The sequence below is a fragment of the Macrotis lagotis genome, chromosome 5 (genome assembly GCF_037893015.1).
Source record: "Macrotis lagotis isolate mMagLag1 chromosome 5, bilby.v1.9.chrom.fasta, whole genome shotgun sequence".
Classification (NCBI taxonomy): domain Eukaryota; kingdom Metazoa; phylum Chordata; class Mammalia; order Peramelemorphia; family Peramelidae; genus Macrotis; species Macrotis lagotis.
The window spans coordinates 109,063,412-109,135,500 of record NC_133662.1 but is presented as its reverse complement, the minus strand read 5'-3'; the positions used below and the strand labels follow the sequence as shown (position 1 = coordinate 109,135,500).

General features: G+C 38.2%; 1 protein-coding gene across 2 annotated transcripts; it reads right to left on the bottom strand.

The window, feature by feature from the left end:
- Positions 1-31,761: 31,761 nt before the first annotated feature.
- NR2E1 (nuclear receptor subfamily 2 group E member 1) lies at positions 31,762-63,251 on the bottom strand. Of its 2 annotated transcripts, none has more exons than XM_074190228.1 (11): positions 62,970-63,251; positions 62,555-62,700; positions 59,168-59,295; positions 53,023-53,168; positions 49,403-49,490; positions 47,155-47,390; positions 45,320-45,466; positions 42,730-42,826; positions 42,193-42,342; positions 41,777-41,882; positions 31,762-32,697 (listed from the first exon to the last, which is right to left on the bottom strand). In XM_074190228.1, the coding sequence occupies exons 3-11, from the start codon at positions 59,190-59,192 to the stop codon at positions 32,535-32,537; spliced, it is 1,158 nt and encodes a 385-aa protein (XP_074046329.1). In that variant the 5' UTR covers positions 59,193-59,295; positions 62,555-62,700; positions 62,970-63,251; the 3' UTR covers positions 31,762-32,534. The 2 variants fall into 2 exon arrangements, with proteins under 2 accessions (XP_074046329.1, XP_074046330.1); XM_074190229.1 differs by having other exon boundaries at positions 62,555-62,608.
- Between the last annotated feature and the right edge of the window lie 8,838 nt (positions 63,252-72,089).

Genomic DNA, 72,089 nt, shown 5'->3' with positions numbered 1-72,089 from the left:
TTCTCAATAATACAGTGACAAAGATAATTCCAAAGAATTGGAAATTCTATCCATATCTAAAGAAACATCTATGGAGTCTGAATGTAGACCATATTATTTTCACTTTTTAAAATTTGTTTTTATTTTTTTCTTTCTCATGATTTTTTCTTTTGTCCTGATTCTTTTTACACAACTTGACTAAAAGGGAATTATTTAATGTAATTGAACATGTTACAAAGGATAGCTAGATGTTGCAGTGGTTAGAGCACTCACTGATCCTGAAATCAGGAGGACCTGAAGTTGAAATCCAGTCTCAGACACTTAACACTCACTAGCTTTGTGACCTTGGGCAAGTCATTAATCCTGCTTACTTTGCATCCAGGGTCATTTCCAATCATCCTGATTCATATCTGGCCACTGGACCCAGATGACTCTGGAGGAGAAAGTGAGATTGGTGACTTAGCACCCCCTCACTAAAATCCGGTTCACATACTTGCCATGGCATCAACTCCCTAATGTCATAGGCTTCTTTGAGAATGAAGGATAACCATCATCATAATCATCACATATATAACTTAGGTCAGAATATTTGTTATTTTGGGAAAGGGAGTAGTGAAGGGACGGCAGAAGAAAAATGGAACTCAAAATCTTATTTTAAAAATGAGTTACAGGGGGTGGAGCCAAGATTGAGACAAGAAAGGATCCAGTCTTAGGCGGTCTCTGATAAAACTTATAAACTAAGGACTCTTAACTAAATTTTCCACAGACAGAACCCACAAAGGGACCCAGTGAGGCAGTTCTCCTACTCAAGTTAACCTGGAAAAGAGCAGGAAGGGTCTGTTCCCCAGGGTCGGAGGGGCGTCCCCCCCAGAGCAAAAGAACTTCAGCCTCCCAGAGGCAGCCTCAGGGCACTGGGAGCTCCAGCTCACAGCAGCGGGGGAGTCTCCTGAGCTACACCCCAGGGAGCACCAGGCACAAAGTGGGGGAACAGTGGGGGGACCTCTGCCAGAGCACTTGGAGCCCAGCCCTCAGGGCACACAGCAAACAGCATGGTCTTTCTGTAGCCCAGATCTGGGAACAGAAGCAGGCGGAGCCAGTAAGCAGGAGCCTCCAGGGCATGAGCCCATTGAACTCAGGGAAGGGAGTGAAGAGAGAGACTGCAGAGCTCTGTCCTCTGCCTCTGGAACAGGACCCTGAGGTTCTGACCACATTCAGAACCTGATTTCAGTCTAGGCCTCCCCCATAGAACATCAGGGGCCCCCTCCACCTCAGCCCCGTGGTAGAGGGGGGTACTTATGGTCATTCACAGACCAGGAGGGAGGACAGAGCCTCACACACTGAGACCCTTGTGGGAGTGTCCCAAAGGCTCAGGAAGCACCCCAAAACCAGGCCCAGGCTGGGAAAATGAGCAAGCAGAGAAATAAGAGGAACACCATTGAGAAACATTTTGCAAATGAGCCCAAGAAGGATCAAAATACTCAGTCTGAAGATGAGGAAGCACAAGCTCCTGCATCTAAAGACTCCAAGAAAAACAGAAGTTGGGCTCAGGCTATGACAGAGCTCAAAAAAGACTTTGAAAATCAAATGAGGGAGTTAGAAGAAAAAACTGGGAAAAGAAAGGAGAGAGATGGAGGAAAAACATGAAAATGAAGTCAGCAGCTTAGTCAAGGAAATCCAAAAAATGCTGAAGAAAATAGCATGCTAAAAACCAGCTTAGGTCAAATGGATAAAACAGTTCAAAAAGTTATTGAGGAGAATGCTTTAAAAAGCAAAATTGGCCAGATGGAAAAAGAGATAAGAAAACTCTGAGGAGAACAAATCCTTCAGACAAAGAATAGAATTCAGGGAGATTGATGAATTTACCAGAAATCAGGAATCAATACTTCAAAACCAAAAAAATGAAAAATTAGAAGAAAATGTGAACTATCTCATTGAAAAAACAACTGATATGGACAATAGACTTAGGAAAGATAATTTTAAAATTATTGGAATACCTGAAAGTCATGATCAGGAAACGATCCCTGACATCATTTTCAAAGAATTACTATGGGAAAATTGCCTTGATATTCTAGAAGCAGAGGGCAAAATAGAAATGGAGAGAATCCACCAATCCCCCTGAGAGATCCCAAAAAACCAACCCCTAGGAATATTATAGCCAAGTTCCAGGGCTCCCAAGTCAAAGAGAAAATATTACAAGCAGCCAGAAGGACACAATTCAAATATTGTGGAGCTGCAGTCAGGATCACACAGGACTTAGCAGCAACTACATTGGAAGCTCGAAGGGCTTGGAATATAATACACCAGAAGGCAAAAGAGCTGAGAATGCAACCGAGAATCAACTACCCAGCAAGGCTGAATGTCCTCTTCCAGGGGAAAAGATGGACTTTCAATGAACCAGGGGAATTTCAAATGTTCCTGTTGGAATGGCCAGAGCTGAACAGAAGGTTTGATCTTCAGATACAGGACTCAGGTGAAGCATAGAGATTGGAGGAGAAGGGGAAAATATGAGGGACTTAATGATGATGAACTGCATATATTCCTGCATAGAAAAATGACACTGATAATACTCATATGAACCACAGTTAATAGAGCAGGTAGAGGGAGCTTTTGTGGTTGAAGCACAGGAGAAAGCTGAATTTGAAGATAAAATATGGTGTAAAAATGGAGTCAATAGAAAAAAGGGAAATGGAATGGGAGAAAGAAAAAGGAGAGGGGTAATAGGCCAAGATATTTTATATAATAAGATTTTTCTTTATTACAATGAGCTATTGCAATGATATGAAAGGGGGGAGGCAAGGGGGAATGAGGGAACCTTTGCTCTCAGAGGTGGCTAGGAGAGGAAACAACATATATACTCAATGGGGTATAGACATCTGGAGTAAGAAGGGGGGGGGAGCAGGGGGAAGGGGTAGAGATGTGAATAAAGGAGGAGAGGATGGACCATGGGGGGAGAGTGGTCAGATATAACACATTTTTTTTTTTACTTCTTGCAAGGGGCTGGTATTGAAAGGCCTGCCCAGGACCATAGGGCCAGGTGGATGTTGGGTCTAAGGGATGGTATGGGGTCTCAGGGCTTCTTGGCCCCAGGGCCAGGGATCTGTCTGCTGTGCCACTCAGCTACCCTACAGCAGAGTCAGAGTAAAAGGAGAGAGAAAATATAGTACATGGTAGTGGAGAAATATGAAAGAAGGGAGTTGCGATCAGCAATGGCAATATTGGAAAAATATGGAAGTAACTTTTGCAATGAACTTAGTATAAAGAATGTGATCCACCCATGACAGAGTTGTTGGTGTTGGAACAAAAACTGAAGAACATTTTTTATTATTATTATTTGGGGGAGAGTGCAGGGCAAATGGGCTGGGTGGCCTGCCTGGAGATGCATAGCAGGGTGATGGTTGGTTGTCTGAGGCTGGATTTGGACCTGGGTGCTCCTGGCTCAAGGGCCAATGCTCTGTCTGCCCCCCAGCCACCCCTATTATTATTACTATTTTATTTTATTTTGGGTTTTTTTTTCCTTCTTTTTGGTTTTTGCAGGGCAGTGGGGATGGATCGGGTGGCTTGCATGTCCCACGGCTGGGTGATTGTTGAGTGTACGGGGCTGGATGTGGGCTCGGATGCTCGTGGCTCCAGGGCTGGTGCTTCATCCATTTTGCCACCTGGCCATACCTACAAGTATTACTATTATTTTTTTTAATTTTAATTTTTTTCTCTCCCCTTTACTTTATCACTCAAGCAAGTCTATATTTATGGGGGGGAGGGGGTATTTCGATTACTCTTAAACAAGAATATTTTATTAATGTAAAAAAATTTGTGCAAAATGAGAATAAAAAATAAAAACAAAAAATAAATAAAAATAAAGATGAGTTACAAAAAAAGAATGTTAAAAACTATCTTTATATGTAATTGGAAAAAAGTACAAAACAAAACTAAACAAACTAGAACTATATTAAGAAGTTGCTGCCAAGTACATAGTTTGTTTGTTAGAAGTTTTTTCACAGATATAAAGTCAATTTTTTTCAAATTTATGTTGGGGGAAATTGTGTCCTTGTTCCTATAAAAGATGCCATTCTTCTGCCATCTTTCCATTACCTTTAAAACTGATTCAACCTTATGTTGCTCTTGCATCCTGTTTAAGACTTCTATAATGAGTTGCAGATAACAGGATTTATTTTAAGACTTTAAAGGAGGTGATTCACCTTTTGGTTTGTAAAAAAATGGAAGTAATTCATGGTCTTACCTGTTTCTGTCAACATAGATATTAAAAGATAAATTAATGGGGGGGAAAGGTTACTTCCAGGATGGGAAGTGAATTCTTTAAATCAAAAATTACTTCTGTGATCCTAGGATTTATTAAGTGCATGTCAACTCAAAGCATCATTAAGTATTCTAGGGTAAAAGTCAGTATTAAAATTTCAGCCCTATGGCCAACAGTACTCCTAAGAGTGGTTCAAACTAGATTAAAATATAATTTGGAAATATTTAACAAAATAAATAATACAAAGAAAATAACTTAATAAAAAAATAAATGAGAATAGTAATGTTATTGACTTAGTCAATGATCCCTATGACACCATTGTTCTCAGGCACACAAAGATGAGGGACCTTCCTTTAAGAAACTTGCTTAATCAATCAGTAAACACTGTTTATGCTCTTATTAAGCACTGAGGATACAAAGACAGATGTGAACTGGTCTCTTCCCCCAAGGAAGTCACATTTTAATAGAGAACACATTTAGATATACATACACACATATGCATCCTGTACAAAACGAATACAGGATTGTTTTGGGATGGGGTGCACTTGAATGGCTGGGAGATAAGGAAAGTCCCCATTGGGGAGTGGTCCATGAGGTGAGATTTCAAGAAATTCTAGAATTTGAAAAGTTGGAGATGAGGAGTGATTATTGCATTCCAGACACAGGGAACGGCCCATGCACAGACATGGAAATGGGAGTTGGAACAGCCTTGTAAGTTCTGAATAGCAAGTAGTTCAGAGCTTGGGGGAGTCAGGCACAAGTATATGTGCAAGCCCTGTCCTACAAGGAAAGATTAAAGACAATCCCTGCTCTCAAGGAGCTCCCAGGCTAAAGGGAGAGAAGGCATAGAGTGAGAAATTGAGAAAAGGTAGGAAACATAGTTGAGGAGAAAGGATTTATACATAAACAGAAACTTCACAATAGAGGGTAGCATCACAAGAAACTGTAAACCCTCTGAGAATTCAGATTCAGAAAGAAAGGGAATGGGCTTTTAAAAAATTTAATTAGTTTCTTTTTTCATTTGAAGTTCCACTGTCTCACTCCCCACCTCATGAGAAGACCAACATTTGACACAAATGTGTATATCCATAAATATGTATAGATACACATATATACACATATTTAAAACCACACTGCATATGTCTATCAGTTCTTTCTCTGGAGGAGGGAGTGGTTTAAAGAAAGATTTTATTTATTTTGAATTTTACAATTTTTCCCCTATTCATGCTTCCCACAGAAGGCAGTCTATTTAGTCTTTACAAATTGTTTCCATGGTATACATTGATCTCAGTTGAATGTAATGAGAGAGAAATCATATCCTTAAGGAAGAAAAACAAAGTATAAGAGATAGCAAAATTACATAATAAGATAATGGTTTTGTTTTGTTTTTTTTAGTTAAAGGTAATAGTCTTTGGTGAGGGAGTGGTTTAAATAGGAATAAGGATTTACTGGCTATTTGTCAGACACCCTTTTATGAATGATGCTCCTAGAGTTCAGAGAGAGTTTCTTTGATAGCTCCACATAAAATTCACTTCGTGTACTATCTAGCACAAACTAACACCTTGTAATCTTTAAACTGAGGTATCATTTTAATTTCTATATTAATATGATTTAATAATAATAATAGCTCATATGTATATTGGGTTTTACAGTTTATGTTTTGCCTTGCTTGCATAGCAAGGTAGTGGAAGTAGTAGTATCCCCACCTGAAGCTAGAAAGTCCTGGTGATGTAGCTGGGAAGGGTCAGAGCTGAATCTTGAAACCAGCTTATTTTATATTGAAATCCAGTGCTTGTTTTACCTCTTCCTGGAAGTTTATTTCTTGGCTATGGTGGGAATCATCTATCAGTGCCACAGCATTAGCTGGGCATCAATGCTTCAACTCTGAGTGGCCCACCTGGTACTATATAGTTAGCGCCTTTAGTAGGGAGGGTCCTTCTTTAAGGGTTGGGAGACTAATCTTAACGACCTATATTGCCTGTATGTCTGTGGTTGTCATGATAACCAATTCTCTTATCAAATGGCAACCATGAACATGATTATTATTTTGACTTAATAGAGAACTAAAACATTTAAGAGAATGTAATTTTAATTCTGGGAAGGCTATCCCTGTTTGGCAGATATAAACACTGCATCTTTGTAATTGCTTTCTTCATGCTTCTATTTCCTTTCTAGTTAGATTATACCTTAATCCAGTTGTTTTCACATTCGGTAAATCCAAACCATGTTTAACCGGTTTATTCATGAGTGACTAAAGTGAAGAAAGGTTCGTCCTTTCAACTCAAGTGGGGATTTACTCTTTGCTAGAAGGGAGGGTAGGGAGGAAGGGGGTCCTAAGTCTGTAACCTGACCAGCTTCTCCTGTTTTTTTTTTCTTTTTCCAGTTTTCCCAGTCTTGTGAGACAGGTCTTTTGTAATCTTAGTGCAGAGACAGCAATTCATTTGCTCTCTGCCTTTATGAGCAGTCTTCTCTTGTCATGCCTGCATTTGCAGGACTATAGAATGATAAATTCAGGTCTAAAAGGGACCTTAGGGACCATTTAATCTAATTCCTTTATTTTATAAATGGGAAAACTGAGATGCAGGGAAGTTAAGTGACTTCTTCTAAGGTCATATGGATAGTAAGTGATTGATAGGGTCAGGATTCGAGGCCAGACCCTCTGTCTTTAAAGCTAGTACTTTTTCCTATGACTTGGTATAATAGAAGGAGAGTTGACCTCTTTGTCAAAAAGGCATGAATTTGGGGGTAGCTAGGTGGTGCTGTGGATAGAGCACTGGCCCTGGAGTCAGGAGGACCTGAGTTCACAATTGACCTCAGACACTTAATGATCGCTCAGCTGAGTGAGTGACTTTGGACAAGTCACTTAATACCATTGCCTTAAATAAATTTTTAAAAAATTTAAAATAAAAATAATTTAAAAAGGCATGAATTCAAGTTTCACTTCTGACATACATTGGTTGTGGGATCCTAAGCATGCCACTTCATTTTTTTAATGCCCTAGGCAACATTCTAAGGCTAGAAGTCACATAGTGGGTGCCTTTTTCCATTGATAGAAGACAATTCCTCACTTGAAAATTCCCTGTACTTCTTGAAATCTCAGGTCCAATAAAAAAAACAACCAATCAATAAAATCACATCATGCTACTTTAGGCAACAAGGCTTTCCCAGGGGCAAGATTTAACAGAATGTCATTTTTGTCTTTCTGTCCCAAATGCCTACCATAGTTCCTGATACTTTGTTGACTCTTAATAGATGTTGGTTAAATTGGAGGAAATTGAATTTTCTCTTCCAGACTTGCCACTCAGTCTCAAAACCATTTGCCTTCTCATCTCTTGTTCCTGCTTGAAATTATGCATAAATAGAACAATTTCAATTCGAAGGGACCTCTAAGATCATATATTCCCACTCACCCATCATTTTGTACTGATCACCATTTTAGGTTGTTGTATTTGTCATGCATTTGAGAGTTGATGAGTAAAAGTGTGGCATAAAGATAGGAAGACCTAGGTTCCAGTCCCATCTCTGACTTTAAGCAAGTCATAACTTCTCAGTGCTCTAGGCAACTCTCTAAGACCTTAAGTTTCAGAGAAAAGTGCTAACTTGAATCATCCCTGATAGAAGTCTCATAGCTGAGAGTTGCCTGTTGCAATGTAGTCCTAGTCCCTATCCCTGTCCATCTGTGTCAAAAATGAAATTCAAGTTAGAGTCATCTTTTCAACAGAACTTACAGAAGAGAATAAAAATCATTTCCCTGACACCACAATTCTTTCCCCTTCTCTGAACTCCTATGGTAGATATAGAAGAGGCTCTACAAATAGCCCAAAGCTCACCCCTCATACTTTCCAGGGGAGATGAAGGGGATGTTGACTAAACCTCACCTCCTCAAAGCCCCAGGGAAATGGGCTCCATTGGTGTATCTCTTGTTTGGTCATTTAGGTTTTGTTGTACCTTTATTTCTCTGCTTCTGTGTTCTTTTGTGGTTGTCTCCGGGGTTTGTCTGGTTGTTTACTTCTCCTACAGAGGGTATGGGTGTGACACATCTCATGTACTCTCTGACTTGGATAATGGAGTGGGGTTGGTTTTGACATACTGCTTCCCTTCTTAAGTCTTTGTTAAAAGGGATGCCTCTCTGAGGGGGGGGGAGGATAGTTATCTAATGAAAAGATAGCTTTTTGAGCCAGGGAGCCTCCCTTTTTCCTCCCCAAATACCCACAACACCAGATGAGACTGTTGCAGATGAGGAAGTTGTAGTCTAGATCTAAGATAGTTCACGCTAACTTTGGACAAGAAGAAAATGAAATAAGCATTGATTAAGCACCAACTATGTGTTAGCCACTCCACTAGGAGCATTTATAAATGTCTGATTTGGTCCTCCCCACACCCCTGGGAAGTGGATGCTGTTATTATCCCCATTTTACAGTTGAGGAAACTGAGACAGACAAGTTAAATAACTTGCGCAGGTTTATAGTCAGTAAGTGTCTGAGGCTGGGTTTGAATTCAGGTCTTCCTGCCTCCAGGTCTAGTGTTCTCTCTCCTATACCATCTAGCTGCAGGAGGAGACTGATTGAGAACTCCTGAGCCTCCAAAGAAATTCCTTGTTGATTTCTTTTTAAACTTGAATGCCAGCTTCTATTTGATCCCATCTCTTGCCTCCTTTTAAATTGCTGTGAAACATATTCTACCTGAGGGTGTTGAAATATGATTTTAGTTAAAGAATTCTTTGTTTAAATCTCCTGTCTGGTTGTGGGAGAGTTGTTGGATTGTGATTTCAAAAGGTGATGATGTAAATATGGAAAAGCTCAATTGTAAGTCCTTCATTCTTGAGGAGAACCAATGACATTAGGAGAGTGACAAGAAAAAGAGCAAATGACTTCTCATGATCCTAGACAGGACTTGAATTCATAACTTCCTGCCTCCAAAGCAGACCATACAGTCACCATTTTAAAAAATTTACCAGTTTTCAAAAGGATAGTTGTCAGTTTAGACATAAACTCACATGTAGAAACAAAACACTTAATGGAAAATTTATTGTTCTTCTGTCATTTCAGTTATATCTAATGCTTCATGACCACATTTGGGTTTTCTTGGTAAAGTTACTTGAAATGGTTTGCCCTTTCCTTCTCCAGATTATTTTACAGATAAGGAAACAGAAGCATATAGAGTCAGATAACTTGCCCAGAGTCATATAGCTAATAAGTGTCTGAGGCTGAATTTGAACTCCAGTCTCTCTTATTTTGACCTAGTCCTTGATTCATTAAGCCACTTAACTGTCCTTTAATAGAGCTACATTTCTTTTAAAAATGTTCAGAGTTCCCTAAGACCATAGGTAGAAGGTATCCAGTTTAGCTATTTTATTTTATAGTTGAATAAATTAAAATCTAGACAGCTCTTAATGTTCTAGTCTTTTCCAACTTGAAAAATATGGACCACCTCATACTTTCTTTCCACTCCCCTATCCAGAGATATTCATCCCTTAGCTTTCTGGAGATGTCTTAGAGGATGTCCATGGTCCACAATCCATAGAGGTTCATAGTCCAGTAGAGAATCACCTGCTCCCCTCTTTCTGTTTCTCATTGCTCACACCATTGTTGCTATGATTCTCCTAAAGAAATCATTAAGTAATGAAACATTCCTCCTTCCTCATGGCAGAGAAGTGGAGAATTCTTTGGTAAGAATATTATATACATTGTCAGACAAGGTCTCTTGTTAAAGGATACAAAGCTTTTTGTGTTAATTTGTTTTGCTTAATTGTGCTTATGATTTTTAAAAACTGTTTTTGTTTTATAAGGTAGAAGAAGTGGATGAAAAGTAACAGAGATACAGGGAAGAAACGAGATTAGAAAAGGAATATATTCCATAAGTAAAAGATTGCATAAAATGAGATCAAAATGTTAAGATAAACAGGATGATTTTGTTAATATAATTTTTAAAAACAACTGAAAAAGAAGCAAGTTCATATTTTATCTATATATGTTGGAACATTTCTGTTTGTTGATGGTTACATTCATAATTAAGAAGGAAAAATCCAAATGTAAAAGATATTAATTAATCATTTCTTATATAGCACCTCATACCTATCAGATTGGCCAGCATGACAGAAAAGAAATATAACAAATGCATGAGGGAACATGGAAAAAATAGAGACTCTAATGCACTGTTAGTGGAGTTGTGAATTGGTCCAAACATTCAAGAGAATAATTTAGAATTACACTCAAAAGTCTATAAAACTGTGCATATCCCTTAATTCAGCATTACTGCTACTGTCTATATCCCAAATAAATCAAAGAAAAAAAAAGAAAAGGACCTTTATGTAAAAAAGTATTTATAGCCGCTCTTTTTGTGGTGGCAAAGAATTGGATATTGAGGAGATACCTATCAACTGAGGAAGACAGAACAAATTATTATATGTGATTGAGATGGAATACCATTGTGCTATAAGAAATTTTGCGGGGAGTTGTTTCAGAAAACCTGGGAAGACTTTAGATGAATTGATGCAAAGTGAAGTGAGCATACCAGAGGAACATAGTACACAGTGACAGAAATATTATAACAATGATCAACTATGAAAGACAACTACTATGGTAAATGCAATGATCCACAACAATTTCAAAGGACTTATGATAAAAAATGGTATCCTCCTCCAGAGAAAGAACTAATGAACTCAGAGTAAATTGAAACATATTTTTCCTTGCTTTTTTTTCCTTTTTCACGATGAATAATGTAAAATTATGTTTTACACGACTTGATATGTATAATGGGCATTATTGTTCTTGCCTTCTCAATTTGGAGGAAGAGGTAGGGGGGAGAGGTGGAGAATTTGAAACTGAAAACAAAAATTAAAAGTATAAAAAAATTTTTCAGGTAGCAAAATTCAGCAACAAATAAAGGAATGAATAAACTGAAGTATATATCAAAGGAAAATCTAGTAACTTTTACTTTTCCCTTATGAAAGGACATGAATTGTTGAAAGAAAAAAATTGAAGAACATCTTTATCTTTATGGAGATCAGACTTGCCATTTTGCTGGTGAAAAAATTAAATGGACAGTTAAAAAAAATCTCTATGTACTAGGAGCTAGACAGCAATTCAGATAGTTGGTTGTTATGTAAATACAGGCACTATATATTACTACTTTTCCCTTGTAGGAAAAAAATAATTACCAATATTCCACTCTTTGCCACTCAGTTTTCTTGAGTGGACAATCACCAGGTTGCATGCCTTTCCTTAATGATAAAAAAAAAAGTTAGATTATAGGTGGTAGAACTGAAAGGACCTTAGAGATCACAGGATCCAATCTTCTCCCTTTCCTTCACAACCACACTCACAGACACTCCATGTCTTCTTTTCCCTTCTAACTCAAAAGCAAACTGACACCCCACCCTTGGATTTGGGGGAACTGTCCTGTAAAGAAGTGAAGGCTTTCAGCTGTAACGCTAGAGGCTTTTATTCCTCTGCTGGCATCATCTTCTGGAGGAGAGATACTATTTCCATGGACTTTGCCTGCCAAATAGGGCAGCTATATAGTCTATCAACCTAAATTCCCTCTGGTATTTGTTGCTTAAATTTCCTGACGGTTGTGGGTCTAGTGTTATGCAATAAACAGCTCCCATTTTCCTTCCCCTGAGGCAGCTGTGTTTCAGATGCTAGGGAGATGGCTTTTTTATAATAAGGCCAAGCCCCGTTGGGACTCAGGAGGATGAAAGGGGATCCAAGAACAAATGTAAGCTATTGGGTTACCCTGTGGGCTTTGGAGAGAACTATAGAGAACCAGTAATTGCAGAAGTGGTCCTATTCGGCCACTGATCCACCAGCTGTACTTTGTGGAAATTAATTAACCTTCCTGTCACTCAGTCTTTCTGTCTATCAAATGGGATAGTAAGTAGTATCTGCCTCTGCCTCCTAAGAATAGTTGAACATCTAATTGCATGTATTTAAGTTGACTTCCATATGCAAGCTGTGGATAGGAACTGGAACCAGGAAGATCCATGTTCAAATCCTATTCCACTTACCTGCTGTGAGAACCTGGAAAGATATTTAAACTGTCTCAGCCTCAGTTTCCTCATGTGTAAGATAGGATAATAATAACAATAATATAACATAGGGTTATAATGATCAAAAACCTACGCAAAGCACTTTACACATCATGAAACTCTTTTTTTATGTACTGTGACCCAATATCTTCGTTTATTCAGTCATCCACACATCTCTCTTTTGCTCCAAATTCAGACTTCCATTTCTCCTGAACTCTGCTAGGTGTTAGCACACCTGACTGATTCTAGAACACTGGACTTGGAATCATAAGACCTGATATCATGTCTGCTACTAATCCTCCAGGCTTCAGAACCCCAAACTATTATGGAGGGACTGGGCTGGAGGATCTCTAATTCTCATTTTCTTAACATTCCAAATGCATTTCTAACTCCTGAAGGTAGGGAAGGAGTGCCAGTATTTTTATTCCTCTTTTACATATAAGGAAGGGGCAGCTCGGTGGCATGGTGAATAGAGTGCCAGGCCTAAAATTAGGAAGACTCCTCTTCCTGAGTTCAAATCTGATCTCAGACACTGACCAGCAGGGTGACCCTGGGCAAGTCACATAATCCCACTTGTGTCAGTGTCTTCATTTGTAAAAGAGTTAGAGAAGGAAATGGCAAACCGCTCCAGTATATCTACCAGGAAAATCCCAAAAGGAGTCATGAAGTGGTTAAAAATAGCTAAAAATAACCAAACAATAACAAAGTAAATCTCTAAAAGTAATGGACTAGATCATCCTTAAGATCCTTCCAGCTGCTCCCAAACTCCATATACTAAATCTGTATCTATGAAGGTTCATGGGAACTATGAAGACACTATGGGATAGTGGATAGCATGCTGGATCTCCAATCAGGAAAAGTTGGGTTCAGATTCTACCTTAGACACTTCTTACCTATGTGACCTTAGACAATTAACTTAAATTCTCTCTAAAATCCTTTTCACTTTTAAATCTAACAAGCTATATGAATCTGGGCTGGTAAGGTGGCTCAATGGATAGAGTGCCAGGTCTGGAATCAGGAAGGCTCATCTTCCTGAGTTCAAATCTGGCCTCAGACATTCCTAGCTGTGTGACTTTGGGAAAGTCACTTAACCTGGTTTGCCACAGTTTGCTCATCTGTCAGATGAGCTAGAAAAGGAAATATAAACCACTCCAGTATCTTTGTTAAGAAAACCTTAAATAGGGTTTATGAAAAGTCAAGTGACTGAAATAAATAAGAAAATATGAATATGATATAAATTCTTAATTTCTACAAAAAGGGGGGTCCAAAATTTTGAACTGAATAATATTTTTCATTATATATCCATAAACTTTCTTATGTTCTCTTCCCTTTCTCTAGGAGCCCAATTGGTTTGTGGGGGGGGTGTATTTTCCCAGGAATCTTCTTGAAAAGTAGGGTACCAGAGTGGCTAGGTGGTGCAGTGGATAAAGCACCAGCCCTGGAGTCAGGAGTACCTGGGTTCAAATGCAGTCTCAGACACTTAATAATTACCTAGCTGTGTGGCCTTGGGTAAGCCACTTAACCCCACTGCCTAGCAAAAACTAAAAAACAAAAAACAAACAAAAAAAAAAAACAATTCTAGCTCGAGCCTACTTTCCCAGACTAATTTCTCTTCATTTAGGGTATAGATCATCCCAACTAATCTGGTCTACTTGCTGTCCTCCAAACTTAATGTTCCTTCTCCCTCCTCTATACTTTTTGTATAACTTATAGAATAGATTCCCTGATTACCTCCTTCCTTTAAGGTTCAGTTCTAGGAAGTCTACCCTGATCCCCTATTGTCAGTGTATCTAATTGGGGTATTTAGGGAAGACTATGGTGTGAGGACTTGCTGACATTTATTTTGATATCTACCTTTTTTTTTTTTAACCTTGCTCTCACCTTGGTTTTAAGAAGCTGTAGTATGCTTTCTCAGCAGATGGACTAACCAGATTGAGGGTAACTAACAGGACTCAAACCCATCAGTGAAAACTTCTCTGGCAGAATAGGTGAACATGAATAGTTAGCTCCACTGAACTTATCTTCCAGAGTCATCAAAGTTCAGTGGCTTTGTGGCCACTGACTGTGGCCCAAGATACAGAAGCTGAACCTGACCAAATTGTCTGACCAAAGGCTAAGCAATCCATAGTGCCTGCTTCAATGTCTTCATGGTCTTGGAACAAATTGTTCTCAGCCGTCCCTTCTTCCATAGAAGAAATCTTCACATGCTTGGGGAAGATATTACCCTAATTCATAGATGTATTTGAGGCCTGTTGGTTACTCTCAATCTGTTTTAATCCTAATGCTCATTTAGCCCTACAAAGGACTTGACAGGCCTTCACACCAAAGTTAATACTCCTCCCTGAACCCCTCATACACTTAAGTAAAGAAAATATGGAAAAATATTTGGAACAATATAGTAAGTCATCATGGAAAAAATGTATGCATAAGATGTATTGCTATTATACTTTGGAGTCACTTATGGCTGTGATTCATTTAAGATCTTTATGTTCCAAGATTCCCAGCTATCATCATATCTCTGAGTAAATATTGGTGTTAAAGCATATGGATTTCTAGAGCAACCAGTAGAAGTAATAGAGTGACTTGCCCAGGACACACAGGTCATAGAGAACAGAGTTGGGGTCAGAGCACAAAACCTTTGACTCCAAATCAATTAATTAAAAAAACATTTATCAAGCACATCTATCTTTTCACTCCATCCAATAAGCAACTATATCATCATGACTCCTTTCCTTCCCCTCCTGGGGGTGGGAGGAATATCCTCCTGGGATCTTTAATTCAGCATGTCCCAAACTAGATTAGTGATTTTTCTTTACTCCTTCCTTCTCCCCTAACCCAGTCCTCCTTGTTGGTCATAGGATTGTCAACCCAAGTTATTCAGTCTATAGTCAAAGGCCATTTAGCCCAAACATCTCACTTGACTGATAGGACCAGAGCACAATGGTACATTTCCAAAGTCATAAATTGATAATTCACTTAGGCAAGATATGAAGCCAGGTCCTGGGTGGATAGAACACTGGACCTAGAGTCAGAAAGACCTGAGTGCAAATTGACCTCACTTTCTAGCCATGTGATCCTGTCATTTAACCTTGTTTGTCTCAACTTCTTCAACTATAAAATAAATTGGAGAAGGAAATGGCAAACCACTCCAAAATCTTTGCCAAGAAAATCCAAAGTGGGGTCATGAAGAGTTGAACAGAACTGGGCAATAGCAACAACCTTTGAGTTCAGCTAATGATCCTTCAAGTGAACTATCTTGGCAACTATGACAATTTACTGAGCTTCAGTTTCCTTGTCACTAAAACATATTCCCTCTCTCACAGAAGTGTTGAGAGGATGAAATAAATCAGTATGTAGAAATATGTGTGTGTCTATTTGTATATATATATATATATATATATATATATATATATATATATATACACACACACACATATATATAATTCAATGAAATTGTTTTATTTAAATATATGGGGTGGCTAGGTGAGTTCAAATCCGGCCTCAGACCCTTAATAATTACCTAGCTGTGTGGCCTTGGGCAAGCCACTTAACCCTATTTCCTTTAAAAAAAAACCCAACCAACTAAAATAAATAAATTATATATATATAAAACACAATATACATGTGTACACATATAGTTGTATACCATGTAATGACCAACATGTAATTCACTTTAAGGTTTTCAATATAGGTTCCTCACAATAGCCTTTTGAAATAGGTTTTTGTTTCTTTTTTTAGGTTTTTGCAAGGCAAATGAGGTTAAGTGACTTGCCCAAGGCCACACAGCTAGGTAATTATTAAGGGTCTGAGATCTGATTTGAACCCAGGTACTCCTGACTCCAGGGTCCGTGCTCTATCCACTGCACTACCTAACTGCCCCTAGGTTGTTGTTTTTGTCATTTGTCAGTTATGTCCCTGTTTGAGGTTTTCTTGGCAAAGATACTAGAGTGGTTTGTCATTTCCTTTTCCAATTCATTTTACAGATGAGGAAACTGTGGCAAAGAGGGTTGAGTGACTTCTCCAGGATCACATAGCTAGTATGTGTCTGAGATAGATTTGAATTCAGTAAGAGGAGTTTTCTTGATTCCAGGCCTGGTGCTCTAACCACTGCACCACAGAGAGACCTTACCCCTTACAGATGTTGATAAATATATAACAAAAAACAAAACCAAATTCAGAAGTGAAGGACACAAACACACACAATACATCTACATATATAAACTTATATACATTATACTTATTATCTGTGTATGCACACACACATATATAGGTGATAAATGTCTAGAGATTATTGAATGGGAAGAGAAATGAGTATATTACTCACCTATGCTTGGTATAGTAACAAAAATCGACCATATATTAGGGCATGAAAATATCTCAAATAAATTTTAAAAAAGTAGAACTATTGAGTATATCTTTTATGGACTATAATGAAATAAAATTATAATCAATAAAAGTTCCTGAAAAATTGCTATTTTTATTTGAGCAAAAGCACTTTTATTTTTTTCACAACTGATATTTTATTTTTACAATTACATATTATGAAAGTTTTTCAACATTCATCCACATGCGTATACATATTTGTAAGTTACATAATTTCTTTCCACCCTCCCTTCCCATTCCTCTGGTGAGCAGTGTATATATATATATATATATATATATATATACATATATATATACACCTGTGCTTAACTTGTTTACAGATTACTCATTTTCTGTAGGAGGAATTAGGACTAAGGGATAAGAAAGAAAACCATGAGATAGGAAAAAAAATAAGAAAATTTTAAACAATAAATGTAGTATTCATTCAGATTCTGTAGGCATTTTCTTTGTTTTGTTTTGTTTTCTTCATCTGGACATGGATGGCATTGTCCATAATGGGTCTCCCAGGGTTGTTCTAGCTCTTTGAACTGCTGGGAGGAACTTGCATCCATCAACACTGATCTTTTCACAATGTTGCTGTTAATATATATAACATTCTCTTGGTTCTGTTCCCTTTGCTCAGCATCAGTTCTTGTAATTCCTTTCATGCTTCTCAAGAGCCTGACTATTCAGTTTCTTATAGAACAATAATACTCCATAATATTCATATATCATAACTTGTTCAGCTATTTCCCAACTGACGGGCATCCCTTCAATTTCAATTCTTTGCCACTACAAAAAGAGCTGCTATGAATATTTTGGAACATGTGGGACTTTTCCCATTTGTTATGATTTCTTCTGGATATAGGCCTAGTATTGGTATTGCTGAATCAAAGGGTATGATTAATTTTATTGCTCCTTGGGCATAGTCCTGAAGAAATTATTAAAAATTAATTGAAGGGGCAGCTAGGTGGTGCATTGGATGGAGCACAACCTGGAATCAGGAGGACCTGAGTTCAAATTCGACCTCAGACATTTAATAATTACTTAGCTATGTGACCTTGGGCAAGTCACTTAAATAGATTGCCTTGCCAAAAAAATTAAAATGAAAAAAATGAAAAAAAATTAATTGGAGACTTAAAACTTAAGGCAGATGGGTCAAAAACCAAATCATAGAAACAATTGATAATTAAATTATAATTAGTGACAATGATGTGACACCATACAAAAATTTCTGGAATAAAACCATAGCAATCCTTAGGGGAAATTTTATATCTCTAAACACTTCCACTATGAAACAGAGAAAGAGCAAATAAATGAATTGTGTTTTAAGCAAGCAAAAAAAAAAAAACCAAACCCCAAACCTGGAAAATTAGCAAATTAAAAATTCCCAATTAAACATCAGGTTAGAAATCTTGAAATTCAAGTCTCCTAGAATGACTCACAAAATTGAGAGCAAAAAAAACCCAACTCCATTGAATTAATAAATAAAATTAGCAGCTACTTTTGGGTGGGGGAAGGGAGGGTGGCAGGAGCAACCAATAAAATGGATAATTCATTAGATAACATTTTTTTAAAAGAATGAAAACGAAATTACTAGTATCAAAAATGAAAAAATTGAACTCAAAACTACTGAAAAACAAATAAATTAAGTACCATATTGTCTAACTATATTCCAATAAAACTGACCATATGATGAAATGGATAAAACTTTACAAAAATGTAAAATGTCCAGATTAACAGAACAAGAACAAGAATTAGGGGACTTAATAACCAAATTTGAAAAATTGAAAAATTCATAGAGGAACTCTTAATGGAAAAGAAAAAAAACCTTTGTTAAATGTATTTATAAACAAAATCTTTCAAACATTTAAAGAACAGTGAATTACTATATTATATAAACTATTTGAAATAAATAGATAAAGTACTAGCAAATTCTTTCTATAATGCAATATATTATTGCCAAATAGAGTCAATACAGGAAAAGAAAACTATAGACAAAATTCCTAAAGAGTATTGGACAAAACAAAGTAAAGACTGATGGAGTGCTATCTGTGGGGTGGGGGTGGGGAGGGAAGCAAGACTGGGGGAAAATTGTAAAACTCAAATAATATCTTTAATAAAAAAAAAGTAATAAAACATAAAAAAGAGTATTGGACAATAAAGCCAATACAATTATACCAATAGATACATAAAAGCTTTAAAAAAAACCCGGAAGGGGTGGCTAGGTGGCACAGTAGATAGAGCACCGGCCCTGGAGTCAGGAGTACCTGAGTTCAGATTCTGCCTCAGACACTTAATAATTACCTAGCTGTGTGGCCTTGGGCAAATCACTTAACCCCATTTGCCTTGCAAAAAACCTAAAAAAAAAGCCCAGAAAGATATAATGCCCATTCAGCTTACAAGCATTCATTTACTAGAAATTATGAAGTATCTAAAGTATGCCAGATATTGTATTAATGTTCAATAACCTAGAAAGCACCAGATATAAAGGGATCTTTCCTTAACATAATAATAACATCTTTCTAAAACAAAAAGCATTATCTATAACGGTGATTTAAAAAAAAAGACCAGTATGATCAGGTATAAATCAAGAATGTTGATTATTGCCATTATAGTGTTAAAAATTCTAGCTATAGCAATGCAAAAAGAAAAAGAAACTGAAGGAATAAGAAGTAAAAAAGCAAAACTCAAAATATTGCTTTTAATGGATGATATAATAGTTTACTTAGAGAACCCTAGAAAATTAACTAAAATGCTAATGGAAATAAAAACTTCAGCAAGTTTACAGAGTATAAAATTAACTTACATAAACCATCAACATTTCTCTCTGTTACCAACAATTTCCAGTGGGAAGAAATGGAAAATGAAATTTTATTTAAAATAACTACAGAAAGTCTAAGATACTTGGGAATCTACCTGTCAAGATATGCATTGGAACTATATGAACACAATTCTGAAATGATCTTTATCTGGATATAGATTTCAATAACTGGAGAAATAGTAATTTCTCATAAGTAGTCTGAACCATATTAGGACAGGCTGAATAAAATTAAAATGGCAATAATACCTAAATTAATTTACTTATTGAGTGTTAATCTGATTAAACCCATTGAAGGAATTTGTAGAGCTATAAAAAATTCATCTGGAGGTGAAAAAAGTTCAGAATCTTAAGGAAAATAAAAATAAAATGGGAAGTAAGTCTAGCAGTACTGTATCTCAAACTATACTACAATGTAGTAAGCATCAAAATGATTTGGTACTGGCCAAGAATTAGAGAAGTCGATTTTAGAACAGATTAGGCACACAATATACAGAAGCAAAGGAGCACAGTAGCTTAGTGTTTGAGAGATTCAAAGATCCCAGCTATTGATAATATACAGAAAAGGTGCCAATCCGCATTGCGGAAGGGAATTTTTCCACTTAAAATTCCCAAGATGAAATCTCAGATTCAGTAAAGAAAAAAAGTCGGTAAGATTGTGGTCTTAATTTTGTGGATTTAAGATGAAGACTCTTTATTCCTGCCTTTTTTCTTCCTGGGATTCTGAATTCTTCTTTGGCCACTAGAAAGATCTTTCTCCTGGTTATCTTCAAAAAGTCATCATCTATAGTGAGTTCATGCAAATAGTTGGTCAAAATCATAGTATAACCTCATTTATCCAACTCCCTGCCTCCAATGGAGATTAAAGCACTCATTTTAACCGGGCCTGATAGCTTGCATTAAAGGATTTAGCACTCTGTCCATTAGAACTGACTCTTTTTTTTTTTTTTTGTATTTTATCTTCCAACACGTAGCACATACCTCCTGGAGCATAGATGCTTAATAGTGCTTGCTAATTAGTTGACCTGGTTTGTTTACTCCTGGAGAAATTTCAAAGTGATGAGCTAAGGAAATGAGCTTCTGTTCTGTGTTTACCTCCTTTAACTCTCTCGCACCTGAGACATAGTCCCAAACCATTAGGACAGATGAGGTTGTCCTGTGTACTTCTAGAAGCTTGGGGACGTAGAAAGTGGTATTTAAAATCCTGGATTTATAAGTGAATTTGCTATTTCATACCTGTGGAATTTTGAGTAAGCCATTTAATGTCTTTGAGTCTCAGGGAACTGGATTAGATATAGAGATTTCTGTGGATGGACTATGTTTTACATTTCAAAGAACTGGGAGGGAGTTGGGGAAGAGAAGGTCCAAATAGTGACATCGATAACAATCCATCTTGGAGAAATTGCTTCTTTTTGACATTTGTGAAAGCTAAGTCAGGTGGTCCTGCAATGTCTACATTGGACGGCATCAATCTGGTTTTACAAACAGGCAGACGGACAGGGACACATAGCCAGTTCTTGGAGCCAAGGTTTGTGCAGCTTTCAGTTCTATTCTCCTCCCCCTCCTACCCCCCCCCCCTTTTCCTCTGCAAGATCCCTCACAGAGCTCAGGCAGCTACCAATTATAAGAAAACCCTTAACTCTATTTCTGAGCTCCTTGATTGATAGCCCTGGTGAGTAAAATTATAAGCCTTAATGGGAGCATTAATTTCTGGGGAAAGGGAATTGATCAGAAGAGGGTTCTCAATCACAAGTGCTGCAATCAGTGGGTCGAATTCAATAATGGACTCAAAAAGGGAATAGAGTTAAAAGAATTAACTTTTTTAAAGGTCATCAAAGTGTATAAGAAGGAGAGCTAGAAAGAGTTAGATATAGAGATTCACAGAGACAAGAGAGACAGACAAAAACAGAGAGAGAGATAACGGAAGGGAGGGGAGAGGAAGAGATGCAGAGAAAGCAAAAGAGAGAAGAGGGAAGAGAGAAATAGAGACAGAGAGACAGATACAGAAAGAAGGAAGTAGAGAGGGTGAGAAAGGGAGGGAGTAAGAAAGAAAGGGTGACAGGTATACAGAGAAAAGGAGAGAGAGAGAGAGCACAAGAGAGGACAGGGACTGAGAGAGGTAGAAAGAAAAAGTAAGAAGAGATGGACACAAAGGAAAGGGAAAAGGAAGAAGGAATGGGAGAAAATGGGAGAATAAAGAACTGGATATGAGAAAAACTGCATAAACTAATATAGAGCATAATGAGCAAGACTGAAAAAAATATATACAAATGACTACAATAATGAAAAAAAAATACTAAGACACAACCAGATTCCAAATACAGTGAGCAAACTTGGTACTAGAAAATGTTTCATTCTTCTCAGTAGAAAAGTGGGGGGCTATGGGTGTGAAACTTATTAAATGTGCTCATTTTGCTAGTCAGCTTTGCTGAAATGTTTTTCTTTCTTGCAAGAGTGAGCTCAGTGAATGGGGACACATGGGCAATTGAATATGGTATAAAAATAGATTTCAATGCAATTTTTAAAAATTAAGTTAAAAATTAAGAGTAATATCTTTAAATAACTCTTTCTCTTCTTCTTCCACATCATTATTTTTTTTCTTTGCAGCTTCAATATTTCATTCTTAAGGACTTCCCATGCCCTTGTGTAGAATTTTAGCCTATGATGTCTTTCTATTCTTTCTCTGAATCCTTTGAAATTTATTTTCCTAAAATCAAAAGTACATACTAGACTATGTCCTATTTTGCTTTCCTCTACCACAAATTCTAATGAATGGTGATTTCTCCCCCCAACAAGGTCCCAATTATTTTCACCAGGGCAGACAGTTTATCCTTGTTGATAAGATTCTGAATCAACATAGTAGTTGCTTTTTGGGTCCTTCAACCTTTTTGATTCATGATCATCATTAAAACCGAGATCACAATCTATGAACTGTTCTATGTTTATGGGGGCAGGAACTGTCTTTTGTCTTATCCACAGTGCTTAGCAGAGTGCCTGGTTAATAATAGGCACTTAATATATGTTTGTTGACTGAGTAACTTCATTATCAAACTGTCTGTATCCCATTTTATAACATAAGTTCTGTTCCAGAGGTCAGTCTGACCTCACTGATCACTCCATTAAGAATATTTTTTTAATGGAATCCATTGATCAAAATTAGATTTGAGTAAAGCCTGAACACCTCATTTAGTACCTCCTTCAATCAATTAAAAGTTGTGAATGAGAGATTTGATCATGTCCTGAGCAGGGGAGATTCAGAGTGAAAAGAATGGGATGCTTCTAGACCAAGCCGGAATGAACCTAATTTTACAGGAGCAACCAGAAATAGAAACTGGCTCTGTGCTATGCCACTAATTATGCCTACCTACTCAAAAACTGAGGGAAGTTGCAAAGGAAGAGAAAAGAATAAGCTTTTATAAACCATCTACTATGCCAGGCAAAGATCTTTACAAACATGATCTTATTTTATCCTCACAACAACCCTGTAAGGTATTTTACAATTGAATAAACTAGGGCAAGCAGAAATTATGTGACTTGCCTAGGGTCATACAGCTAATACAAGTCTGAAGTTGGAATTTATTTCAGGTCTTCCTGACTTTAGGTCCAGTACCTTATCCACTGTGCCACCAGCTGTCATGAAAGTTTCAAGTGCCAAGAAAGTGACTGCTCTTTTGCCAGCTTCCCCTCTGGGTGCCCGTCCAGCAACAGACAATGAAATCCATTCTGCTGCTTTGTTACACAAACATTTCTGGTAAACTCTTCAAAGAAAATGCTTTTGACCCCTGGGGACTCTCAGCTAAGAGCATCGAAGGGGCTGGGACAGGCACCTCTTAGGGGACCTGTCAGATCTGCCAGCTCCATCCCAAGGTCCAACTATGAGCTTTTTAACTGCAGAAGCTTTAATAGACTTTATTGGAGCTGGCACCAGACTTGCTCTCCAATGGTTCCTCATTAAAGGATTTAAAGTGTACTCATTCCAATTATAGGGTCTCAAAAAAGTGAAGATTAGATCATTGAGAGACAGGTTAACTATAATAAATTGTCAAAAAAAATTGTGAATGTACTGTGCTAACAATTACACTATCTAAAGACAGGTTAGCTGTACAATGTTGTCAAAAAGTTGAGGAAAAGGCAGTGAGGACAGACAACATTTCCCTCACTGTAGTCAACATAATGTGCAAGTCATGCCATCATTCATCTGAACTCATAGTCTTTTTCAATTACAAAGAGCAACAATCATTTTTGGCAACCTGGATTTTACCTTAAACTCAAAGAAGTGAGAAGTTAACTAGAAATAGATATAAATGTAAATGAAGGTACAGAGACCATCCTATATCTAAATGTTAGGATGTTCCTGGATTCCCGTTAGTTTTCCCTGTGGTATGGAGCAAATTGAACTCATGTTTACCTGACTCCTATTCATCTCTATTAGGTAAAGTTTGAACTGGTCAAAATGGCTCCCTTTCCTCCACTTATAAGTGAAGGAACACTTCATGCCTGAAACTGAGGTCTATATAGGTAGTCAAAACTCAGTCAGTCAGTAAGTATGTATTAAGCACTTACTATGTATACACAATATATAAAACACTGAGGATACAAAGACATTGCCTTCTAGGAACATACATTTTAGTGGGGGAGGGTAACAATATATAAAAAAAATGAGGGACATATAAGATAGATAGATATATATATATATATTTATATTTATATATAGTCATCTGACTGGGAAAGATATGCGGGTAAGGGAAGAAAAGGAATCTGAGGTCTTCCAAAGATGGTGGGCTTGAAACTGAGTTCTGAAAAAAAAGATCACAGAAATAAGAGGCAGAGATGACAAGGCAGAACATTCTAGGCACAGAAAAAAACAAGTACAAAAAGTACAGAGATAGGAAAAGGAGCGTCACATTTAGGAATTTTAAGTAGGACTATGTAACTAGATCACAAGATTTGTGGAAGGGAATAATAAGTGAAAAGATTAGGGAGGTAGAAAAAAGGTCAGGTCAACAAGATCTTTAAATGTCAAACCAAGGAATTTATGTTTGTTATGGAGATAATAGGAACTATTGAAGTTCTTTGAGAAGAGATTTATCAGTGACAACACAGTTCAAAATCAAGAATTCTAATTTGTCTATGAAAGAACAAGTCTCACTGTCTGTCTCACTGTCTTCTATTAGTAAATTCAATTTCTAGTGATTATCATTGTCTTGATAGCTCCCAAGTCTCTTATCAATATGCAGAAAACTTAGGATCTCCCTTAGAGGACACTGTGGAAAACAAAGCAGTTGACCAAACCCTTAAAGGTTTATTCACACCTCATCTCAATAGTCTCTAAAGATCAATTACCTTTCTTGAGCTTCTGCTTTGGGTTCTTTTTTTACTCTTTATTGTTTTCCTTTTTTAAAAAATTATTTATTTATTTTGAATTTTACAATTTTTCCCCTAATCTCACTTTCCTCCCCCCCGCCCATAGAAGGCAATCTGTTAGTCTTTACATAGTTTCCATGGTATACATTGATCTGAGTTGAATGTGATGAGAGAGAAATCATATCCTTAAGGAAAAAAAATTAAGTGTAAGAGATAGCAAAATTACATAATAAGATAACTTTTTTTTTAATTAAAGGTAACAGTCTTTGGTCTTTGTTTAAACTCCACAATTCTTTCTCTCAATACAGATGGTATTCTCTGCTCTGAGTTCTTGAGGATCATATGTTCCAAAACAAGAACATATTTTTTTTAAGTGTTTCTAAATCCTATAAAGTACCTTTGGACACTGATAGCTATCACCTACCATAACCTTTAGGAATCCAGTGATAACCATCAAAAGATCAAAGAAAGAGAAAAGATACTAGTGTACAAAAACATTTATTTATTCATTTATTCATTTATTTATTTATTTTAGGTTTTTGCAAGGCAGATGGGGTTAAGTGGCTTTCCCAAGGCCACACAGCTAGGTAATTATTAAGTATCTGAGACTGGATTTAAACCCAGGTACTCCTGACTCCAGGGCTGGTGCTTTATCCACTGTGCCACCTAGCCACCCCTACAAAAATATTTATAATAGCTCTTATTGTTTTAGCAAATAATTGGGAACTAACAGGGTTAGTTTTATCAACTGGAAAATGGCTGAACAAATGGTGGTACATCAAAAGCTATTCCCCAATAGATAAGTACTTAAAGGGTATGAACAAACCATTCTTGAAAGAAGAATAGCAAACTTTTAACAATCATTTGAAAGAATGTTTTGAACTACTAATAATAAGAGAAATGAAAATCAAAACAATCCTGAGATTTCAGGTAATGCCTTGTAAACTGTCAAAGATGATAAAAGATGAGAAGAATCAATGTAGAAGAGAAAATAGGTAGATCAGTACATTGTTCCTGGAGCTGCAAATTGATATAACCAGTTCGGAAAGCAATTTGAAATTATGCAGATAAGGTGACTAAAATTTTATGCTCTTTTACCCAGAGATCACACTAATAGGCTTATAACTCAAAGAGGTTATTGATCTGAAGAAAGTTCCTCCATACATCTAAATATTTATAGTATACTTAAAATACTTACTGATTGATTGGGGGAAATACTATAAAACTATATATATATATATATATATAAAACTATAACTATAGTTATCTATAAAATAGATAACAAATAAGAATTGGAAAGAAAGTAGACAACTATCAAATGAGGACTAATTATACAAATTACTGTAAATGAATATAATGGAATGTTACTGTGTTGTAAGGAATGATGAATATGATGAATGATGAGAAGTATGGAATGATTTACCTAAACTGATAAGAATGAAATAATCAGAGCCAAGGAAACAATATACACAACTACAACAATGTAAACAAAAAAACCACAAAACAATCAAAAGGGAATGTTGCAAAATTACAAAGTATGATCGCAAAGAAGAAGTGAGGGATCATGGATGTGGGTACATACTTTCAGACTTTTTTCACATATTGTTCAGTTTTGCTGATTTTTCCCTCTTCTTTTTTTCTTTAAAAAATATTTGTTCTACTATTGTTTTATTAGAAACCAGGAGGGATGGGAATTCAGGGAAGCCTGGAAGGATTTGCATGAATTGATGCTGAGTGAAATGAGCAGAACCAGAAGAACATTGTACATCCTAACAGCAAAATGGGGGTGATGATCAACCTTAATGGACTTTCTCATTCCATCAGTGCAACAATCAGGCACAATTTGGGGGTATCTGGGATGGAGAATACCATCTGTATCCAGAGAAAGAGTTGTGGAGTTTGAACGAAGACTAAAAACTATTACCTTTAAATTAAAAAAAACATTATTTTATCATTTTTATTATTTTATTTATTATTATTTTGTTATCTCTTATACTTTATTTTTTTTCCTCAAGGATATGATTTCTGTCTCATCACATTCAACTTAGAGCAATGTATACCATGGAAACAATGTAAAGACTAACAGATTGCCTTCTGTGGGAGGTGGGGAAAGGTAAGGGAAGTGAGATTAGGGGAAAATTTATAAAATTCAAAATAAATAAATAAATCTCCTTAAAAAATATTTGTTCTGGGGTGGCTAGGTGGTGCAGTGGATAAAGCACTGGCCCTGGAGTCTGGTGTACCTGGGTTCAAATACAGTCTCAGACACTTAATAATTACCTAGCTATGTGGCCTTGGGCAAGCCACTTAACCCCATTTGCCTTGCAAAAACCTAAATATATATATATTTGCTCTATGAATTGGTTCTGTAGGAGAAGGAAGAGAAACATTAGAAGAAAATGTAGTGATATATAAGAAAGATATCAATAAAATTTATTAAAAACAAAAAATGATAATGAATCTAGCATCTGGAATCTAAAATATTATTTTACCTTAAGAAATGATGAAAGAGATGAAACCTTTGAAGACTTGAATGAACTGATGCAGAATGAAATAGCATAACTAAGAGAACAATTTATGGAATAATAACAATGATATAAAGAAAAGAACTATGAAAGACTTGCAAAGACTAATCATGAATCCCCTTCTATACAGAGAAGTGAAATACCCAAGATGTATAAATTAGAAGACTGACCTTAGAGTTCTCAGAGAGAAAATAATTTCCACAACAAAAACTATGTTGTGCTATGTGTAGAGCTACTTCTGCTTTCATTTCCCCCAATCAATCAGTAAGTATTTTAAAGCATCTGTACTAAGGTTCTGTAAATGTATATACAAAAAGAAGCAAAAGACAGTCCCTGACCTCCAGGAACTTACAATCTTATCCTACTCATCTCTTGGATAGTCAGTTCAGTGATGTGTCATATACTGCAAAGGCTAGAAGATACTGAGCTAACCAGCTTCAGATTTCATGGAAAGAAGGTAATACACATTGATTATGTGCTACTGTATTCTAGGTCCTAAACACACCTGTAAAGTAGGTACTATTATTATCCACATTAAATGACTTAGCCAAAGTCTCATTACTAGTAAGTATCTGGGACAAGATTTAAATTTAGATCTTCTTGACTCCAGACCCAGTGCTCTGGGTGCCCATGGGCACACTAGGAGACTTACTTAATATTTTGGAGTCATTCTGGTCAAGATCTGAATTCAAATATTTGGAAAGCAATTTATTTTGAAATGCAATTCAAAAGAAACGCATTTCCCTTTATTTTACTAAAAGGGCACAGTGCCCATGAAGCAGCTATTCAACCAAATACTCTGTGGTTCCAATCAAAATATATGCAAGTCAAAGTGCTTAATCCTTAGATTTTTTTAATTGATTATTTTTGATTCTTGAAGAAGTTACATGAAGGACAGGGCCAATAAGTAAAGTCATTAGCAGAAGCACTTAATCATTAATTTCTAGTTTGAACTTGAATACTTTTGCTTTAAGTGACATAATTTTTGTTTCAATTTATCCTCTCCTCTTGAATGTCTCAAATCCATCTGAAAATAAAACAAAACAAAAAACTCTTCACAAGAATCCCAACAATATAGTATATAGGTTATACAATGGTTCTGTAGGAGAAGGAAGAGAATGTCTTCCCCCCACCAAGGCAAAATGCCAGGATTTTTTTTTATTTTACTGATGAGAGCATATAGAGACCTGTGGACCATAAAAAGGTGACAAATTTGAGGAGCAAGGAAGAAATTGTTTTTCAATTTTATGGATAGAGGAAGAGATTCATGAACAAGTAATAGATAGAGGAGCTCACAGGAGTTAAAAAATGAAATATTTTGGATCCGTAAAATTAAAAATCTCTGTACAAAAAAATCAATACAATAAAATTGGAGAAGTAGGTAAAAGGGAAAAAAAATTCTTGCAGCAAGTCTCATTGATAAAGATCACATTTCTGAGACAATGGATTCAAATTCATAAGCATTAGAGCTCTTCCCCAACTGAAAAGTAGTCAAAGGCTATGAACAGATAGTTTTCAGAGGAAAAAAACCAAGTTATTAATAGCCATATGAAAAAATCTTCTAAATCATTAATAATTATAGAAATTAAAGTAATTCAGAGGTTTTATCTCATATTCATCAGATGGCAACCAACATGAAAAAAGAGAATGACAAATGCTGGAAGGGCTATGGAAAAACAGGTGTATTAATGAAATTATTGATGGAGTTATGAACTGGTCTAGCCTCTCTAGAAAGCAGTTTGGAACCGTTTCTCATATTGTTAAACTATGCATAACCTTTTGACCCAGTGATACCACTGAGATCTACATCCCAAAGAGATCAGAGAAAGAGGAAAAGGACTTAGTTGTGCAAAATTATTTATAGTAGTTTTTGTATTGGGCAAAGAATTGATAACTGATGTAATCCATCAACTGGGGAATGTTTGAATAAATTATATGGCATGTGAACATGATGGAATATTGCTATACTATAAGAAGTGAGAGGGTGCTTTCAGAGAAATCTGAGAAGATTCATATAAACTGATAAAGAGAGAAGTGAGAAGAACCAGGGGAGCAATTTACATAATGACAAAATGGTTTTAAAGACACTTATGAGATAACAATGATGATGTGAAGGAAAAGAACTTTGAAAGACTTTAGAACTCTGATCAAAGTAATATCAAAGTATGATTCTAGTGGACTCGGCAGGATACAATCCACCCACCTCCTGAAAGAGAGGTAATAGACTCAAAAGTAGATTGAGATTTTTTTCCCTTTGAACAAGACCAATGAAAGAATTTATTTTACTTAACAATATATGTTTGCAAAAGGAATTGTTTTTCTTTCTCAGTGGGGGGGGGAATGTGAAAAGAGATAATGGGTTTTTCAATAATTAAAAAATTTAAAATAAGTGAAAAATTAAAAAGTGAAAAAGAATTAAAGATTACTTCTATTAATCAAGTTTGGGATATGTTCATCTAAGATTGGAAACCTCTCAACTCCTTACTGCAGTTATGTCATTTACCACTTATACTTGTGAAAATCTATTTTGTCGGGGGTATGTGAAATCTTTTATTTCTAAAAATATTGATGTATCAGAAGAGCTATTGCTGAACTTAGACTGTTGTGGTTCATCAGTCATTTTTCTATCCCTGCTTTCTTGACATTAGCAAAATATATTATGTTCTCTTTACCAAATTATAAACTACCTGAACTCTTTTGTTTCCTCTAGTACTGTATAATAATAATATTAATAAAAAGTAAATGATGAAAATAACTTAATAATTGGAAATTTATAGTTGAAAGAACATACTAGAATCTCACTAGAGAGAATTTACAATTCATTTATTCACTCAATCGTGCCAAATCCTGAGACAGTCAGAAAAATAGCTAAGCCGTACTTTCATGGAGTTTAGTATATGTGCATTCTGTTTTGAAACTGAGTCAAGGATATTTCATTGCTGAAATACCAAACATAACTCATTATATGATATTTAAACATATAAACATATATTTAAACATGTAAGTTGTGAACCCACAAGATAGTGCTACAAGGAAATTCCCCAGCAGGTTGTTGAACTTAATCACATCCTAGAAAATGGTGATCTATGTCTACCAGTTAGTTTGGAAGGATTTCTTGACAAAATCAATTAATTTCAATCCATTAAGAAGGCTACTTGATAATGTTTTACAATAGAAAGATGAAATATTTGATTTAGCAACAATTTGTGTCTTTAAAAGTAAATCAGAGTTGCCAGAAATGGAAGTGATTCCTGCTCTGGATGACCAGCAATTTATGGAGTCTTATAGGGAAGCTCATCCTTTTTTTCTATAAGACCAACTTTCAATTTACTATGGTCATGATTCTTAGGGAGAAAATGAAATCAGCATATCATCTCCAGTCTTCACTTTAGTCAATAATTTCAGTTTCCTTAGCAAGCAAACCTTTCTTAGGAATGATGACAAATAGTGGAATCAAAGTCTGTGAGATTTTCTCCACTTATTTCACTTCTATGCCCTTTGAAGAATAGGCAAACATCTGGATCTAAAATCCATTTACTGTTTCTCCCCCAATCATCTCTTATCTCTTGCTCCACACTCACTGTCTACTACTGCATGATTTTTTTCTGATTATTGAATAAAGAAATTGTTCAGGAATGAAATGTTGACAAGACAGTGAGAAATTGAGAAGTGAACAAAACCTGTTTTAATCAGTCTCTTTCTCACTCAGTAATTTTTCCTTATAGATGCAGTTCTAGTTGGGAGATATAGAGCTTTTGTTTTCTTCCTTTATTCATAATTTTTATGGGATTGAGTATTTTAAAAAATAATCTTTTGTCTCCACAATCCTTTGAACATCCAGTGTGGAGACCAATCTGAGCACTTAGATATTTAAGAGTATTGATTTAAGGAATAGAAACTAGCAATTGATAAAATAAGGGGAAGATTATTTAAATTCAATATATATTTTATTCTTTGTAAATACAATGAGTACAACTTTTTAACTTCACAAATCTGTTAATTCACTTTGTACAAGAAAAGTTTACTCATCCTATGATAGGTCAAGTGCTGATTTTTCTCTGGGCTAGTATCTAATAACAAATCAAAACATGAAAAGTACAGCAGCTATCTTCAAATGTTTTTCTACATCTCCATAAGTATGGTCTCATATCAAAGAAGCAGCGTATAGTGTAAGGTTGTGTTTGTGTGTATGTTGTGTGTGAACAAGGCTTTACTTACAACCCAAAGTTTTCTGAAAGGCATTGTAGAGTCTCAGAGACTGTTAGCAGTTTATCAATTAAGAAACCTTTTAGTGTCTATCTCTTTGAAATTCATACTAGCATGCTGTGTATATTCAGTTGCTGTTCTGCATGTCTCATTGGACCAAATGTTCGGACCCCATTGCCTTTGGTTTCAGCACTATACTGACGGGACAGCAATCAGCTCACTCAGTGAGACATTTCTGCTTTATTTGGTTTTGCTGTTTTATTCTTCCTTCTTTGACTTGTATTCTTTTTGTAACACTCTTCTGTCTTTGAGTTGTTATCCAAACTGTAGTCCTATTGAGAGAGTCATCTATGTTCACCAATTGGTTTGATAGTTTTGCCTAGTCTTCAATGGCCAAAAAGGGGGGGGGGAGGGTGGGGGAAAAAATCAATAACATAAAATATTTTTCAATTCATTATGAAGGTCACTTGATGATGTTTTGCAAGAGAAGGAAAGTGTTTGGTGAAGTATTTGATTTGTTCAGAACAAATTTTTCAACGTAAGTTACTATCTGAAGGTTGCAGTACTATATTACCTCCAGAGTAATATTTGGTAACCCAAAATCATATACTGAAAAAGAAAAATGAAGTACTCTATTTTGACTTTTGATATATCAGGATCATCTTCCTGATGAGTGATAGAATAGCATGGCCATTGGTAACCAGCAATTATGTACCCCTACCAGGGAGATGGGAAATTGATGAGTTCTCTCCACTTCAAGTTTCCTATGAAGCAATGCCCTTTCTTCAAGTCTACACTTTTCTGTAGAGGCAGCAGGTCATATCTACTGAAATAGTCTTGTACCAATTAATCCTTTTCTTTTTTTTTTCCTCCAAAGGCTACACATTCCCAGGTTTATTCTTCCTGAAGATTTTGTTAGTTGAGGCTTGTTCTCCAAAGGTAAAAGTTCATCTGACACTGTCCATCCCAAAGACTGTGTATGTTCAGCAGAGATTAGATATCACTGGATTTGTACATATCTGAAAGTAGTCTCGTAATTGGCACATTGCCAATAGTTTTTTTGAAAAACACTTCTTCTATTGTAGATGGGCTTATGGATCGTAAGGCTGGCAGAAGCAACAGGAGTTTCCCAAAGCGACATGGTTGAGTAGGATACCTGGAATGCAAATACATTTTGAGAGCTAGATGAACATTTGCCAAAGTTCTTCCTGGGTTAGTTTGTTTGGATTAAATTTATATCCAACTGTACCAACTGATTTTTTAAACCTGATTTCATTTATATTTCCCTTTTTTAAAAATTGCTTAATTGTGTATCTGGCCAGTAAGTTTCTGGAGGACAGACACTAGTTTTTTCATCTTTATATTTCTAGTGCTTAGCTTAAAAGCTTGAATACATTAAGAAATGAATTTTTTGAATGAATGAAAGTTTCTTGATTCTTAGTCCCATCGCTTCTCCTTCAGATTACTTCCCTCAAATGAAATGCTCCTTTTTCTAAGTGTTTCTCCAAATTATTATTCAGGATTTATACTTAGTCACTCACAGGAATAATTCTGCTATTACATTACAAATTAAAGACTAAATTCTGTTGGGTGGGAATGCTACCCAACTTACATGTCAGTGAAATTGGTATCTAATTAAAGATAAGAAAAAGTGTTGAACAATTCTTTCTCTTGAGGTCCAACATCCATCTGGGCTTTGATGCACAAACTCAAGTCTCTGCTGCTAATACTGAGACTGAAGGTCTATACTAATGTAATCCCTATGGTTTCCTTTACTAAGCACCAGATAGCAACAGAACTTGTCAGGCAAGTTTCTCATTCTGGAAATAAATTACAAAGATTAGTCATTCCTTGGGAAACATATTGGTGAAAATAGCAAGTTTAAAATCTTATGCTGGAAACAGACAAGTATATGAATTCATTCAAAAGTAAACACTTTATCAAAGACAGAATTAAGTGGCCTCCTCTCTTGTCACTGCAAACACTAGAAAGTGGGTGAGTAAAAGTCCAGGTTTGCCAGTTTCACTGCTGATTACTTCTTCCCTTTGAGACCATGAACATTTTCTTTTTGTCCTCATTTCCCATTCTTTCCTCCTTTGTTCCAGTCTAGGATGAGGAAGTAACCCTACCCCTCATCATATCTCCTCTACTTGAACCTAATCTTCCATATCTCCTTATTCACTGATATATTCTGTGCTGCCTAAAAAATGCCAAGATTTCCTCTTCATTAAAAAAACTTTCACTTCACCCTATTATCACTCAAACTAATATCCTATATTTTTCTTTTCTCTTCATAGCTAAACTCCTTTAATAAAAATTTCTCATTGCCTCTACTTTCTCCTGCTCACTTCTTAATCCTTTTTAATCTTCCTTAATTGGAGCTATTATATCCTACAGTTACCAATGGTCTCTCAATTGCCAAATATAATGACTTTTTATCAGTCTGCATTCTTCCTGAATTCTCTGCAGCATTTTTCTATTGACTGTCTTTACTTCCTAGACACTCTTTCCTCTCTCTAGCATTTGTGACATTGTTCTCTCTTCGTGCTTCTTTCTATATGAGCACCCTTTGGTTTCCCTTGCTGTAGCATTATCTATATTTTACTTCTTAACTGTATATGTCTCTCAAACTCTGCCCCAGGTCCTATTCTCTTCCCTTTTTACACACACACTCACTCTTTCAGTGATCTAATAAACTTCTGTGAGTCAATGATCATCTCTATACAGATCCCTCTAAATCTATTTGTCTAGATCTAGTCACTCTCCTAAACTCCATTCCCTTATCAAATGCATATTGGATATTTCCCTATAGACTTCTAATTGGATGTGGACATCTCAAAATCATCTTTTTCCCTCAGACCCATCTGTCCTCCTAAATTCTGCCAAGGGAACATTATGCTTTCAATCACCCAGGTTCATAGTCATCCTTGACTCTTTTACTTTCCCTTATCCTCCTACACCCAATCATTTGCTTTGTTTTGTTGATTCTATTTCTAAGACATCTCTTGTATTAGTATCCTTCTTTTCATTAATACTATAGCCACTTAAGTTTGAACCTTTGTCAGTTCTCATTTGGACTAACATAACAATCTTTTAGTTTTCCTGCCTCAAATTTCTCTCTTTTCCAATATATTGATTTTTCTAAAGTACAGATCTGACCATTTTACTCTCCCACTCAATATGCTCCAATGACTGCCTCTTGTCTTTAGGATAAAATCCAAAACTCTCTACTTGGTATTTCAAGTCCTTCACAAAACTGATCTTCACCTCTCTTTCCAGATTTTTGTAAAATCCTTTCCCTCATGCTGCTCTATGCTCCAGCTCACTTGATCTACTTTTTTTTCCCTCATTCAAGATTATTCTATTTCCTGATTCCCTGTCTTTGACTGACTGCCTAGTGGGCATCCTGGAATGTTCTCCCTCTTCACCTCAACCCCTAAGAAGCTCCCAATCTCTTCAAAGTTCAGCTCAAGCTCCATCTCTTACATTTTCCTAACATCTCCCTAAAATTATTTTATATTTACCTTAATTACATGTGATATAATATAAATTCTTTGAGGAAAGGGATTATTTTGTATTTATCCTTGGAGAAAGGACAACCTGCCATTATTATGCATAATAGGCACTTAATATGTATTTGCTGAATTGATGTCTGATTTTTCTCCAGAAGGAGTTTCTTAACATAGATAAGGGACTCAACACCTGAAAAACTATGAACATCAATGGAGAATTGAGAGGTCCTAAGTTAGATGGATTCAGTAGCAAGTTTCCCCATCACTAAGTGGGGGTCTACAAGTAAGGGTTAGATCACTAACTGTTGGAGAGGGGTTTTTTGTTCAAATATAGGATGGACTTTGTAGTCAGTCTCTGGTGTCTTTTACAAAGCTCAGATCTTGTGAATGAATGAATATTGCTGAGCCTAAAGTGGAGAATGATTATGAAATTGACCTCTCAGATGGAAACCAAAAAGAATTTTCTCTGAGAAACAGAGATTACCACAGGTCATCATGATCATCATTTCAGGCATATAACCATAAACTTTTGTTAGGAAAGCCTGAGAACCAGAATGTAACTTTATTTTTATGAGGAAATGTATCTTTACTCTAAATAACTTGCCTAGATATGAACTTTGGGAATAAAATCTTTTAATAGGTTGAAACTGGCCTGTGTGGAATCAGTGAATGCTCATCAGAATTTTTTAGGTCTGTTTTAAATAATAGCAATACATTTAGAAATATTATGGAAGTTATTAAATATAATTTTGTTGAATCTTTTTATTTTATAGGTCAGAAAACTGATGCCTAAGGAAGTGAGATGATTGGTCTCCAGGACATTCCTCAATCCTCATTGCTGATGATTTTTAAACTTCCATATAACCTTAACATTAGGAACTATCCTTCCTTTTTTCTCTTTACCATACTGATCCTTTCCCTTACTATTATAGCAGAGAGCTGAATAATACCAGGAACATGTCAAAGTCTACTTGAAAGTCCAGAATAAGACTATTATGTCTTCAATAGGAAAGGGGTCTAGTAAAGTATCTTATTTAGAGTCAGGAGCTATCAATTTATATCCAGGCACTGAAATATGCTATATATCCATGGTCTTTGGTCTCTCTAAATACCAATTTCCTTATCTGCAAAATGAGAGAAATAAGATTTACAACAAGGTTGTAGTGACTAAAGTGCTCTGTTAATATTAATGTTTGCATGTAATATATTGGATTCAGGTTTGATCTCAGAATCAGGAAGATCTTTTGACATCTTTTGGCAGTAAGAACTTCAGTTGTTCACTTCACTTCATTCCCTAAGATGATCTATCACAGAGTAGGTGTTGAAATGTATTGGTAGACAGTGTCTTCACTAGGAGTTCCTATACCCAAAAAATTACAAACTTAGCCTTTAACATGCTATAAAAATGTGAGCTACTGTTTTCATTGTTATTCAAAGTGCTGAAGTTTTCACATGATTAAAGACCCCTGTAGGAGTGAATTACTTTTTCAAAGATAGTCAACTCTTGATTTCTTATGAGTAAACCATTACACTATTATCTTCTTCCTTGTCTGGTCCTGAATCAAAATGGGGAGTAGGTGGAGTCCATCAAAAAACATAAACTGAGTAGCTCACTTTGGGTGTTAATGAAGTAGGTAGAAATAGAGATTTATGTACATGATTTGAAATATATAGTTGAAAATTACCATCTGTGTCACTTATTTCTTTTTTTAATGTTGTGGGTTTTTCAGTGTTTTGTTTCCAATTCCATGTAAAGATAACATTTTTACATTCATTTTTTAAAATTTTGAGTTCTAATTTTTTCCCTTCCTTCCTCATCTCCCTGTTTCCTAAGATAGCAAGCAATTTGACATTGGTTATATATCAAGCACGTAAAACATATTTTCATATTAGTCATGTTTTATGTCACTAATGTCTAAATTTTTTCTTTTTAGTTTTTTAAATTTTTTTAATTTTTTGCAAGGCAATGGGGTTAAGTGGCTTGCCCAAGGCCACACAGCTAGGTAATTATTAAGTGTCTGAGGCCGGACTTGAACTCAGGTACTCCTGACTTCAGGGCCGGTGCTCTATCCACTGCGCCACCTAGCTGCCCTAAATATGGTTTTGAAAGAAAGATTCATAGATCTTGTCACTCACTAAGGAGCAGGGATGTTTGACTGATCCTGTCCTTGTGTATTTTATATGGAACAGATCAGTTGTGTTGACATCTATTCTGGTCAGGGTTGAGAAGAAGAGCGATCTCCAAAGGACATTAGAAGATCACTTCCCAGAGGTGCAATTATCATTTAGACCTCAGGTAACTTGGAAGCAAGGTGTGACATACCAGACTCCCTCAGGAGAACCAAGGAAGGACAAGGAAAAGAATTGAGATACAATGAGAGATACCTAGGACCATTTGCCTCCCTTGCTTCTTTGAAAGAACACATTACATCCATCTCTCTCTGTCTGTGTGCCTCAATATGTCTGTCTGTCACTCTCTCTCCTATTATAGTGGCTCTGAATGCCACTTTTCAATCACCACCAGAGGCAGGAGCTTCTCCTGGCTTTTTTATGCTAACTGCAGGCAACTTCAGTATAGGAGAGATACTGGATCACACATTCAGATTACTGCCTGCAGCTATTACATTTCCTATCCCCCACCCCCACTCCAGAATTCAGCCACTATGATCTTTGATATGATAACTCATTAGTATTTCTTCCTTAATTTTTCAAAAGGGAAATCGTGAGTCTAAGTTTGCTAGTTTCTTGGAATTAAGAGCTCACATAGAGAAAATCTCATACTAAGTATACTTCTTGGCAGTCCAGGATTTTCATCACCTGTCAACAAGATTATTGCAATTGCCTCTAAATTGTTCATCCTACCTTGTGTCTCCCATTTCGATCCACCACACTGCTGCCAAAGTGATTTTCCTTAAGTTTTTCTGACCATGTCACTTCTCCATATAATAAAATTCATTGATTTTCTATTATCTCTAGTCTCAAATCCTCTGTTTTTTTAAAACCTTTTACAAACTTGCCTCAATCTACCTTTCCAGACTCCTCTCTTCCAGTACTCTTCAGTTCAGCCAAAATGGTCTTCTCTCTGTTCCTCACATGATGTTCCATCTTCTACCTCTGTCCTTTCTTGCTGGAAGGTAGGCCCTCCTTACCTTTACCTCACAGAATCCCTTTCTTTCTCCAAGAGGCAGAACAAGAACTAGCTTTTTTTAAAGCATTTTTTATTCCCAATTTCTAGTGCTGTCTCTCCCTCTCCCTAACTACTTTGAATTTAACTAATATATTGATTTTGCTTTTATTTTGTATTTATTTATATGTTTACATGTCATTTCTCCTGATAAAATGTAGGTTCCTTGGAAATGGAGATTGTTTCATTCTTTGTAGGTCTATACTCAGAACCTAATAGAGTGCCCAGTCCATAGAAGACACCTAATAAATAATCACTGATAAATTGCTCATAGGAAAAAATATTTATCTTTCTGAGCTTCAGTTTCCCTATCTGCCAAAAGAGGATGGTAATATTAAATGAATATTACTTTTCCTGAGTTCAGATCTGACCTTAGATAACTATTTGTGTGACCCTCTGAGTCATTTAATCCTATTTACCTCAGTTTCCTCATCTCCAAAAATGATCTGGAGAGGAATTGACAAACCACTCCTGTATCAATACCAAGAAAACCCCCAAATGGAACATGAAAAGTTGGACATGACTGAAAATGACTGAACAACATCAACAATGATTATTTTCTTGCAATGGTGTATCGAAGTTTGACAATTGCCTTTCCATAAAACACTTTTGTTATTTTGTTATATTTTAATTTTTATCATTTATTTTGTATAAAGTCCATATTATAGGTGTTTTTCAGTTTGCAGATATCTGATTCAATCTGTATTTTGCTCCTAATAAACCTTTTTTTCCATCTGAAAAAAAAATGAGGGCAGAAATTCTATCCATTAGAATTTTGGTTTTTGGCTAAACCATACTTCTCCATGAGTTTTAAAATCTTTGAGCAAAAAGTGCTCTGGAAATGCCGTGCAAAATATAGTTGAAGGCAAGGAGTGAATTTTGGCCTCTAAATTATCTTTTGTCTCTAAATTTATTATCACATGAACTCATTTGTGGTAAGAAACTAGACTGTAATCTGTGATATAATAATTATCACTCTCCAGAATTCACTTAACAAGTAATCAAAATACACTCAGCATTTTGAGGGTAAAGGATGTAAAAAAAAAAAGAGGATGGAAGGATGGTTGAAAAATATGACTATCAAAAAAAACCTAAAAAAGAGAAATATGACTATCTTTTATGGTTTGTGTATATCTTGTTTCTTTCTCCCTCTAGATCTCACAGCTACCATTCTGCCTGTTGCCCATCACCAGTGTATATAGTTCACTTTTAATTCTTACAGATGAATCAAAAATGGTCAAAATAGTTGACATAAAGAGGAAAAACATGTCTCTTTTTCCTTTGCTCCCACATCTCATCTTAACTTTACTCCAAATAAAGGGACAATATGGGTAGAAATAAGCACATTATTCTATGAAATAAGGAGAGAAATGTGGTATGGGGGTCACTGAATTGTCCACATACTTGGATACTTGGATTATTAAATTTTGACTTGGATTACTGGTTTGGGAATACAATGGAACCATTTCATAACAAAATCTTCTCATTTTAGGGCATCTGCTCATTTACAAAACGCTTTAAGGTTTGCAAAGTACCATACATATATATTTATATACATACATATATATATATATATATATATATATATATATATATATATATATATATATATATATTAGCATTCAATTATAAACTCCTTGAGGTCATGGAACAGTTTTTTTTGCTTCTTCTTGTATTCTCAAAGCCTAACACAATGTCTGGCACATAGTAGGCATTTAAGAAATGTTTATTGATTAATTGATAGGTGTAAATATTTGTTCTTTTGTTAAAAAATACCATCTCTCTGACTTTCAAAAGGCATCATACATAAGTATGATAAAAAAATTTCTATTTCATGATGATCAGTTGGCTAAAAAAGCCAAGTGTGTACTATTAGCAAAAGTTATAGAACAAGAACTCTCAACTTTTTTGTGTCATGGACCCTTTTCGTGGACTTCTCAGAAAAATGTTGTTAAGTGCAAGAAACACATGATTACAAAAAAGACCAATTATATTGAAATGCAGTTATCATAATTTTGAAAACGAACTCAGACTCCAAGTTAAAAACCCCTGATTTAGAGCTATATAGGGTTTTCCTCTCTAGTAGAGTGGGTTTTATCCTGAAAATGCTGGCAGTTAATAATAATCCATACCGGCATGGAATAGAAAGCATTACCTTCTGTTTTTTTTTTTTGAAAATAAGTAGAAATGTTATTATAAAGTTGATTTCTGGGAACTAGAATAAATCCCATATTATAGACTTTCCATTCTTACAAGATTTCCCTGGAATGTGCTTCCCATTGTCAGCAATAGTGTGAAGCCATTTTTGACTATTCATGGCTCCCAAACAAGAAGATCCATTCTGACTGTCTTCACAATCAGAGATGGATCCAATCACAGCGACCTTACCAGTCAAGTGGTTAAAGAAGCCCCAAGGGAAGGAGTTATCAATGTGATAGCCTATCTTTTCCATGAACATCTAGCTAGCATCTCTATAAAGAGATTCATTTCTTTAGCATTATCCAATCCCATTTAAGAGGCCATCGTTCATGACATCATTTTTCACCTTTCTCACTCTCATTCTGACTGGACCTAAGCACAAATAACAGGTGGTCCATTTTGACTAAAATGACCTGTTTTTAGTGCTCTTTTGACTGAACTGAACGGATTCAGTGGCTAATTATCCTACTTGGTTGAATTGGATTTTTTGGGGAGACATATATAATGTTTGTTCTTTATTCTCGAAGAAGACCATAGCATCAGAAGAGGTGATGCCATGATAAGCTTATGAATTGGATTTGAGTTAGGGGGTGCTGTGCCAAGTCCTCAGCCTCACTTTCTTCTCCAGAGTCATCTTGGTCCAGTGACCAAATATGAATCAGGATGACTAGAGATGGCCCTGGATGTGAGGCAATCAGGGTTAAGCGACTTGCCACACAGCTAGCAAGTGGGAAGTGTCTAAAGCTGGATTCGAACTCCTGTCCTCCTAACTCCAAGGCCAGTCCTCTATCCACTGCATCACCTAACTGCTCTTTATACGTTTAACTTGATCTCCTTCACAAAAGTATTTTCCTTTGGTGCAATGAAAAGAGTGCTAAATGTAAAATCAGATTTGTTCAAAACTGTGCCACTTTATGATATGTATACTTTAGATCTGTTACTTAACCTTCTCTGACTGTGGACTAAATAATAATCCTTCCAGTATTTAGTACTCCCCCTACCAATTAATTTGTAAGTATTTTGCATATATTTATAACTGTATTATTATCTCCTTCATTAGAATGTAAGCTCCTTGAGGGAAGGCAGGTTTTATTTTTATCTTTTTTATTCCCATCACCAGACCATCACTAGTGCTTAAGATGTTTTTCAGTTGGTTGATTGATTGGTTGGTTAAATGACCTCTAACATTCCTTTCAAATCTAAAACTTAAGATCCTTTTTGGTACATGCTCAAAACAAATGAGATGATGTATGAGGAAAGCACTATATGGGAAGTAAAGTAGGATTATTGATAAAGTTACTACTATTATTATTCTTAATTATTAAACAAATAAGGTTCACCTGGTGTGGATATAACTGTTAAGTGTTAGCTGAGCTTCATCTTGAAGTGCTGCAATGGCTGCGGCATTCCGGAAACTTCTCAGTTCAGAACCACTGTGTGTAGGTACTAGAAAAGAGATCAGGAACCAGTCGGTCAGTTGACCTCCAGGTGGGTGCAACGGTATAAAGCAGCGATGAAATGCAAAGCTGGTCCAGCATGAAAGAAGACCGTGGCTCTCTAAAATGGAGTCAAAGGGTCCGAAAGATCAGCTCCATTTTATGAGGCACTTTCTGACTCTGAAGTGGTTGTTATCATGAAGGGGGGCAGGCTGGGTCAGGACCAGGGAGTGGGAAGGGGAAGCTGTCAAGATGGGGGAAGGGGATTCTACAGAGAAAGAAGGAGAAGGAGAAGGAGAAGGGTGTTCACATCTGCTTACCAGCTTTGAAAGTGACAATGCATTTGAGACAGGCAAATTCAGTTGCGTCCAGCCGAAGTTGTCTGAATCTGGCCACTACCTCCTGCAAAGCCTGGATTTCAGAGATGATCTTACTCAGCTTTTGAGAATCTGTATTTTCACCATTCATACCTAGAGTGGGAATGTGAAATAAATGTCCTAATATTAGGCATTTTCATGATTTCATATTGATTTTTGACAAAAATTCTGCATATAAATATCTATTCAATTGTCACTCTGAGATCTCTGATTCCATCTAGACTGACTATATTGTATGGAAGTTAATATAAAATCTTCTCTGGGATGATAACAAACACAGTAATTTGCATTTAAATAACAATGCAAGCAGTCATGAATACAACAAAACAACATTATTTGCATTTAAATATAGATTTATAAATGACAGGTATACTCTATTGTTCAGCAGGAATTTGTTATTCTTTACATGTTGTTCTTTTTTCAGTAATGTATTTTTATGGTAATTTCTACAACAAAGTCATTAAATTGTGCAGTTCTTACCAGATACAGCCAGTAGAGTGTTAGCATCAACTGGAATGGCCCATTGTGCTATTCCTAGAACAAACAGTTCTCTCCAAGCATCTTCCAAAAGCATCAGCTGTCATACAATAGATGTATAATAGAATATAGTGTATAATTTATAAATTTATAAACAATCTCACTATGTAAATTTCCATTATTTAAAAAACTATTTTAAATGCCTGTCTTGGTAATTTCTCTTGAATATTTTAGGTTTTTCTTTTACCTTTTTTTTTTCTCAAGGTGCCTATAGATAAAGTAATATGTACTTCCCAGTCTATTTTCCCAAAAGTTTGCTTCTTCCAGGAAAAGGTCTGATCTTCCTTTCATATGATTTTCTTTCAGCCAAACCTAAGAGTTGCTCATGAGATTAGTGCTCTATGAAATACTGTAGCATACTGGAATGCTATATAAAGTGATTCCTCTGGAATATTAACGCTGAAATTCTCAAGAAATTAATGCTGATTCTCTGTCTGACTCTTATTCCCAAAGAACTGGAGAACTAGAAGATCAAGGAACAGTATGTATGTGAAGGATAATAGCCACAGTACTTATCAAAGCTAAGCATTAGGAGAGAAAAAAAATAGTGATACAATTAAGTTAATCAGGGTTTCCACATTTAACTCCTTGTTGGTTGCCTGATTTCTCAGATAAGCATAATGGAACAGATTGCATTAATTTTTATAGGATGTGATATTGACGACTTGAAACCAAAATTTAGTTGTCTCCAAATTATCATTCTCATCTCCTTTGTCACTCTGACTTGTTTTTGTAAGGTTTTCTTCTGAAAGTCAAAAAGAGAATCTGTTTATGTTTGACTTCCAACAGACTCTAGACATTTATTTAGAAGACTTTTAAAATGGCAAAAAATGGGGATTTTGAAATTGAATATAAAGTTAGTTAGGTAAATGAGTAAAGATAGCTGAAGAACATTTTAAAATGACTTAGAATGGTTTCCAAAATGAACAGAAATTGCTTTAAATGAAGATTTTTTTAATAAGGTCTCAAGAGCTGGTTCATTAAATATTTATCAAAAATATTTTTAATGACTCATTCCTAGTTCCAAACTTTAAGAATCAATGTTTTGTCAAAACACTACAAGAAAATGAATTGAAATTTTTTGGGGAAAAATCACTCAATTTTGTCTATTCTTCATGGGCAATGCAAATAGACCTGATGCATAAAAAAGCAAATATTTTGAATGTATTAGGATGTGTCTCAAGCAAAGAAATGCATTTTATATTTAGGAAAGTAGTAAAACCTAATTAAATACAGCAGGATTCAAATTTAAAAAAATATGTTACATATAGATTTATAATTATTATTGTTATTATTATTACAGAATTTATATATTTTACTTGTATAACCACTTAGTTTTTGGTAGATCTTTCCACTAGTTCTTTTGAATGCATTTACCCAGTTTTTCAGAAACCAATCTAGACTGCATTTTCTTTGAAGTCATTTTAGGAGTCTTTTTAAATAAGATATATAAAAAAAAATATTTCTTTCTTGGTATGATCCAATTTTAGGTGTAATATTATTTAGTCTTTCAAAGTCTTTTTATGATCATAGGATTGTGAGAAATGTGATTTTAGGGATTTATAAAAAACTTTAAGACTTAAATGAACTCATCTCTATGGAGGTGTATAATATACTATAGGTTCGTAATTACTGTTTGTCTCCATATAATTTAGTGACCCAAACTTTATGTTACATCTTCAAAGAATACAAAAATGTGGTCACTTTTGAGACTAATTCTTCAGATGAGGAATGGAAATATCTCATTATTTATCAGTTACACATTTTATTTATACATTTCCTAATTTTTCATAAAGGGTTTCAACAATTTAAAAATGCACATGGCAATGATATTTTTAATTACACTTGTAAGAAAAGAGTATATTTTCTTACAAATGAATAGCTTAATAAGATTCATTTTATTTTCTTAAAGTAAAGAAACATTTTACTTAATGGCAATATGAGAGGAAAGAGGAGCCTCTCAAAAGGAAGCCTTTTTTTCTTCCAGTTTACTGAGTTTCCCAAAGGAGTTTTAGCTAATGATTTCCTTGATATAACTGATATATCATCAGGACCTGGCACAAGGCCATGCACACTTTTTTAAATTTGGATTTATAATTTCATTAGTGTATGGAACATCTAATATAGATGTATCCAATCTTTGAGAGTTGCTGAGAACCTATGAAGTAAAGTGAATCAGTCAACATCAACCTAGTATGTTTCAGAGGCAGGATTTGAACCTAGTTCTTCTGGATGCCAACCTCTAACTTTGTCGTGCTGCATCTCTTCTTGTACACACTAAATGCTTAACAAATTCTTGTTGAGTTGACTTCCTAGTTATATTTTTGAACATCACAAAACACTTTGTTTCCAGTGCTTGTTTACCCAGCTAAGAATTTCAGCTGATTGATAAGAAGGCATTATTACATAATAGATATCCCCCAGGTCCGTTCCAGCTTTGTGAAACTGGCATTAGTAACTCCTATTTTTTCTTATATTTTCTTTCTCCTCTTATCCTTATTGCCTAAGAATCTCAAAGTATATTCAGGTTTACCTGGTCTTGCAAGGAAAGAGTGGAAAAGGCTGGAACACTCTTGGCCCATTTAATGCTCATGAAAAGGAGTCTGGCTGCCGATTCACAAACAGACTCAGTGGCCACTTCATAGAGATACATGGGGGCTCCATTTACCTCATGGGGATACTAGAAGGGGAGAAGAAAGAAGTCTGGATTAAGGGGACCAGAGCCAGAAAAACCACATTATTTTAAAATGAAATCAACCTTTTGTTATTTTGAATAAGTATCAAGAATTCCTAGAAAAAGAATACACCAAGGAAAAAGGAAACATTTAAGTTGCATATCATTTTGAATAATTAAAATATCTGCACATAGTTTGAGAATTACTGCTTAAAACCTTCTATGAGAAGCCATAACTTGCAATCACTTTTTTAAAATCTTTTTGAGAAAGGCTTCATTTCTAAAGCTCTTATTTGGATGGCTGTATTCACTTTGGAGAAGTGGACCTTGGTTGAGACACTTCCCTTATTTGGGAGTTAAGTTTTCTCATTTGCAAAATGAGAATGTTGGTCTAAATGATTGCTAAGGTCTCTTCTAGATCGAATAGTCTGAGTCTCTCAGTCTTTCTCTATCCTCACCAGCAAATTTATACAGGGCTGAGCCAAGTGGCAGGCCTGGCTCCCAATTTAGACAAGAGCAGCTTGTATTTGTGTAAATAAAAATAGACATGAAAAAAGTATAAATTAATAGGCATCCAAAACACAAATATGCATATGAATATTTTTAGAAAGGATTAGTATATTATGGAAATATTTCAATTAGACATTTTAATCATTCATAGAGCATTCTCATTCACAACTGACAACATATTCATAGCAGCACTTTCCCATGCTTATTATACACATCAAGGGGTAAGAAAAAAACATTAAATATTGTGTATGCATGTGTGCATGTACGGGTGCACAGGTGTTTGCTTCTGTGAGAGTGTGTGTGTGTGTGTGTGTGTGTGTGTGTGTGTGTGAACTCTTGACAGTGTAGGAGTTCATACTCTCAGAGAAATCCTAGGGAAATCTTAGGCTTTCCTGGGTGATTGTAAACCCTTGGGGGTTATAAATATAGTCTCTAGATGGCAGCATTCTAAATTGATGATAAATGTTATAACCTTTATATGCTAGAGGACTACTACTGAAAAAAATCCAAGCAGTTTGGAAGTGACTGAGGGATGGCAGGGAAAGAGTCAGAGCAATCCTGATTAATTTGCAGTTGTGGGTTTTCCCTCATTAATGGCACGATGGAATTTAACATTTTCACACTGGCTAATAATGAGCAATACCCTTTTAGATGCTAGTTCTAATATTAGATTTGGGGATCAAGAAATTAATAGCTAATCTAATCCCAGTAGATTGTAAACTCTTTGGAAGTAGGAATCGTTTTGACTTTTGTCTTCTTAGTACTAGCACCCTGGACAGTGCCTTACACACTCAACGACTATTTTAATTAAATCGGCTTGAATTTTGAATACTACAACAAAGACCATTAAGGTTTAAATTTGGAGGTCATTTTTACATAAGGCACATTGCTATTCAACTGGTCTGCAGGAAAACCAAGTTTTATCGGGGATGGGATGTTATTAACTGCAAAGAGAGCCGGCTCTCTGCCCCTTCCCCATTCCCCACCCCCATTTCTCCAGTCAAGGAAAGATGAGATCTACTTCGATTTAAGGGAGTGTTTCTCACTTTTAAATCCAAGGGGGGAAAGAAAAACACATAGCTTAATTTTCTTTCTCAATCTCCTTGTCACCTGGAGATAGTGAACTTCTGACCTTCAACTCTGGTTCTTTCTGTTTTTCCCTCGGTTGGAGCGGGACCACTGACCTTGGGCGTGGGCTGTGCCAGTCCCACCAAAGTTTGCCTCTCTGGTGTGCCCGACACGGCCGCCAGCTCCAGGTTATGTTGCTCCAATTGTGTGACTGCAGTGAAGAAAGCCGGGGCAGGCAGGGCTGCAGAAGGGAAGTGAGGGGCTGCACCGTTCTCCTCCTTGTGACCCCGAAAATACAGGGCCACCTGCTTTCGGATGGTAGACGTCCTGGGCCCTCGCTCGTGTTGCACAGCTGCAGGGATAGACAGTGACAAAGCTTAGCTTGGTTCTAACAAGTCTGGTACCCAAAGATTCGATCCATCAGCCTCATTCTGGGTTTGGAATCAGATGATATGGTTTGAATCCTGTCTTCTTCACTAAAACTGCGTGGCCTTGGGCAAGTGGTTTTACGACTTCAGGTCTCAAATCCTCTAAGTCCCTAACCTTACTTTTCCACGAATTTACTCGGTGTGAGCACTAGAGACCGGGATAATCCCGCTGTTTCTCCTTTACTCTTGGGTCAATTGGAAAGAACCAGGCTCGTCGTGATTTCCGCGCCCCTGGAGTTAATCTAGGGATACCCGGAAAAAGAGAAAGGATACCATGAGTATCTGGAGACTAACTTTTGAAAACCGAAGAAGACACCTAAGCAAGGCTGGACATGGATGACTGATCCGAAAGAGGGACGCAGAGAGAGATGGGCTTACTTCAGAGTTCTAAGAAGTGCCTCACTCTTTATCAAAGCAGCGATTTTAGGTCCTCTCCCCCAAGGCCAGTTCAAAGAGGAGCCCAGTTCCCAACAGCAGCAGCTGCACCTGAGCGGGTTCTGAGTCAATACCAAAGGGTTGCCCCGGGGAGGGAATGCCTTTCTGTCTTCAAGGCTTCTAGAGAGAAAGCTGCCAGCGGCCTGGGGAGTGGAATGGGAAAACATGTTGGGAAAGAGAAGAAGATCTCGCCTCGGAAGAGTGTGCGGGAAGGGAGGCAGGCAGGCAAGCAGCAGGAGAGAGATCTGACAATTACCGCAAACAGTTTAAACAAACAAATTAATTCAGGGGCAATCTCCCGCCCGCAGAGCTTGACAACTTGTCAATACAGAAGTTCAACAGGTTTTTCGCTCCTGCTTTTTTCTCCCACTGCAGAGAGAGCTTCCTGAGCTCTCAGCTAAACACCACCCCGGCCTGGGCCGAAGGAAAAATCCTGGTCCCCAACGCTATCTCAGTCTTTGCAACAATGGCCTACAACCGGGCATTTCCAAAACTGTTCGGAACTGAGTATATAGATAGACAGATCTATCTATCTATAAAATCTTCCAGCTCCCTACAGAGCTCCAGTCCCTGGTCCTGTTACAGAGAGGGTGCCTCTCCCAAGCACAGAGAGAGGGAGATCCATAAGAGAACCTCCTCTGTCTCCCAGAGCCATTCTTCTTTCATCTTCATCTCTTCAGAGGATGCAGAAAATGTCCCTTGAGGGATCTCTCAGTAGCAGCCTTGAAGAAGGCTTCCTTGTTGATTTGCTAAACATGGGTTTATTTTCCTCTTTTGACATCTCAGCCTTCAGAAAAGTTTCACCAATTCCCTTCTTTCCTCCAGGTTCACTCAGGATGAAGGACCTTTTTGCCAAGGTCCCAGGGATGTCTAATGGACTTAAAGGTTGCTCACAAAAGGGAGGCAAAAAAGAAGTGACTCCAGAAAAAGGCAAGAAGGGGAATTAGTATACAAGACTGGAAATATTGCCGGGATCACTTGTCCTTTCTTCCCACATCAATAAGGGGGACTGCTTAACTAGTATTTTAGAAGCAGTCTCTCCCCTCCCCATTTCTTTCAAGAATGATGGTGATGATCCTGGACTCTCTTTGAGAAACTGGGGGACAGGTATGATAGTTCACAGAATAATAGAGCTGGAAGAGATTTCCTTCCAATTCTAGGCCAGCTCCCACATTTTACAGAAGAAGAAATTGAGGTTCAGAGAACTTGGATGACCTTCCCAGGGTCCCAAAACCAATAAGCAGGTCTTATGATTTCTGTGTCCATTCTGTCTCCTCCTACCAGAGTGATTCCCTCTACAAGGGAGAACTCTAAGTGAACTGGCACTGATCAGGGTCGAAGGGAGAGATTTTGGCTGAAACACTGGGACAACTTCCCAGGCATCTGGTAGAAGTGTTTGGGAAAGATGATTTACATGCATATGAATGAAATGTATTTTCTGTACATATAATTTACTTACTACTCAATCAACATTAGAAGAATAAAGGAATGTGCTGATTACCATCTTTGTTCATGTTGACTTCCAAACACTTCTTTAAGCGACAAGCCCTGCATTGGTTTCTGTGTGTCTTATCCACTGGGCAGCCTCCCTGAAACAGAAAGGGAGAATCAGAGAATCAAACAAGGGGAGAGGGATGCTTTTTGTTCATGGAAGGAGGACAAATTAGGGCAGATTCAAGGAAAATAAACAAATCAACACAAGAAAAAGAGGTTGAAGACAAGCAGAAGGGTAAAGTGCTATCCCATTTCTTTGATTTTCACCTTTAACATTGCTGTTTTTACCTCTGAAGTCCCCCAACCCCTGAGGGAGAGAACTGAAAGCTAAAGTGCAGGTTGGATTTTTCCAACTTGGATTGACTCTTTTGGGGGTATTTTAGAGAGTCACTAAATAACTGAGTTTGCTTGGCTAGGTTGTTGGTGTTGGGAATACTAGTTGCTTCTATCAGACAAGTACAGAATCCTGGGGTAAATAGTTAATGCAAGAGGAAGAGGCAAAAAATAAAGAAAAGAAGACTACTGAGTTGATCATTTTAGAGTTTGAGCCAAGTTGGGACTGCTAAATTTTAAGATTTTTTTAAATACAAAACTTCTGACCAAGAGGTTAGCAGGTCCTTTTCAGCACCAAAGACAGCAGCCTACCTTGAAGGCTTTTCTCTCTCCCCCCTGCCTCCCTCCTCTTCCAACCGGCTTAGTGAGAAGGCTTCCATCAATGGGCCAGGTAGAGAGAGATCTCTGAGCTAGAGATTCATATTCTCTCTGTCTTCTGTCCTTTTTTATCTCTGTGATCTGTCTCCTCATTCCATTTTCATTAAGTCAGGTTTTCCTTTCAGGTTCTACTTCCCTGGTCTAGTTAGTCTACCTATGTCCTTTCTTACTTTCCTAAATCAATTCTTTGGTCCAAAATTTTGAATTCTTTACTGAAGATTTGAGGGGGAAAGAGCTTTATCCTGGGATATATTGTTAGATCAGTGTAGTATCCACATAATTATTTTGTAAATGAAGAAAGAGAAACACCCTTTGAAGTCCTTAAAAAGAGGGTAAAGGGTTCATGGTAATTTCTAATTATTGAAATTCTAAACTGAGTAAAATGAAAGATGAATTGTTGGGGAGATCTCTGGAACAATTCTATAGCACATAGTCTCTGATTCCAAAAAAGCAATTCTTTTCAAAGAGATTCATAAAATGTTTTAAGTATGTTAACATTTAATTAACAGTGTCAGCTCACTTTTCTGACAAACCTGCTAACCCCAACTAAAGGCCTTCAAAAAATGGTATTTATCTGCATCTTCTAATCATAATCTTCTGAAGTGTATATCACTATCAAAAGCCTGAGACAAAGGTATCTTTGAGTCAGATCAATTTATGTATTCTGCCTGCAAAGTGGGGAAAGAGCAGGCAAGCTAAGGCCCATTGTTGCTCATTTCCAAATGCTAGTGTCATCAATATGTTTTGAGTTGGCTATTTTCCCGGTGTTTAAAAAGAACATTCCCCATATTTTGAATTCCCCAATTCTGTTTGTTGAATGTGGCATGTTGTATTTCAATAAATAAAATCAAGTGAAAAAGGCAGCATGGTGAAGCTGATTTGGAGTCAAAAGATTTAAATTAGCCACTCCCTACATGTAACCTTAGATGAGTCAATTAATCTCAGTTAGGGCTCAGTTCCTTCAACTATTCTATAATGAGTAGTGTTGTAGTACTAGATAACTTCAGAAGTCCTTTCCATATCTAAAACTGAAATCTTGTGATCCTAGAATACATTTCCTATCTTGTCACTACAAGATTTTTGTCATGTTCAAGTCTTTGTGATCTCATTTGGGATTTTCTTGACAAAGATACTGGAGTGGTTTGCCATTTCCTTCTTCAGCTCATTTGACAGATGAGAAAACTGAGGCATTCACAGGATTAAGTGACTGACAGGGTCACACAGCTAGTAAGTGTCTGAATTTGATTTGAACTTAGCCCTTCCAGATTCCAAACCCAGCACCTTATCCAATACTGCGTCACCTAATTGCCTGGGAGGGAGATATCCAAGTACATTTTAGGTGCATAACTGTAATTTACCACCAAAGTGGCAAAATAACCAATAACAAAATGAAAAATTCAAACTAAATTATTTGGGGGTATAAACATACATACATATATATCCCTCCTTCAAGTTTTTCTATATTCATTATTTTAAACTTACAGTTCTATCAAATTAGTTCATAAGTATAGATAGAGTCCAAGATAGAAATGGGAACAATTTAGTAACCCCTGTGCATTTTGTGCATAAATATAGACACACAGATATGGAATGTGGCTATGCATATTTGCACATTTATAAGTATAGTAGGTTTCCATAATTTTGTAAAGCAACAACCATTTTTGTAGTTTGGGTCATTCCCTTGATACTTTGATGAAAACTTTTAGTTGTCTCTTGTCATATTAACATCAATGACATTTAGTAGAGTTCTATGAATAAGTATTTATGATTCGATGACTGATGAGAAGGGAGATTTTTGTGACCATAAGGCTAGTATAAAAGGAAAACAAAGTCTATTTTTAAAAAAAGCTGGGATCTCTTTTCTTATTGATAAAGGCATCTCCTTTTCCTTTCAGGAGGCTTTTCTGAAATTCTCATACTGCCCTGGCTTGGACTCATGGTTGTTCCCCCCACCCCCCATACCAAAATTCATTTAGTCCCATTGGTGAATGCTGGATTCTGCAAGACCATGCCAGCTACAATTTTCCCAAGCCTCCAAAAGCCCTTCTTAAACCATTTCTTTTCTATTCTGAACTGTGCAAGGTGACCCTGGTCCAGATTTGTGAAGCACAAGATAGGAAGAGGAAAACTCACTTGAGGCCTGGGGATTGGGGGAGATTGCTTTGATTCCACCTGCCTTATCATTCACCCTGCCCTAATATTCTGTACTAGTAACTATTCCTAGGGTTTACTTCCACTAAAGCTATATTTACAAGTGAAACTACTTCCTAAATCTTGAATGGTCCTACCTTCTGATGGTTCTGATTGGAACAATTCCGAGGGATTTCTTTAAAGATTTCTCCTTCCCTCCTACCGAATCCAAAGTTTAGATGGAGAGGAAAGGTTTTCAAAACTCCCCTAAGGCACTTGGGTACTTCAACAACATCAGATTTGAGTAAGGGTGGATACATGCAACTTGAGAATGAAAGAGAAGCTACCGAGGTCCCATGGTTATGAGGAGAAGTGGAAATCTAAGCACTTTTCTCTTACTTGTTATTTGATTTTTAAGAAGCTAGAAGTCAGTTCTGATTTCAAAACTGGGATCTACTTTCCAAGTTTTTTTGCTCGTGTCTTACCACTTGTCAAAGTCATTTCCCCAGTTCTAAAACGTGTAACCGGTGTTCCTGTTTTTCCTATTGAAAACAAATCTATTTAGTTCTCCTTCCACTCTCTTCCTTCCCCACTTTGCCTCTTAACTACGTTCATCAGATAGAGGCTGGACGCTTGGGAAGAACAGAAAGAGGAGGAGATGAAAGGTTAAAAAAAAGACAGTATAGATCCCAAATGGAACTGTGTATGCAATCTTTAGCAGGTGCAATCCTCTGAGTAGTAGGAGGAGGAAAGAGTGGTATCTGGCAAGGAGAGGGCTATTGGTACCTGGTTTCCAGATTTGCAGACGTAGGTCCGATTCCTTCTGATACTCCGTTTGAAAAACCCCGAGCATCCATCACAGGCATATACTCCGTAGTGCTTTCCAGAGCTACGATCCCCACATACTTTACAGGGGATGTCTAAAATACGACCTGAAATTAGAAGCGATGGAAAACCGAAAGAGAAGGAGGGAGGGAGGAGGGGAAGAGAGAGAGAGAGAGAGAGAGAGAGAGAGAGAGAGAGAGAGAGGCTAAGCAATCTGACCTGAGAAGGGATTAGTACTGGAGCTGTGGTAAATGCAAATAATGAAGTTATTTTATAGCCAACCTTTCCCCCCATCCTCCCTTGAGCAAGTGTCAGTTTCCTACAATGACCATTATTCATGCACCGCTACATTTATTTGGATCCTGTACAATCTCCGAGGCCCATTTTGGAATGAAAGGGCCCGGCAGCCCCGGGCTCAGCGGCGGTAGCAGCCTCAGCAGCCGTAAAGGCAACAGCAAAAACGTCTTTAGCCTTTCTGCTCCGACAAAAAGTTTCGTCTGCCTGCCTGGGCTCCTCCACTGAGGCGGGGAAGCTATTGGTGATGGAGAAACGCGACAAATTTGAAATTTAAAAATGGGGAAAAAATCACTCTTTGAATCCACAATGTGGTCTGGGACACTGCTTTGATATTCATTGTTGTTATTATTTTATATTTAATAGTAGAAGTAAATATAAAAATATTAATACCACATAGTTGCAAAACTTTCATTTACATTTGTTTGGTGAATCTTAGAAAATATTTTCCCCCTTTCGCCCTCCCCAAGGCTCTTAGCACAGTAGTTTTGAAAATGTTTGTTTAATATTATTATTGGGGGGCTCTAAAAGGAATCCCCCCACTTCCCGTGCCAACTTGTCTGAAGCAGCTTTCCCTTCTCTCCAAGCCTCAGTTTGTCAGCTGTTTTTTACAAGTAGATACACTCTTTCTTCAGTTCTGTCTGCTCTTGGGTTTGGGTAGGGAAAAAACTGGCATTTGATTGAGAAATCATTTCACTCCTGTTCTCCGTACAGGCACTGACTTCACACGCAAACACACACACGCACACGCGCACCCCACGATCTGATTCAACTTCTCTTCTAGAATCTCCTTTCCAGTCAAGTCTCCTTTAGTTACTTTCTCTTCACAAGCGTCCGCACCCACGGAGCTGGTTGGGAAGGGAATGAAGCACAAAATAGGCCCTCCCATGCCGGGGTCGGGGATGGGGTGGGGGTGGGGGTGGCACAATATCGTTTCCAGATTCCTGGAACCCACAGGGACTTATATCAAGGGGCTCCCTTCTCGAAGACAATGAGGACATTAGATAAAGTGTTAACTTAATGATTTTCTCATTGAAACCCATTTGACTGCTCCCAATCAATACAAACCCGCCAGCTTCTTCCTAAAATGAAACTCGACAGCTGCTATATACAACATAGCTAGAGACTGGGGGATTAAGTTGGGGACTGGCGAGCGAAGGGGGGGGGCGTGGGGGGAGGGGAGAGAAAAGAAAAACGGAAGGGGGAGGGGAAGTAGAGAGGCGAACGGTGTGTGCTTTTGCGCGCGCGCGCGTGTGTCTGTGTGTGGTTGTTGGAGTAGGGTAAACTTTTCTTCCATTTCTAACCACTTTGGGCACGTTCAGACCAACTTTCCCCGCCAAAGGTGCAAGGTCAGTGGTGGGCGAGGGACTGGTGCAGGTAGGAGGTCGGGGGTAGAAATGAGAGGAGGGGAGAAGGAGGGGGAGGGTGGACCACTAGGAATGGTTCCTGGGACTGTGTAATTACAAACCCTTCTTACCACCTGCCTATAGAGTCACCAGTGACCCGTCAAAAAGGGTAGCATGGGAATTCGGATATCACACAATGCCAAAAGGGGAAAGCACTCAATTCTCTCTTCCACCGCGCCCCCCCCCCCCAACTCCACTACAACCCTAGTCTCCTCTCCATCTCCACATCAACTGAGACATTTTCCGCGCCCACAGGCTCATACAAAGCCGGAGAGAAGTTGGGGGGTGGGGGGGTGAGAGTGATACTGGAAGGTGGGCAGAGGGAAGACAGTGAAAATGTACAGACAGCAATGCCATCTCCCTTCTCTTCCTTCCTGTGGTGGGTCATCATAGCCAAGAAAACTCGTTGTTGCTCGGCTCTGGCGTCTTGGGCATCCGACCCTCGCTGCAGGAGGAGCTCCCAGGTCCCTCCCTGAGTTTGGAGCAATCAGAGAACTTGACATTTCCTCTAAGGGAAGGATCTGTCTGCCTGCCTTGCCTGCCAATCTCTCTCCCGTGGGTCTAATTCCAATTTCCCTGTGTGTGTATCTATCTGTGATCTTTCATTCCAGGAAATAACTTTGTTTTTACTTCCTAGACTTCTGTATTTACTTCTTTGTTTACTTTGAAACCTCTCAGTAGAGGAAGGGGGGTTCCTTAGGAGGACAGTCTTATTTTTGTCTTTGCATGCCCAAGGGCCCAACACATTTTTTGACCCGGAACTGTTCAAGCATTTGTTTTTTTGAATTGAATTGGAGTTGTGGTCACTAGAAGTGAATGTGTAAAGATGTCCTTTCCTTATCCTCTCTCTGCAGTTTGCAGATGCCTTCAGTAAATGGGAGGGAACAGCTTTCCAAGCCAGCTGCTCCGCCTGGCCTTCAAGTTGGCAAGACTTGTTGCAATGCCTACTGCTCTTCTGCTTCACCTTAAGGACTCTGCTAATTTGGGGGTTGACCATGGTTTTTAGTAATGCCGTGGTTGTCCGAGTTGTTTTTACTTAACTGAGTTTTCAGGAGAAATAGACAATTAGCCCTTGGATATGAACAAACTTCTCCAGCGACCTCCGGCTTCGGGGATGAGGGAGCGAGGGGAGAGACTCAACCAAGACAGACTCTCCACCCTGATCCACCCACCCACCCCCAGCCTGAATCTAGTCTGTCCTTCTAAGTTTCTAGGATCTTCTGCTACCTAGACTCTAAATACCGGCCCCTGTGACTGATTAAAAACAGCCTTAGTAGACTACTCCAGGCGGAGGGGGTTTGCAAGGAGGAAGCCGAGAATCCAGGGGGGATAGGAGCGGATGAGAAACATTCCTGGGCAGAGCAAATCTGCTAAAAAAAAAAAAAACCCAAAACTTCAACAACAACAAAACAACCCAACCAAGCTACCAGTTACGGTGACATGGGGTCATGAGATAACTGGCTGGTCCTGTTGTAAAGCTCCCCTGATTTGGTCAGCCGAGGTACAACGGGAGGAAAGTGGGATTTTATTGGGACCGGGAAACCGTTCTTAACATCCCTCGCCAGGGGGTCCCCTCGGGCTTTTTGTGTGTTATAATTGCTTAAAGATATATGGCAGCTTCGATTACTGTAATTACCATCAGAGGCTGTTGAAAGAAGTTAGTCTGGGCTGGAGGGGTGACTGGCTGGGGTCTTGTTACCACCTAGGCAGGGATCACATTTGACACAGCTCTACACTACAACCGGGGGAAGCCAAGCGAGGCGAGGTCTACAGGCCGGGCGTGTCCCCCCTGCCCCTGTTCCCGCCCCCTCCCCAGGCGACTGATCTAGCCCTACTCCGCCGGCACCCCGAGACCAACTTAACCCCGAGAACCCGCGCCGCTGGCTTTTGGCTGCGCTCGGACAGGTACTATTTCTCGGCCTATATTTTTAGGAGAGGAGCTTCAGGGTGCCAGGAACCAGGGAATCGTTGGGTGACTGAGGGAAAGAAAGAGAAGCCAGAAAGGCAAGGATCAAGGCTCGACATAAATCTTAATCAGTCTCAGAAAATCAAGGACAAGCTCTGGGGTTTGTTTGGCTGGACAGATAGGATACAAGCAACGGAGTAAAGAGCCGCAGGAGTTTGTGACCTCTGGCCGAATTACTCCTGGGCTTCTGGATCTAACCTCGGGAGTCCTAGCACAAACCAGATTAGAAGAGTTCAGCGTTAGAAGGTCTGAGAAAGTTGAAAAGATTGGCACTTTCTGTCCTCTCCCTAAAATCTGAAGCCTTTCCTGGCCCCCCACCCACCCCGCCACTCCCACCCCCGGAACCTAGCCAGTCCTAACCAGGCTAAGGAAAAACCAGCCTTCGTTGTTTTTATTTTCTTTTTTAACTGGCTCAGTCCGGCAGCTTCCAACTCGGAGAAAACCCGATCTTGAAGCAGACAGTCAGATGTCTCGTCCAGACAGGATAAAAGGGTGCTTCGGTTTCCTTCTTAGAACCGGAGAGAGAAAAGGGAGATGTGACCCTTCGTCTCATGGACAGGGGAGTGGAGTAGGAATTGGACCCCTTTGGCTCCACTTTCCTCAGTTGCCCTGGGCTCAACCAAAGTGACCAAAGGGTAAGAAATGTTACTTTCTGCTTCTGGGAAGAGATCTCTGGAAGCAACTCACCATCACCAAGTGACAAAAATTAAGTTGTACAAGTGAGTGGAAATGAGAACCCCCATAAAGACTTTTCTATTACTATGCGCTGCAAGAAGCAGAACACGTAGTTTTTGCATTACCTCCAACCCGGCTCCTCAATTACTCATAAAAAAAAGTTCCTTTTTTCTCTCTTTCGATCCTTCCTTCCTTCCTTCCTTCCTTCCTTCCTTCCTTCCTTCCTTCCTTCCTTCCTTCCTTCCTTCCTTCCTTCCTTCCTTCCTTCCTTCCTTCCTTCCTCTACAAATAGTTTTTTCCATAATATCTGCAAACATTCATTTGTTTATACACACACACACACACACACACACACAATAAATAAAATAAATAAATAAAACACCACATGCTCAGAGTCCTCTGCTCTCCATAAAACAAAACCCCCAACCCAATTCTTTGGAGGAACATAAACTCCCACCTGCAAGGGACTTTCTGCCAATCACTAGGGAGTTTTCCACTTCTCCTTTGGCCTACAGCTTAAGCCTCCCCCGCCACACACATATCACGGAGGTAGGGGGTGGGAAGGGGCGAAGACCTCAAACTAAATAAAACAGAAGAAAACAACTACATCCACAAGAAACAACAAAACCTCCAGGAGGAAGAGGTGAGACCAGAGAACTGCAACGGCTTCCAAAGTATCTGCGCTCTAGGGTTAGATCAAAAGTAGGCAGGGGGAAAATAGTAACAAGGACCAAAGTAAAAATCACACCGAAGCCGGTGTGCAACAAGCGATGTCTGTGTGTGGTTTGTATATACAGTTTTCACCACATACACACATACAAACACACAGTGTAGCTGAGAAGTTAGAGGGTAACAGCTCAGTTGGAATGCAAAGCTTAATATTGAACAGCAAATGAAGCCTGAAGGGTTAAAAAAGCCATTGTCAAAGGAGATGCCTCACACGATATCGGGCCGGACGAATTGGGCACATAACCCCCCCCCTCCCCAAATGAATGTGTATGCAAAAGACACATAATTAGTCCCAGCCCCATTTTACCTCCGCCAAAAGTCCTCTTTGGGATTATAGTTTTTAGCCCCTCTTTGCCATACTTTAAATTCCCCAGTTATGAGGTACACGGATTTAGGATTAAGAAGAGTGTGACTTTTCAGTCGTTCCTGCTTTCCTCTTTGCAGGATTATTTGGAGGAACTAGAAATGGTGTGCAAAGCATTGAATTTTAAATCCGCTTTCCGCAGCTGCTTAAGAGATTCTCGGGCGCAGCGTCCAGAGTTTGGAACTGTCTGTTGTTGGACTGTACAGCGGAAGGAATTGTACAAATTCGTTGATAGAAGCAGAACTAGGAGTTTCGGCATCACCCCCACTCCTAGTTCTCCCCCTCCCGCCCTCTCCCCCCCCCCGTTTACTTGCCCTCCCCTTCGCCCCACAAAAGAGCCTACGGGGGGGGGGGGACCCAATTCGTAAGGAGAGATCTGATGCGCATTCGGCTGTCTTGCAAACAAATTGTAAAAACCCAAAGCCAATAAAATAATAGGCACTAAAGGGACGGAAATAGTTCTCTTTGTAAAAGACTTGGGATCCCTCTGCAAAGAACCGGATCAAAAACCCCAAGACCCTACAAGAAGAACATTTCCAGAAAAGGGGAGCTGATGCTTCCTAGGGGCTTGTGAGGATTCCCCGACCCAAGCTGCCCACTCCCCCACTTCCCACTCCGGAGTGTTCCGGGATTGGGGAATCCGCTAAGAATCTGGCCGGCGATTGTACCCACTTGTTGATCCCGCCGGCTTGCTCATGCTGACAGTCCTGGAGCGAAGGGGCTTGTTGGCTCTGATCAAGTCTCGGCCTGTAGCTCTCGCTTTTCCTGGGTGCCTCTCGCCCGCCTTCGAGCCTCTGTCGCTGTGACAGGTGGATTTTGATTGTTGTGTGTTTCTGTGTGTGTTGTGTGTTTCTGTGTGTGTGTGTGTGTGTGTGTGGTTCCCCTGGGCTGTCAGAATTCGTGTCACTGTGGAAATTTAAGCATCCTCGAGTTTCTTCCCGGCTCTTGCAAATATGCAGCTTCTAGGAGTGTTTCTTAGTATGGACAAATACATGGATAGATACATAGACAAGTAGACAGATTGAAAGAAGTGGGGGGAGAGAGGGAGCTTGAAGGACAGTCACAAATACAAAGATGATTTTTTCCTTGGAAATCCAAAGGAATCTCTCTCTCTCTCTCTCTCTCTCTCTCTCTCTCTCTCTCTCTCTCTCTCTCTCTCCCTCTCTCTCTCTCTCTCTCTGTCTCTGACTGTCTCTCTGTTTCTCTCTATCTCTGTCACTGTCTCTGTGTCTGTCTCTCTTGGTCTCTCTGTTTCTCTCTCTCTCTCTCTCTGTCTCTGTCTCTATCTCTATCTCTCTGTCTCTGTCTCTGTCTCTGTCTCTCTCTCTTTCTCTACAAATAGACTACGGACAAATGTATACAGACCGCTTGATCTTCTAAGGAAACAACGACAAATCACAACGTCCGAGTTTCAGAAGCAGCTGGGCTCGGCGGTGCCCAGAAAGAGGCTCCAAGCCCGTGAGAGAGCTTCTGGCTGGGGGAGAAGGCTTCCAAGGAAGCAGCGCCTCGGCTTCCAGCGAGGGAATGGCACCAACCAGCAAAGGTTTGCAGAAGTTCATTGCACTGTGACTTTGTGTCTGGAGCTCCGGGCTGGATTCCCTATAATACCTCCAGTGCAGCTCTGACAGCAGCAGTAGGGAGGGGAATAGGGCGTCCCTTGCCCACTTAGCTTTTCCCTGCTTTTCCCCCAACTCCTGGCGGGGTCTGACGTCAGCTGTGTACTGGGAGGGGGCGAGGAAGGGGGGAGGGGGTTAAATGCTAATGATATTAATGAACCTCCAAGCGGCTTCCATAGAAAATGCAAGCGCTCGGGGAGCGGATTTGCAGGGTGTGTGCATTCTATGGGAGAGTGACTTGGGTGTATGCGTGTGTGCGTTTGTTTTGTGCTTTCACAGTAATAAAAGTGAATTATGGTTATTTTTTCCTTGGGGAATGGGTAAGGGGGAGGGGATACTGGGGCTTCCTCAAAATGTTCTCTTCTCACTCCTCCCGGACTCTGAGTGAGACCTGTACGTGAGAGCTTGTGTGTGTGTGTGTGTGTGTGTGTGTGTGTGTGTGTGTGTGTGTGTGTGTGTGTAAGCGCTCTCTGGACGTGGCCTATGTAGACTTGGTTCATTCTGTGCCCCGTGTCCCTTCTGTTGAGGGTAAAACTTGCATCTGACCCGAGGTGAGTAACTGTTCATTTTGCAACTACCTGCGGGAAGTTTTGGAGACTTGCAGGCATGTATTCCTCCCTGGGCTAGGATATGGGGACACACAGGGAAGACAGAGGGTGGGAGCGGGAAGCTAAAGGGGAAGAGCCTGTCGGTGCCTAGTTTCTCTCTCTCTTTTTTTTTTGCAGTAGGTTTTGGGGCCGGGGTGGTGATGGTGCTCCTGCGGTTGCTGTGTTTGTGCCAGTTTCCGGTCCCACCTCTCTCACTTAGGTGCTTTCTTCTTTCTCCAAAGATAGGCCCATCCAGGCCAGAGGGACCCAAGCATGCACACTTCCCATTCTTTTTTTCCCGTGGGGATGGGGAATAGGTAGGTACGCGCTTGAGTCCGGCCTCCTAGACCTCCTCTGCCCTCCTCAGACCATCTCTCTATCCAAGAGTGAGACCTCTCTGGGCTGAAACATTCTGTAGGTCCCCAGTCCCAGTCGCCGCCCCCCCAGGCCAGTCCTCTCCTCCATTCAGCCCACCTTCCACCTAGAAAAGAAGTGGGGGGAGGGGGGAGCCAGGGCTCCGAGGATCCTTAGCGGCTACTCGCATCTTTAATAAGAGATGATTACTCCTCTAGGCCCCGAGGGGAGATCGAATTTGTCCCGCCTGAGCTCGTTAACCTCTCCTCAGGGCGTGGGTTAGGCTTCGGGTTGAAGGTCACGGATTGCCTTCCTCTACTTTCCCTTCCCTTCCCTCTCCCCACTACTTACTAGGCCCCCGTAGCGAAGCCCTTTGCCATGGCCAGTAGGGGGCTGTGGGAGCCCCTGGAGGCCTCACTTCCCTGTCTCTGCCGCCTCTTACCACAACCCTCTACCTTGGCTTCGGGTCTGCCGAACCCCAAATCCAAGTGACTTGGAACTGGGCGGAGAGGGGCAGTGCTTTTGTTTTGTTTAAGTCATAGGTTATTCCTCGGAATTCTGGGACACATTCCTGGTTTTAAAAGTATCCGTATGGTATATTGGTTTTAGAAAAAACTTTAACGGGTGAACCACGTCCCAACTCCCCGAGAAACAGGCCCAGTGTGTTCCCCTTACTCAACCTAAGGCAACTTGTGACGCTTACCCTTTTGGACACAGTGGACTGAGAAAAGAGCACTAACAGACAAGAGACCTCAAGGTCTTCCTGTGAGCAGTAACTACATTCAGTGTCTGGTTAGAGGTGGGATGAGATATTTCTATGTGTGCAAAGAAAGCAAGCTGGATTTGAAATCAGCAGACCTGAGTTCAAATCCAGACTACCTTTGTGACCTCTTTCAAGTCACAACATCTCTAAGAATATATTTCTTAATCAAAATGAAGGAGTTGAACCAAATGACCTCTAAGGTCCCTTACAGCTAGAAACCTATGATTCTGTGATCCACTGTAGAGAGATAGGAGGATTATAACCCAAGACTGCATCCTGTACTTATTTTCATTTGGGAGACCCGACTAAGGAAATATAGGTGTAGCCAACTAGTATCCAGTGTTTTAGCAGATACAGGACCAATCAGGTGAAATGACTGTTCACTTGTGACTCAAGTATCTTTATTTAGAGAGGAAGCAGAAACTGAAATGCCTAATCCAACCTGCGCTTTTGGAAAGGGAGGTGGGGGAGAAGGAACTAGTTTAGCCAACTATCAATGCAGCTACGAACCCCACTCCCAAAAGTCCTGACAAGGAATCTAAAGAAAACCCACGGAGTTCAAAAGCTAGAGCATCTGGGTCTAAGCGATGCCAGTTCCATGCCAGTGTTTAGTTTCAAACCCCGGCTCTTGTTTGAGGGGATTGGACTAGATGACCTCTGCTATGCGTTCTATCCAGTTTTGCAGAGACTGCAGCAGAAAAACATAACTATAATATGTCTTATTCCCTTTCACACCTACCATCAGCAACACCATCTTGTCCCACTATGCCTTAGGATGTCAGGGCAGCTGATTCTGAAGGTCAGAAAAGACAAATCATCGGTTCTGAGATAGACTTTTTTTTCTTTCTGAGCCAACTGAAGGACGAATTTTCGCTTTCTTGGTACCTAACGACCGAAGAGGCACAGGGGTAACACTCTCCCCACCCCCCATCTCCACCCCCAGTCTGCGCAGCTCTAGTTCTTCTTAGAGGTTCTGAATGAAATGAATTCAACTGCACCCTGGGAGAACCATTGTTCCTCTGGGTAGGAGACTCTTCCTGGCCTGGCCCCAAGGGTTAGCTTTCTAGAACATTTTGGGCGGTGGTCACAAGCTATCTCAACTCCCGGAACGGAATATTGACGCCCCCGCCCCCTTCTAGCTAAACTCAATCTACCGGGATGTCTTGGAAAACTCCACGGAGGACAAACCACCTCAGGCAACACTAGTGCTCCTGGTGTTCTCGTGGCTCTTCGTACTCTCTCTCTCTCTCCCTCTGCATGTTTAAGTGTTAGTCTATGTGTCTGTCTCTCCCTTTGTGTCTCTCGGTCTATCTTCTTTTCCTCTCCCCCCTTTTCCTGCCTGTTTCCTTTCTCTCTCTCTCCTCCTCTCCATCTCTGTCTGTCCATCCATCTCCCATTCCCCTCCTCCTCCTCCTTCACTCTCCCCGCCCCGTGCGTCCTTGTGTTCCTCTCCCTCTTAGCGCCCGGCTGTAATTATCCGCGTGCTTTGCATAAATCACAATGCCTCTCTGAAATCATAGTGATGACTTTCTGGCGTGATTGGTACGGTGGCAACAGCAGAGAAAGCGCCTTGAACGGGAGGAATTGGGAGGGGGAATATGGGAATGATGGGCGGGTAGGGGGCGCAAGCCAAGGGAACCTCTGGAGAATTACCAGCTGCCCATTGTCTCATTGGTTAAAGGGCTTCAGATTTAGAAGACCTTGGAACTCCAGACTTTAGCCCTGGTTGAGGAAGAAAGAAGGGCTAGGGAAGGGGAGGGGAAGAGAGAAAGCACTCAACAATTACAACAATAAGATTGGGATGGGTGTAGGTTCAAACCTATACCTTAATCCTTAATGTACTCACTAAATTGAAGGAATTGGCCTTTAGGGAAGAGCAAAAGCAGCTACTGGTCTTTGATAAACATTTTTTTGATAAACATTTTTTTGAGAAACCTTCGGAGGCACAGAAAGACTGACCACTAAAAAAAAAGTATGTGTGTGTGTGTGTGTGTGTGTGTGTGTGTGTGTGTGTGTTGCGAGTGGGGATAGAAGGTGGGAGGAGTCTCCGAATCCAGGTGTGGCCAATTTAGAGAGAGCAGGGTCTATGAATACCTTTCTAGAAGAAATCCAGGGAAGCAATAAAAAAGCCTAGTCATATGCAACTCTGGATTTGGTCAAACCTCTATCCCCTTCTTTCCTCAGTTTGCAGATTCAGAGAAAATAGATCCTGGAACCCCACGGCAGGGACAGTTATTCCCAGGCAGTTTTCCTGGACCAAGGAAATCCAAGCATTTTTTAGGAAGTTTGTTTAGGAAGTTAATTTTATCCACCCTCTCACGCTACCTCCTCCCAATACATACTTAGACCAATTTCATTAAAAGGAAATAACTAGACAGAAAAATCATTAAGTAGGAGTTTCTTTTGGTTATCTAATTCTAAGGCTAAGTTATAGCCACTGAACTAAGTAAGGAGCATCAAATCAATAAACATTAAGTGCCAATTATGTGCCAATTACTATGCTAAGCATCTAGTATAGGAAGAGAGGAGAAAGATGACTCCTGACTTGAATTAGAGACCCGTACTTATTTACAACAGTGGATACAGAAAACAGGTATTCTCCAAAGATGTTTACCGTTGTTATGGAGCACAACCAACACATAGTCCAGATAGTTCAAGAAAAATTCTTCAATTTGTACTCTGAAGTCATTTCACTTTACCACCTTCAGATGGTTTCCACTAGATGCTCCTGTTTGCAGCTGGCATTGTATCAAACTTTGAACACTGAAGAGCCTCATGAATGTGAGCTAAAGTCACTCTAAAGAGGTCTAATGATCCATAGATGAAAACCCAAATGGATGAATATAGCCTTTTATCAGATTGTGACATGCAGTTAGATGGATAATCTGAAGAGTTCATCCATAAGGACATATATAATAAGGACTACAAGTGGACAATAAGCTAGATCCAGAATTCTGTAGGACAGCAGACTAAATTGCCTTGAGGGAATTTCCAAATATCCTTAGTAATCTCCAACTTTTTCTGAAAGAAATACTCAATAAAACATTAAATTTAAACCATTGAGTGAATTAATAAAGGTTTATTAAATACTAACTTATGTGCAAAACCCATTACTAAATGCTGAAGATACAAATAGAAAAGTAAGACAGTTAACTGCTCTCAAGGAACTTTGATGGGGGGGGACAAACAGGGAAGGTTTTATCTGCAAATGAAATGGAAAGATCCCATGGTCCTTTTGGCAAAGCAGCAAAGTTAATGTTAATGCTTCTTCTTTATCATAATTTCTAGTAACAAAATGATATTAGTTTCTGAGGTTGAACCATTTGAACGTACTGTGGACTTGGGTGACAAGAACTTTCTTTTCTGGATCTTCAGCAGATGTGATAATGCAGTTGCCAGACTTCTTAGGATGATGTCTGAGAGTATTTTGTTGGAAGCATTGCTATTCTAAAGACTTCTGGATCAATCATTCTAGACTTCCCTATTTTTATTGAAGGTATTGAAGTTAGAAACCAGATATCTCCTGACTTTGCTCTCTCTAATCCTTCATAATCCTGTCAGTTACCAAGTCTTGTTGATTGCACAATCACAATATAATTTGGATCTAGCCCTTCTCTCCTCCAGTCAAGGTTGAAATTAAAAGGCAATTGTAAGAGATTGAGAAGATGTAAGGAATAGGAAGCAATAAAAAAAGAAGCAGCTTTTTCTAGACATTTGGTAGAGAAATGGAGGAAAGATTTAGGAAGGTAGGTTGAAAGAATAGGAGAATCAGCTTTTTCAGGGGTGAAAGAGATCTGGACATATTTGTAGAAAGCAAGAGAAGGAGCCAGGATATAAAGAGAAACTGAAGTTTAGAAAGAGAATAATGGAAAGTCAGTCTCTCAAAGTAACAAAGAGAAAAGGACCAACAGAACAGGTAGATGCAATTGTCTTGGCAGAGAAGGTGTATCTCTTCCTTAGAGATTGGAGAAAAGGTGAAGAGAATGGAGAATGTTGAGGGGATTTAAAAGTGAAATTGGGAATAGTGGGAGCTCATGATTAATAGCCTTAATTTCCTTGGTAAACTATGAGGTATACTGTATTTCCTCATATATATATATAGGACACAACTTAGTTTGGGGGCCCAAAATTTGAAAAAAAATGTATTACATAAAGTTATTGAACTTATTTTATTCATCATAAAATTCATGCAATTCCTCGGAGCTGTCAAAACACTCATCCATTAACTAGTCCTCATCTGTTTTTAATGATGAATCACTGTCCTAGGAGAGACTCTGCCTACTATCCTGCCTGTGCTCTGGTCTGTGGTTGACCATAAACACTCCCTGGGCAAGTCTGGTGTGTGGATGCATGCCTAGTCCATTCTGTTTCATGCACCTGAAGCACCAATTGCTTCCTTCAATTGTGTCCTCCTTTGAAATCAGCAACTTCTTTTTCATCAGCAATTCTTCTTGCCTCATACTGAACCACCATTGTGGACAAAGGAATTCCAATGGCCCTTTGCTCTTTGATCCCTTTCTTCCATTCCCTTTCTAAATCAGGCCATTTTGTTGAATTGCCTCTCATGGCCTTCTTCTGCCATGGCATTTTCAGTAAGATATCTTCTTCCTTAGCCAGTCTCCAGTTTTCTCAGTTGGAGGAAGAACAAACTTATGTTCAGCAGTATGATTTCCATTCACTTTTGCAAACTGGATCACTTTGAATTTGAATTCAGCTCTGTATGAAAATCTTTTCTGAGCCATTTCTGGGCAAAACATGGCAAAATGTAACCTAATATACTGGTAACAAATGTGAAACAATGAACACAAAGACAACAATCTTGAAAAGACTGGAAATACAAATAAAAAAATCTATAACCACTGTATAAGATCCAGTTTTTAGACCCCAAATTTTCAAAAAAGGATGTGCTGAGAGGGAAAAGAAGGGAATGTTACAGATGGCTTAAGGAGAGGGGAATTTTAAAGCCAATGTTGTGAGGAGTGGAATAATGAATAATTCATGGAAGACTTAAAAGGATTGCTGTGCAGTTGTGAGGGCCTAGCTGAGATTAAATTACATAGATGTATAATTTAATTACAGTCAGTCCTAGTTAAGTAACTTCAGCAGGAATACTCTTTGGGTGGAGATACATGGTAAGGAATCATGGAATATCACAGTCTACAAAGAATTAAAATCACCTTAAAGGCTACAGAGAGATTTATGGGGTAGGTGTATAAGCTACAGTAAATTGTGAAGGCAGAATTCTGCAAGAGGCAGCCTAAAAGATGCCATCAGAAGGATGTTGAACCAGAAAATGAAATGGGGAGCCCAGGTAGTAAGAATAAACAATAACTGCCCAAGGTTGCAGACTCTGTTGGTAGCTATGCAGTATGGAAAGATATAACTTAGTGGTTCTTTGCCTCTTTTTATATCATGTATTCTTTTGGCAGTTTGGCAAAGTGTATAGATACCCTTTTTAGAATAATTTTAAATGAATAAGCTAAAATCACCCTGAAAAACAGTTATCAAAATATATTTTTTTTAAAAAACAAGTTCATGGAAACCAATGTAAGATTCCCTGTGCTACAGGAAGACCTTCAAATAGTACTTCAAATAGCCTCCCCATGGAGAATTTATGGAAGAAAATGGAGAAGAAAAGCATGGATGCATTGTGAAATGCTCTATTGGAGAGTGTACCCAAATTGATACCACTGCATCAAACTCTTATGGAGAAGGAGGTAGAGAGGATTGCCCTTCACTTCTCCACCCCTATACATTTTGATTCCAGTCATACTGGTCTTCCTTAGCCCATTTCCTGACTCCTTGAATTTTTTACTTGCTGCATATCATGCCTTGAATTCTCTTCATCACCATCTCCTAATTTTTCTGACTCCTTTCAAGGCTCAGTTAAAATCCCATCTTCTACAGAAAGTCTTTCTTGGACCCTTTTAAAGTTAATGCTTTCCCTTTATTCACCATCTTCAAGTTACCTTCTATATATCTTATTTGTACATAACCATTTGTATTTTGTCTCCTTCATTAGTGAGCTCCTTGAGGGCAGGAGCTATCTTGTATCTTTGTATTCCCAGTGAATAACAGAGTAACTGGCCCATAATAGGCACTTAAACACTTGTTGGTTGACTGACTGGTGGTATTTTGGAAAGATACCTAAATATTCCTCTGTTTCAGCTTTTCTTTGGCTAATTATAGTCTGGGGTCCAAATACTTGAAAAAGAGGTTTGGGATAGGAAAGATACTAAAATCAATTTGTCCACAAAAAATCATTCTTCTAAGTGGTAATGTCCCTTTCCTCTTTTCTGCATTCATAAGATCTCTAGACTAGAGCATAGCCCATCCATCTGATTTTTATCCTAAGGGGTTTGTATCAAGTAAACGAAGAATGCATTTGTTTGATTGATGATGATGTCTCAAATATGATAGGAGAGAATGTTTGTATCTCTGTGTGTGTCTCTGTGTATGGTGGCCTGCCTTACACAAAATTATAGATATCTTCTGGCTCAACCATAACCTGCTAGTCTAGTCTTATTTTTCTCTCCTTTTTGATATTTCATGCCCCAACTACACCTACCCTGATTCCCACTCCTTTTAGGGTCTGAGTATCTTCATGATCTTGGGGAAAAAATGTGAAGATAGACATTAGGAACACATAGGACAGGCAAACAGACATAAGTTTTAGTTCTGGACTTGGCAATAGCTAGTTGTGTGACATTTCTTCCAGAATTCAACTTTTTTACCAGGAACATTTTAGGGGATTGGATCAGATGCACTCTAAGGTCCCTAACAACCCTATGATTTCTCTTTCTATGAGGATCAAGTAGTTGGTCTTTTTCAGGCCATTTGCTGTTGTTAATTGAGAGCAGATTGGACAAAGGAAATACTTTCTAGTTATAGAAATTAAGACATCAGCAACAAGCTTGTAGGGATTTTTTTTTCTCCTAGGGGGACTTTTCATTGCTCTGAAGATTCATAGGGCATTCATATGTGTACAGTTATTCTGAAGACAATATAGTAGAATGGAAAGAAAGGAATTGAAGACAGGACACCTGACTTTAAATCCCAACTCTGATGTTTATGATTCTGGGCAATTTGCTTCACTTTTGTTGAGTCCCAGTCTCTCCATCTGTAAAACAAGGATGATGATGTTCACATTGCCTATCTTCAGTGTTGTGTGGGGAAAATGCTACATAAATGACATTATTATCATCTCTGGGCATGTGTACCTAAAGAATGCACTACATCAGTTGGGTCATTTTTTAAAGCTTTCCTAACTAATTCTCCCCAACCAAATGATTGAAAAAGCTAAAGTAAATATGATTAGTCCCATTTCATAATCAAATAATAGGTGCTCCTTTCTTCCTTTGAAAATAGTTTTATTGATATTTCTTTCTTTTATTTTGAATATCACTGTCACTTTCCATTGATGCCACCCTTTTCTCCTAAGAACTATCTATTATAACAAATAATATTATATTATCAGAATATTATATTATATAAAAGGATGTTATATATATAGCAAATAAGAATATTATAACAAACAAATCAATATATTGATTTTTTAACATATGTTATGTTATTGTGACTATCATGAGAATTGTTCTGGACCTGCATTCTATAGCAATCAGTTCATATAGGATTTCCCAAGTTTATCTGTAGTCTTTATATATGATAATATTATGTGTTATATATAGCATATTAATTGATATTAAATATTAAATTATATGAATCAAAGAGTTAAAATAAGATAATTTAAAATTTTATAATATTTCTTATATATATTTAATATAGGTACATAGAATATAGTATGATATATTACATGACAACATAGAAAATGATATATATGATAATTTAATATAACATATTACACTTAGTTACCACAATTCATTTGGACATCCTCCATTCAATGGGCACCAGTTTCTTTCCATTTCTTTGGAATGCAGCAGCATAAGTATTTTTGTATTTGTGGAACTTCTTCCTCACTTTGGTCTCCTAGGAATATATTGCTAAATCAAAGAATGTACAATTTGTCAACTTTTTAAAAGGATAATTTCAGACTCTTTCCTCAAACATTTGGACAAATTCACAGTTCCACCATTGACAAGTCTGGGTACCTTATCTTCTCATAGCCCCTTCAACATTTATTATTTTTATCTTTTGTCATCTTTGCCAATTTTATTCATATGATTCGCCTTTTCTCCTGAAGTACAACAGATTAAAGGACACAGGGGAACAGTTGACTTTCTGGCCCAAAGACAAAAGTATCTGGTAAACTTTCTAGGATTATTTCCTTTTTAATAGGAGATTAAAAACCTTCAATCAAAGAGATGAATCTTTAGTGGAGAATTTTAGGTTTTGGAAACAGGCTGTAGAGATATTAGTTATGCCATGCAATCTAGAAATATCACTTTGTTCATGACCCAATTATAAGTCTTGAAGTCCCCCCCACCCCAGCTACAAGCAAAATTTACTTCAAAAGCCTTGAGTTCTAAATTCTCTCCCTTCCTCCCATCTCACTCTCCCTCGTTGATAAGTATCTTGGAATAGTTAAAAATGGGTGGCTATGAAAAACATTATTATAATAGTTATATTGTAAAAGTAAACATAACCCCCCCCTACATACACACACAAAAGAAAACCTCAAGTAAAATAAAGTGATTAAAAAAAAAGTATGCTTCAGTCTGTATTCAGACACCATCAGATCTGTCTTTGGGATGGATAGCATTCTTTATCATAAGTCCTTTAGAATTCTCTTGGGTCACAGTATTGCTGAGAAAAGGTAGGACATTCACAGCTGATTATCCTGCAATATTGCTGTTACTTTATATAAGGTACACTTCTCATTGCATCTGTTTGTATAAGCTTTTTACTGAGAGCATCCTGTTTATCATTTTCCATAACAGAACAGCATTCCATCTCAATCACATACCACAATTTTTTCAGTCATTCCCCAACCACTGGGCATCCCATAAATCTCCAACTCCCTGACATTAGAAAAGAGCTGCTATAAATATCTCCATACATATAGATTTTTTTTCTTCCCCTATTTCATCTCTTCTGGAATATAGACCTAGCAGTGGCACTGCAAAATCAAAGGATAGGCATGATTTTATAGCCCTTTGGGCACAATTCCAAATTACTCAACAGAATTGCTGAATCATTTCACAACTCCTCCAACCTTGCAATTCCCCCACATCTCTTCCAATATTTGTCATTTTTTCCTTCTGTCCTATTAGTCAATCCAATAGGTGGAAAGTAGTACTTCAGAATTGTTCCACCTGCATTTCTCCTATCAATAGCGAGATAAGACATTAAAAAAAAGATTGCATTGATAATCTCATCTGAAAACTGCTCATATCTCTTGATCATTTATCAATTGGAGAATGGTTTTTATTTTTTAATAAATTTGACTCAGTTCTCTGTGTTTGAGAAATGATATCTTTATTCGAGAAATTTGTTTCAATATGTTTTCCCAACAAGTTGCTATTGCTATCTGTATTTTCCTCCATCCTATCTCCCCCCCCACCATTTATTCCTCTCTCTCCTTTCATCCTGTCCCTCCTCAAAAGTGTGTTGCATTTGACTAACCTTTCCCAAGATCTTCCCTCTCTTCTATCATCTACATCCCTCTTCCCCCACCCTGTCCCCATTCTTATCCTATTCCAATCCTCTCCTATTTTCCTCTAGGGTAAGATAGAGTTCTATACCCAATTGAATGTGTATGTTATTCCTTCTCTGAATCAATTATTATGACAGTAAGACAGTAGAAAGCAAAAACCTTTTCTTGCATTGTTTATGTGAAATAACTTACCCCATTCTACTCCTTTCTCTTTCTCACAGAACATTCCTTTCTCCTCCATTAACTCCATCTTTTTAATATATTATACCTTCAAATTCAACTCCCTCCTGTGACTTGCCTATATATGCTCCTAATTTCCCTAACAAATAAGATGGTTCATATGAGTTATCACATCATCTTCCCATGTAGGAATACAAGCAATTCAACATCATGATTTGCTCTTCCCATTCGTCCTCTCTATGCTTCACCTAAGTCCTGCACTTAAAGATCAAACTTTCTGTTCAGCTCTGGTAGTTTCATCAGGAAAGTTTGAAAGTCCCCTATTTCATTGAATATCCTTTTATTTTTCTGAAAGAGTAGGTTCAATTATGCTGGGCAGCTGATTCTTGGTTGTAATCCAAGTTCTTTTACCTTCCATATTACCATACTCTAAACCCTATGATTCCTCAGTGTAGAAGTTGCTAAATCTTGTGTTATCCTG

Bases quoted from the DNA above. Each gene is read 5' to 3' on its own strand.
- NR2E1 (XM_074190228.1), bottom strand. From the start codon at position 59,192: ATGAGCAAGCCGGCGGGATCAACAA. The intron at 53,169-59,167 runs GTGGGTACAATC...TTCTAATTTCAG, and splicing joins CAAGCCGGCGGGATCAACAA to GTCGTATTTTAGACATCCCC. The intron at 49,491-53,022 runs GTACCAATAGCC...TTTCTGTTTCAG, and splicing joins TCTGCAAATCTGGAAACCAG to GGAGGCTGCCCAGTGGATAA.